The sequence below is a fragment of the Aplidium turbinatum genome, chromosome 7 (assembly GCF_918807975.1).
Source record: "Aplidium turbinatum chromosome 7, kaAplTurb1.1, whole genome shotgun sequence".
In the NCBI taxonomy this organism is placed as follows: domain Eukaryota; kingdom Metazoa; phylum Chordata; class Ascidiacea; order Aplousobranchia; family Polyclinidae; genus Aplidium; species Aplidium turbinatum.
The window spans coordinates 23120008-23192096 of record NC_137478.1 but is presented as its reverse complement, the minus strand read 5'-3'; the positions used below and the strand labels follow the sequence as shown (position 1 = coordinate 23192096).

At 35.6% G+C, this 72089-nt stretch overlaps 1 protein-coding gene across 3 annotated transcripts; it reads left to right on the top strand.

Moving 5' to 3' along the window:
* Positions 1–26895: 26895 nt before the first annotated feature.
* On the top strand, positions 26896–70716 carry LOC145774261 (kelch-like protein 35). Of its 3 annotated transcripts, none has more exons than XM_082585457.1 (7): positions 26896–27274; positions 52296–52378; positions 52674–52854; positions 56816–56959; positions 63827–63985; positions 69893–70040; positions 70353–70716. In XM_082585457.1, exons 4-7 carry the CDS (start codon positions 56917–56919, stop codon positions 70453–70455), a joined length of 453 nt encoding a protein of 150 aa, XP_082441583.1. In that variant the 5' UTR covers positions 26896–27274; positions 52296–52378; positions 52674–52854; positions 56816–56916; the 3' UTR covers positions 70456–70716. The 3 variants fall into 3 exon arrangements, with proteins under 3 accessions (XP_082441583.1, XP_082441584.1, XP_082441582.1); XM_082585458.1 differs by lacking the exon at positions 26896–27274 and adding an exon at positions 48501–49401 and having other exon boundaries at positions 52674–52820; XM_082585456.1 differs by lacking the exon at positions 26896–27274 and adding an exon at positions 48501–49401.
* The last annotated feature ends 1373 nt before the right edge of the window (positions 70717–72089 follow it).

The following is a 72089-nucleotide window of genomic DNA, read 5'->3' as shown; positions in this document are numbered from 1 at the left end:
TCTAAAATTTATTAGTTGATGTCACTCTACAATTGAGTTTAAAGAAAGGTTCCAGAGAGTAAATGACCAGTGTGCGACATTTCTGTACTTAGCAGAACACATTTCGGTTCAGTTGTTTTCATTTCTGACCACCACAGCAAAAGCAATACACGTCAACTTAAAACGTGTTGTGAAAGTTTCTTTTCCGAAATGAAGTTTGTTAAATGAAAACATTACGCGACCCTAATGAACGCTTGGGAGCATTAATCTATTCAGCTTTCACAACACATCGTTCTCGTTGTCAGAGATCCGTAAATCAAACAAAACCTAACACTGCGTTTGTTGTTTCAGTTAAGTTATTTTACGTAAAGCTTACATTGTTTAGGCTACCTATTTTACGGACACTACCCATTATGCAGCTCGCGGTTGTTTGTAGTTTTCTGCAAGTCACTCTTTCATTGAACAAGTTTGCCCACCCCTGGGCTATATTATCATGTTGACTCAGACTTTCAATTTGGAGGAACAAATTTAGAGTCTAAAATGACGAATATTTTCGGATAAGAGTGGAGTCTGATTTCACGGAGTACAGGAGTGGAGACGTCGGAGTCTCAAACATCAGTTTCTGCTCAACGCCGTTCAGCAGATATAGATGTTGGCAAGCACCTAGACTGACCACTTACAGTCGCAAATGATGGACGCAGATATAATAGAAAACTTCACAAATGTTGTTAGGACAAATTGCAACGGCCAGTTTGCTGATTTTTTTTGATTTTTTAACAGTTTTTTAGCGCAAACATGCATTGAAAATTTATCATAACAATCTTTCTAGATACCGTAACAAAATTTGCAATGTTTGCTGTCTCTTTTCTTTTAATCGCCGTATTTTTTGTAACTAACTGCAACAAACCCAATTGTTTATAGGTGAGCATACTGGCCTACCGCACTGTTACTACTATTGAACTGAAACTATTCGCTGAAATCAAGGCAGTAGGCTATATGCTTTATTAGGTTGGAACGATAAAGCTTCAAATCAACATAAAACAATATAGAGTCATTACAAAAGTTATTTCTTTAAATTTTAACATTGTAGGCTAGTACATGATCAGATGCTCAGCTTGTTACTTGTCATAAATTATGTTATAAGACGCTACAAGAAAGTGTACAGTATTACAAATTCAAAATAATCAAGTTTAACCCTTAGAACAGGGACGGGCAACATACGGCCCGCGGGCCGGATCCGGCCCGCGACGGGATTTTGAGCGGCCCGCAGACAGTTTCCGGTCTTTACATAATGTGGCCCGCGGCCACTCTACCGCAATCCTCCACTACTTGCTAACTACGTCAAATAATAGTGACTGTTGGTTATTTTTTAGTTCTTTGATTATTTATTTTCGGTTTTTAGTCAAGTGACAAGCATGTTATGTTCCGTCATTAACGGGCCTTCCATCCCTTTTCTTTGTCTCTTGTAAGAACCTCCTTCAGTCTCAAGCTGGAAAAATAGATCAAAGTGAAATTTGGCTGATTAGTGTAATAATTGCACGGGGAACGTATACAAATAATAGTGATTGTTGATTATTCTCTGGTTCTTTGTGTTTTTAGTTTCTTTGTTTTCAGTTAGAATTAGATTTTGAATGTAGCCTACAATAAATATTTTCCTATGGATTTTGCCAAGAAACGTAAAGTTGAAAAGGAGTGTCGCGAATTTAACAAATATGCTCAAGCGCATTTTCACACAAGTCGGCAAGAAAGCAGTAGGCTACCATAGATGTTTCAATGAAAGTGACAACTTTGATCGACTACAGATGTCCCATTGACTTCAGAAGCTACATTACGTTAATTGTTAATAAATTCATTAAAGACTGTTTTTGGTCTTTATGCTTTAAACTTAAAGTTTACATTACATTAAATAGAATTCATTCTTTGTCTAGGTGGATAAATACACGCTTAATGTAGCAATTCATGAATCCGGCCCGCCAACTACTTCATTTTCCCATATCAGGCCCGCCGCCTGGAGAAGTTGCCCGCCCCTGCCTTAGAAGGTTGGGCTCTCTGGAGTCTTGCTCAGTTTGGGGGGGGGGGCTGTCGATTCTTCTTATGCTTTAGGAGTGATATCGCTGTTATTTTTTAAAGCACTGTTTCAAAACTTGGGATTCACTTTGTAAAATTATTCACGCTGAGCATATCCCAAAATTAAAACTATATGAGTTTTAGAACTGCTCATATACGCTGAAATGTTGAGGTGACTTATGACGTTTGGGTCATTTGGTATTTTTTGGTAGAGTAATGAAGAACATGCATTGCAATGTTGTGATTAAATTTTTTTTACATAATCTCAATTTGAATCATTTGATTAACAAATCATTTGATTAACGAGGCCAAATTAATTACTTTCATCCAGCTGGTGGGAAAATTTTGATCAATAGAGTATGAAATATTTCAGAGGATGTGCTGAGAAATGCCTTATATCTTTCAATTTATAACCTGTATTCGCTCAAAATTTCAGCTCAATAGAGGTGAATAAAAGTTAGGAAAAGTCAAAAAGTCTCATAGTCGCAGCCTCAGTGGTTTTAGAGATACAAATGTTGATACGAAAAAGTTGAATTGACAGCCCCCCCCCAACCTTCAAAGGGTTAAAGCTTCCACTGATCAACCACGTTTGAAGTACACATGTTGATACCGCCAGATCGGCCTGGGATTTGTAAAGCAGTACAAATTTTGTTATTTTAGAGATCGAAAGCATTAAAAATTGTTGAGATTAATGACGTGTCGAAAAAAAAATGCACGATTGAAAGACAAATATAAGAATTTAAAAAATAAAACTTTAACAATTCTTTCGAGAATCCTTGGTCTCCTCCAACTTTGACTTGGCAAAAAGCTCAAAATCCTGGAAAGTAAAAATATGAACTTTTTTGAGAAACAAAAACGTAGAATAGTTGCATTTTTTTCAATTCTGTCTCTTCTTTTCAATTAATTTTTAAGTTTTTTTTTTAGAAACATGGCCTATTTAGTCTAACTTAATATTTGTTGAATTAATGACTTTATTCTTTTGCCACTGTTTTATTTTAACTTCAACAACCTAAATAGCTTATTGATTTAAAACAGTTATGCATCACATTTAAAGATTTACCTCTATTTTGGCTAGTATGCTTGAATCAATGTCACAAGTGTTTGTAGTCGACTTCGATTTAAGATTACAATGTTTGTTTGGTACATCTGAGAGGGATAGATTGGAATAACAAGACTCTTTGCGGATATCAAGTGCACTTTGTTCCGTTGGACATAAACTTTCATCCGAGATGTCAAAGTTAGCGGAAGAGTCTTTTTCTTGAATGAAATTAAGTATCTGAAAGCCACCGTTACTGCATTCTGAGCTGAAAGTGTCTTTATGTAAACAAATTCCATCACGGGAATCTTCAAAGCGAGCAACATTGGTGCTTAAAACGGCACCGGCACTGTGCCGACGAAGACGACAAGCCAACTCTTTGCATTCATTTTCATTCATCGATTCACTGACGCTCTGTGGAAAAATTAATTTAATTAGTGCTTAACGTTTGAAAAAATCATCTTTAATAAGCTATTGATGCTAACGTCTATTCATTCACCACTTCATGTTTTCGATGATTGTTATGACTACATCAAAAGCACAAAGTCGGCTGCATTGCGGAGTGGTGAGAGCCTTGGAACGACGTTCTAAAGGGCGCCGGTTCGACACCGTTCAATAGCATGCGGCTGTGTCTTTGGTAAGACATTTAAAGGACATGCCTGAAGGTGGACACGAAGATTGGCTTCCTTGCATTCCCGTCCTGACTATCAGCACAAGGCTGAGTACTCACTCGTGTAGCGAGTCAAGCCTCGTAGGCGAAGCACTGTGTCTATCGCTATCAATTTTGCTGCAATCGACTGCCGAGATACATTAATCTGAGATCAGTATAATTTATTGAAACATAGTTTGATTGAATCTGTCCATCGGTGGTGTAAAATTTCAAGGTTTAATCCGTTTGACTTTTAATGTTTTAAATTTACATAGGCTATCTAACTTTTGCAAACGACAGAATTGATTTCACTGAAATATTTCCATTATCAGCAGCTTACAACATTGTTTTGTCATTCAATATCATTGCTTTGTATTCTAATCTTTATTGGATGAAAACTTACAGTAAAAACGACGCAATGAATACTTTTGATGCAGCAAAGAATACGAGGGAAGTAGTTGAAAATGCAGAAGATATTTAAGGCCCAGAATTCATTGAAGCGATTTAATAGCGACAAACCAATCCGGTCATTACATCAATGACGATTGTTACGAAGTCAATGGCATCGGGCGATGTTGAGCCATGAATCTTCTTGTTTCGTTGCATTTTTGGAAATTAAAAATATTTTACTTTCCATGTGATCGAAACAGATTTGTTTGTTTCGCTTCATGGTTGTTGTATTTTCTTGTCTTCAAAACAACAAATTACTTTCAAATTGTATTTTATTGTTGAATCATCGTTTCAAAATGATGATGATGGCGTATGAGCGATCTTTCCAGGCTAGATTGGAGGGCAGGAAATCTTCAGCCACTCAGCAGTCTCGTCGTCCAGGATTCTCAGACCATGCGCACCGTGTGGAGGCCGGTGGGTTAGGCAATGGTGGATGACATGGTCTGCGGTCTGTTCCGTGGCACCACACTCGCATTCTGATGAAGGAGCGAGGCCCCACTTGTGCATGTCCGAACGAAAGCGGCCGACGCCAGTTCGCAGGCGGTTAAGCCTAACCCACGCAAGCCTTGCGAAGGACATTCCTAGTGGACGGGGATCGGCGTCGGGTATGAAATCACGGAGCGTGGAGGTGTGATTTTGCCACTCCGTGTTCCACATGTGGTTCGTCCAGTGTGCCACACTTAAACCAAGTTCTTCTGCGTTCTTAAGAAGTTGTTGTGCGACAGGCACAAAAGGGTGTCTTGATTTCAGCCGCTACTTTATAGGTGGTGGTCTCTTGAATGTTGCATGGAGGAGATGGTCCGGGTCCAAAGCGAGGCAAGCGAGAGAAATTGTGGCTCCTTTACGGCGTAGCTCAGCGGGTTGGATGCCTGCTAGGATGGGTAGGCAGTCCGTTGGAGTGGGACGCAGGCATCCAGTCACAGTACGCAGTGCGTCGTTGATGGCGGTATCAATCTGGTGGGTGTGAGAACTACGACACCAGACTGGCGCGCAGTACTCAGCGGTGGAATGAACAAGGGCTAGGGTAGCTGTACGAAGAGTTTTAGCACCAGCTCTCCAGCCGGAACCCGCCAATCGCCTCAAAAGTGCGACGTGTGTAGGTAGTTTTTTGCGCAGTGACTCCAAGTGTCGGCGGTACGTGAGTGACCTGTCCAAATAGGGTGGAGTGAAAAAATGTTTTTCTTTCAAATCAAAAAGTCTAGTTTACCAAAGTTTGGAGTTGACCCCAAAAACACCTTCAAACACAATTTTGGGTCGGTGCCCCCCAGGGGGTGCAGGCACACCCCCCCTAAAGTTCGAAAAACCACAATTTTATAAAAAAAAATTAATATCTCATTAACCACAGACGATAGAAAGTCGGTTGATGGCTCAAAATCATCAGAAGGTACAAGTTTATATTACTTTTAAGAGAAGTGTTTTTACTAAAAGCACTACAAAGTGGTCATTTTTGCAATATTGTAATTTTAGTCGTAAATTTACGTCAAATTTGGTCGATTTTGTAAATTAAGTTAATCTTTGTGCTTAGTATGTGTCATAGAAGTGAAAAATCAACCAGATTCATTGTCATTTAACAATATGAATATCATAAAATGGTAACTGTAATGCAGTATTTCGCTCTAAGGTGCAAAGTTGAGAAATTATTTGAGCAATTTTTTCCTTGATTTGAAAAGTGTGACGATAGATTTGTGTGAAATTTTGGCATATTACTTGAAAAATTCGTGTGTTGAAGTAAAAGTATGGTCAAAATTTTTCTAAAGCAGAAAAAAATACGTTGGGTAAACTTGTACTTTAATCTACTTTGGGCAAATACTTACTTTACAATTTTCTTAGCGAAGAAAACTGCTGTAAAAAATGCACTTAACTACAGTGAGCCTGTAGCGCACCCAGCATGGGGCTAAGGGGGCTCAAGCCCCCCCCAAACCCGCCACTAAAAATGAAGTTTTTGTATGTTCCTCAATTAGCCTATACATTTTGCTTACAGGTTAGGTATGAATAAGACACAACAATACAACAGGGCTGAGCATTATAACAATATATTTTACATATTTAACTTAGAAATAGTTTTAACAGTTGAACATTTTCGGTTTAACTTAAGCCCCCATCAAGAATCTGAAAATATTTATAAAAATGCAATAAATTTCAACTTCTTGAAGGTAAAATTACATTAGGAAAAGGCAACTACATAAATAACTACCTACGAAAAAACTTGCTCCATGGGGAAGGTGATACATCAAGTAGGCTAAATGTGGAAGAGAATGGACTCGACCAGCAAATAGCCTAATTGTTTGTTTAAATTTGAGTTATAGGGTTTGATTAACAGTGCTTCCTAAATTTTGGTGTCAAATTGGGATTTGTCTTTGCGTAAAATTTTAAATGAGTCGGCAGAGAATTTTCGATCAGAGCAAAAAGAACATTCCATGATGTGGTCTTTGATGGCACTTTTCTTTAACTCCCTATAAAATTCAGATGCTCCTGTACTCTCGTGGTCAAATGTCTGGTGGACATACGTACCGATGTACCGTACGGTACGTCAATGCCAAATCACACGGACAAGTAAAACTGTTTACGACGTTTGAGCAGAGAGACGAAGGCGTCTGGGACTTTACTTGAAAATACGAACTAAATTTGAATGTTTTGTAAGTAAAAAAAACGTCCACATCAAATTTATTGTTTACAAACTATTGTTTTAGTGTTTTGTTTCAAAGTGTTTTCGTGCTAGTTGTTGTTTTCGCACTTATTTGTGTTGGCAAACGAAAATCTGATTCTATTTTGTCATACATGACAAAAACGTCGAGATCTATAGAAGATTGCAAGAGTGGACGTAGGGATGAGGAAGCTGATGGTGCTAGTAGCATGGGGTTCACCAGGCCAACTTCTAATCTGATTGAGAGAACGAATCTTGATGTATCGGCAGCCGGTGGGTTGTGGGCTGTGAGCAGTGGCGTAGCAAGGGGAGGGGGGATTTCAACACTCCCCCTTTGGCATGCGTGTTACGTCACGATATTGAGAATGATGCTTTCAGTTTCTTTATGTCTTTAAAACAAAGTTTTCCTAATTTTAAGCGAAACTGCATTAAAAGAGCGAGTTTTGCCAATACCAAACATTCAAATATCTCAGCCAGGAATTAGCAATAAGAAAACATAGAGACTTAGTTTTATTTCGAAAAAATGCCGAAGAAAACATGATCTTATCCTTTTGCTATGCCACCAGACAGCACCATTTTACAGGAATATTCATACCCACATTGTTGTTGAAAATGTTCTCAGAATGCACCAATTCAAAGTAATTTTTCAAAATTTTCTGCAGGAGGCCCCCCAGACTCCCCGCCGCTGGGTGTCGTCTTAGGCGAACACGCCGTCGGGCTTCGCCCGCCGGCCGTCAAACCTTCCCTCCCCCTTCAAAATTCCTGGCTACGCTACTGGCTGTGAGTGCCTTTAAATATTAATCAAGGGATGGGTATTGGCCTATTGTCACTGTCACTATTGTCGCAAATCACTCGGCCGACATTTCTGAATTAGCCCCCCCCAAACTTTTTTTCTGGGTGCGCTACTGCAGTGAGCTGATGTAAAAATGTTCAATTACGTGTAAGTTATACGACCAAGATCAAATTTATCCTAAATCAAATTTCAGCAAATTGTTCATCAGACATTAAATTGATTTTTGGTATTGAAGCACGGCATTAGCATACAAGACTTAATTTTTTGTCTGATTATGCCATCTCGTCTGTGAAAACCTTCAACGCTTGCAGCAGCTTCAGTTACCAAGTGCACATGCCTTTCCACTGCCTGTTTATGGCAGGGATGGTTTAGCTCAAGTTTATCTGTCATAATTTGTTGCACAGCTTCATTCGCCATGTTCCTAACTGCAGGCGGCTCGTGAAAATCGGAAAGGTCCAAACTTGACATATCGTAATAGGCTTTGGCTCCCGCATCTAACTTCAGAATAATGAACATTCGTATCTTAGCAGAACCACTTTCTTGATGGAAGCTTTGACTTCTGCTTTGAAGAATTTTGTTTATTGCAGTGATACGAACGTTTCGGTCATCATCTCCCAGCATTGCCAAAATTATGTTTTCATGGTGGGCAAAAAAAAGCATTGTTTTGCAAAACTTTAAGTCCAACGTTGTTTACCAGTACATTTGGAAAATGAGAAATGGCATTTAGCATCAAGAAAAAATTTTTGGACTTGTCTGTAATTCTATGATGATATTTGATGCGGAACCAACAGGGAAAATAGACTCAAACAAAGTATTCACATTCAGTCAAAGTGCGCAAATTCTTTGAAGGCCTCTTCTTTGAAACGTAATAACGTAGGATTCGACATCCTAAGGTCAACCAACGGGAATGGCATAATCCACCAACTTCAAGGTGTTTCAAATCCTGTGTAACAACGCCTGTCATAACAGCTTGACACATTTGCATAGCATAATACTGATCACTGCTGAGACTTTCAAATACTTCATCAGGAAGAATAGGAAATTCGTCATTTAAGATAGGCAGAAAATTCGCCACAGCCCAAGCTGACACTTTTCCATTCAATTGCTTGCCAATTGTTCCAGAAAACGATTCTGGACCACTTGTTGAACCATCTAATTCTTGAAATATATGCCTTAGAAGGAGCTCATTGAGATGCTGCAAGCACACCACCCATTGCAATGGACGCCCAAGCTTTTTTTCAAGGGAAGTAATGAAACCAGATTTTTTCCCTGTCATAGTTGCTGTTCCGTCTGTCCCAATGATAGCTTGCTTTCCTTTGCTGTGCCTTCAATTGCACCATACACGGCTTGAGCAATTTGTTGACCAGTTCCATTTTCTGGTGTGATATGCGTGATGTAAAATTCAAAGGGTTCACCAACAACTACATAGTGCTCTTCAATGATTCTGGTTCGATGATAGTTGCTCCCTTGTTTCACACTGGTAATGGTGGCATCCTTTCGCCCATCAACATAAAGTCCATCCACAATATCGAACTGCAATTCTTCTTCCTTCTGAAGAACTAATGAGCACGTAATTAATCTGAACAAGTGAACATAGATTGAAATAAACTTACAATATTATTGAAGCTACATCCGTGCCTAATAATAACAGATTAGGACTAAGGGAGTCATTAACAATGCGGTTTTGTAGCCAAGCGCCACTGTACGCATTTACACCGTATTAAGCATAAAATATCAACTGAATATACAAAAATCGACCAAATTTGACGTAAATTTACGACTAAAATTACATTATTGCAAAAATGACCACTTTGTAGTGCTTTTAGTAAAAATACTTCTCTTAAAGGTAATATAAACTTGTACCTTCTGATGATTTTAAGCCATCAACCGACTTTCTATCGTCTGTGGTTAATGAGATATTAATTTTTTTTATAAAATTGTGGTTTTTCGAACTTTAGGGGGGGTGTGCCTGCACCCCCTGGGGGGCACAGACCCAAAATTGTGTTTGAAGGTGTTTTTGGGGTCAATTCCGAATTTTGGTAAACTAGACTTTTTGATTTGAAAGAAAAACATTTTTTCACTCCACCCTAGTGTCCAGGGTTACGCCGAGGTATGTAGGTTCGGCACAGTAGGGCAGGCGTTCCCCATCAATCTTGATGTTTATCTCACGCTGTGCCTCCCGGTTGTTAAGGTGAAAGGCCGCCGACACTGTCTTTGACTTGCTGAGCTGTAGCTTCCATTTCTGGAGGTATGCTGATAGTGTTTGCATGTCTTGGCTGAGGTTCCTCTCCACTGACTGCCAGTTTCCTGCTGAGTGCAGGAGTGCCAGGTCGTCTGCGTAAGCATATTTCCTGGAGATGGTGGGGGGCAAGTCGTAGGTGTATATGTTGAACAGGAGAGGAGCCAAGACTGAGCCCTGTGGGACGCCGCTTTTAAGTCGGCGTAGTCTGCTTCGACGACCGCTACCGGTTGTGAGGGTAAAACTGCGGTTTTGCACAAGTTCCATCATCATATGGACCATGTGTCTGTCGGGGAGCAGACGGAGTAACTTGCAGGTAAGGCCGCTATGCCATACGGTGTCATAGGCAGCCGTGAGATCAACAAACACGGCGCCAGCCTTCTTCTTAGCCGAGAAGCTGTCCTCAATGTCTTGGGTCATAAGTGTGACCTGATCTACGGTTGATCGTCCGTGTCGGAAACCAGCTTGTTTACGGGGGAGCTGTGGATCTATTATTGGTTCGACACGGGCGTAGATGAGTCTCTCGAGGATCTTGAAGGGGATGCAGAGCAGTGAGAATGGACGGTAACTCTTCGGGTCCCCTGGGGGCTTCTTCGGCTTAGGGACTGCAACCACAAGGGCTCTTCTCCAGATTCTGGGAATTCTCAGGTGGCGCAAACAGCAGGATAGGAAGTCTTTTCACCAGGACCTTAAGGAGGTAGCAGCATGGAGTATCAACTCCGGGCATAGGTGGTCAGGGCCCGGGGCTTTACGTGGCTTTATGTGCTGGAGGGCGGCGGAAAATTCTTCCGGGGTGAACTCACCCGAGATGTTGTCCAAAAGGGGTTAATGCCCCGTTAATGCCCCGAGATAATGCCCCGTCTGGGGTTGTTACCCTCCAGAGGTCCGTCATTTCTTGCAAGACGGATCTATCTAATTCACGGTCTCTCGATTTGTATTTCCCGTTCTCCACAAGTTGTGAGGCGATGGAATTTGCTGAAACGGGACATTGTTGACGAGAGGCACGTGATCTGCCAGTTAGGTTGTTCAGTGTACTCCATGCTATGCGGCTGGAGTGCGTGAAGTCGATTGATTCAACGGCTTCTGTCCAGCGCTCCTTCCTCTTTAAGTCCAGCCTTACCAGCAGAGCTGTGGCTGAGCTGTTGGTGTCATTGCCCTGAGGGGCGTAGAGGAAGTCGGAGTAGAGGCTTTCGCACTCCTTATCCCAGCACGGTATGTAGGTCTTTCGTCGGCCGCGAGAGATGGATTGTTTTGCCGCTGATGTTATTGCATCACAAAAGTCCTGGTAGGCTTCTTCCACGTTGTTGGTGTGAGGGGATGGGAGATACTGTGTGGCTTCATTGGTGAGGAGGCTATAGTACTCCCAGCTAGCCATTCTGAAGTTCCATCGATTAACAGGCTTGCTCGGGACAGGCATTATGAGCGTTGGAGCCGTGATAATCGAGGGTCGATGTTGGGACCTGGGGAACTTCTCTAGCACACGTCTGTCCGGTTGGCAATTATCGGGGTCATCACTTGCGAAAGCCAGATCGGGGTTTGTACCAGTGTTCCAGCGTCCGGAGAAGAAGCTCGCTGCACCCTTGGGATCGTGCAGTAGGGTGAGGTCATTATTGGCTGACCATGAGGCCAGGCTTTCTCCGTCGGTGTTGGTGGTGTTGTAGCCCCAGTCAACGTGGTGACAATTAAAATCGCCAGCATAGAGGCTGGGTTGGGGGAACACTGGGATGGCTGTTGGTGTTAAGCGTGAGGGTGGTGGCTTATAGACATTGATGATGTGATAGCCTGATATGTCTATGCATAACCACTCTATCTCCGATTGGGCACTGGACTGGTCTATTGGCGTCCAGCTCAGTTGCTCATGGACAGACGTGGCGAGGCCGTGTTTCCTGCTGATGGTTGCGCCTGCGAGTGTGAAGTTGAGTAATACCAACTTATCCACAAATGTGCAGTGGGTCTCCTGGAGGAGAATAACGAGGGCCTGATGTTTTGTGGCCAGATACTCGATGATGCTGAGCTTGCTGGCCGTAATGCCCTCGGTGTTCAGCTGCAGTACGGTGGGTCGTCGGTACTTTTCGACAGAGGAGCTGCCGCGCCCTGAGAAGGGCGTTTCCTTATTCACCCTGGGCTGAACCTGGGCCTGGTTTGCTCGAGTGTGACAAGCTTCGCTTCGCATATCTTTTTTCTTAAAGATATGGTACTGACGGGAGGGACCACGAGAAGGTGCTTGTTCTTCCCCCCAAAATGATGAACGATCGTAACATGTGAGAATGAAATTAAACGTTCTAGAAAATCGTTTGCTTATTTTTTCAGCTCTGTGAACAAAGAGTGGTGTTTTTTCAACGTTTTTTTATATTAATGCAAAGTAAGCCAGAAGTAGTCCACGTGTTCGTTGATCTCATCACGCATTATTTTGTTGTTAACCTTTGACCAGCTTTGGTGGAGAGATAACGTGCAAGCTATTCTCTGTTCTAACAATGACCAACCAACTCGTGAAAGTTCAAAGTCTCCACAAACATATTTTCTAACCACTCTTTCAATAAGTGACATATCGTTCCATTGTCTTTTGCAAGTTAGTGTTGTAACCAGTATATTGATTGAATTGTCATTGCTTTGTGTTTTAATCGAATTTTAAAGGTTTTATTTAGCGAATTACTTTCCTTGCTGAATCAAGTCCAAAGGAATAACTCATGTTATTCAATCGCTCTGCTGCATTATTTTGTGAAGTCTTTTTCAAACCAGATGAATCCAGGAAGAGATTAAACTACAAAGTAGTTCCATTTGAAGTTTATTTTTATCGCATACTTAGGTTAGTTTGATAATAAGCCTTTAAGCTTCTATTCCAAACATATCTAAAGGTACTGTAGTTCTGGATAGGCTGCTTACCTTCCATTACCATAAAGAGACACTGCATGAAACGATCCTTCTCACAAACCTGTCCTAAGATGACTATTGACTAGTTAGCTCTGACTGGATTGCTGGAATAACCGCTTTGCGCATAGCTTTCACAGTATTATGCTAATATCTCCATGGTCATGTTCAGGCCCGGATTTAGGGGGAGCAGAGGGTGCAGGTGCCCGGGCCCCCCGACTTTTAAAGGGCCCCCCTACGTGAAAAAAGTGTTATTTTTTGTTATTTTCTTTTCTTTTAAAATGCAATATGTTGTGCAGTTTCAAATTGCAAAATGCTGTGCAGTGCTGAATTGATGGTACTGTAGACGTAGAGGTGGTTTTTCGCGGCTCTGGCGCGAAAAATTTGTTTGCACGGGGCTCCCCGATCTAACAGTGCCCCGGGCCCCCCATCAGCTAAATCCGGCCCTGGCCATGTTAACTGGCTTCTATACCTCCAGGCTGCGGAGACCATCGCTTTCTGGAGGCCCACTTATTTTTAATTTTTCCAGCGCTTTTTTACTATTACTATTTGTAAAAAGCAAGACGAAACACTGCCACAGAAGTTTAATATTCCATATCTTACGTAAAACAAGATCGTGTTAACCACCCTCGTCGGGGTTCGTTTATTTTTAGTCTGTCTAGAGAAGTTATTTGCAATAAAGATGGCAAAAATAATGCGAAACACACTGTTCAATGTTTTGCAGCTTTACATCATACATTGTGTAGAATTGCCTTTTTGCAATATTAAACGCTTGTGAAATCGTGAAGGCATTGGAGGAATTCTTCCAAAAACCCTTCATTGGAAGATCAAAGTGAAGTCGAAATTCTGAAACAAACTTTGCAGTGCCGGTACATAATTTATTCGCGAACGCGGACCCCTAAACAATGTGTTAGCAATATTTTGTTGAAATCACAGTCCTTACAAGACTGAGTGCTAATACTGTAGAAATACAAACGTTAGCTAGCCAGTCTAAGGTAAAGGGAGTCTCCTACAAGTCAGCAGTTGCAAACTAAGAATATGGCAATCGAACAAGTGACAACTGAGCTAGCAGCATTTCAGCAAGTGGTTGAAGTTGGCAAATGATAAAACTAAGCAAGCAACAACTGAGCAAGTCGAAACTTGGCATCTCACAAGTCAGTAAATTCGGTTTAGCAAGCGATGACCAAACAAGTCGGATGCTAGCACATAGGCCTAAATCTCGTTTGCTGACTTGACTGTGCAGAAATTTAGGTTACTTGCTGAGTTGAATCACTGGCTGAGTTGTCGCTTGACAAATAGTTTGCCGACCAAGTTAAAGCTTTGATCAACAATTTGCTGTCTCAAAAGTGTTAGGTTGAACATGCATGGCCTCATTAAAGATTTAACTCGTTTAGATGGCATTTTTTAGTTAGGAAACCGAACCTTCATGCGATATCCTTTGACATTTTAAACGACGCACAGTTTGAGAATCATTGAATATATATGATAGTACCTTACTTCTGAACGAACATAGCAGGCTAGTTTAAAAATCACGTCATTTGCAAGCCATTCAATGGCTAAAAAGTTCAATGCGTGACTAGCAGGCTCGGCCACACAAATAAAGCACAACAAAATTTTAAATGTCGTAATTTATCAACCATGATGTAAACTCGGAAACTTTCACGGACTCCTTGAAATCGGTTTGCGGATCCTTGGGTCCGCGGACCCCGATTGAGAACCGCTGGTCTACGCCAAGCTGTGGACAACGAAACGTTGACTTAATTTACTTTATATCACAAATGTTTGGGTTTTTTCTCTGTTTTCTCTGCGCAAATTTTGATTTTGTTGAAACGCTGTTCCTGTAACTTCTGATTAGTTCAATGTTTCATTGGCTTTATAGAAATTTATGTTTAAGTGCCTACCTTTTTTCAGTGTGAACACTCGTTTTTTGACATGCTTTATGATTTACGTTTATGCTTGTCAATGTGAACCTCCCTTATGAGTTGTTTGAAAAAACAAAAGCTGGTATTCAGAACAAATATAAAATGATGTTGCCAAGGTTTACTACGTCACTTCAACTTTTATTACATCACTGTGACATAAAATAGCCAAATGATTTCGTCAATTAAAATTGATTGAATAGATTGGAAATATGTTTGTCGTATCAGGGTGTATATGTTGACTTAGCTTTGCGCGTGATTAACTTGGTTTGTTTGTGTGGTGCCGCGCTATTCTCGTATTACAGCAATTTGAAGAGTTGTAAAGTAATACTGACTTGAAGTCAAACTCATAAGCCCTGTCAAAAAATGCAAACGAAACATTTTTGTGTGAGGCTGAGAAAGTCAGTGGCAGATTCAGGAGACGGAACGGGTGGGGAAGGTGATTGAGGTAATCGCCCTCCTTAAAACACAAAAAAGCATCATTATTCATGATGTATTTGCGAGGTCGGATTAATGTACGGTATCGTAGATCTGCACATCATTGTGTTTTGTTGAAACTGCTCTCTCTAAAACTACTTGCTGGATCTTCCCCTGGAAGAAGTTTATGCAGGTTGAGAAGTGATAGTTGTTCGAAGACCGGCAACAAAAAAACGTATATTTTGTCATATAAAGTTTTAAGATCAAACTTTCAGAATCGCATTCAGTTTAAATACAATAGCTGTGGTTATATAATGTTCACAAGCGAATTTCTTTGATTTAATGGATTCAGCTTTTACAGGATATTCTTGAAAGTAACTTAAGTGTAAATTTCAAAAGACTTTGATTCTTTTCAACCACACCTGTTTATCAAATACTGCAAAATCTCATCTACTTTTTACTGCAATTACATCTAAGGTGAGTAATTCTGTACAGAAGGGATTATAACAAAACATAGAGTTGGCATTTGAATCACTATCGATACATTGCATTGCTGCATATTTTGTTAATATGCGTTTTTTCATCCCTTGTTTGCAAGTTTATCATGACATAATTTTGATTTATTGATTGAACGTATGATTTATTGCAGCATGGTAAATTTCGCACGCCACTATTCTGATTAAGCATGTATAATTGCAGGCTTAACTTAATTCAATTTAAAACATTACCGGTAACATTTGAAACTAAATTTTATTGTAAAAACAATCCACATTGCGTTGATAACATACATTTTGAAACTTTAATCATGGTTTTGGGATAAAAAGGTTTGGCGAAGAAAATTAAAACAAATGTGAGTGAACGTTTATTTATTAAGTGGCAACCATGTACTGAAAAACAATCATAGCCAATGTTTATTATATGTTGCAGAGAAATCATAGAAAATGGGATTCAAGCAATTTAAAAGCACGCACATAGAAAACATCATGCACAAACTGAACGAGTAAATACGTTTCTTTATATTTTACCTTTTCATTTGTGCACACTGGTTTGTGGTGATATTTGTGACAACTCAGTAAAGCAGAAATGGCATTGAATTGCTTTTGGTTTTAGATAGAAGCCTTTTATCATTTTCACCATAATATTTATATTAAGTAGAACTGAAAGCACTCAATGCTTCTGCTTGTTATGCACAGTATATCTTGAATTTTATGTATAACGTTAATACAAGTACAGGAAACTGTAGGCTATGCATAATTCACTAATCTTGTAATGGTAAATTATATAGCAATGCTATTTTCTCTGGTGTCAGGCCTTTTTTCTTATTTCCAACACTTTTTTCCTGTTGCTGAAGTCGGCTACTTTTGTTCCAAATAAGTTGTCTGTAACATTGTATTGAGCATAATCCTACATGGATCTGGAGTTTTTTTTATTCTTCTTATTTTTATTGAAATGTTTTAAATCAGCTTTTTGTTTCAGCAAAACAAAACTTCAATGGATTCAAAAAGTTGCAAATAAAATGGCCACAGAAAATTGTTGCATTGAAATAATATCTTAAGTTTTTTTTAGTTCATTAAATTCAAAAATACTTTGGTTTCTATGAATGTTTACAGCAGTTGTTTACATTGTAATTTAGTTGCTTTGATGGATGATTCTTGGTGTGAATCTACTGAAGGTTGTAAAAAAGTATTTGATTTATATTTGAATTTGTTAAAAATAGAGAAAGGAAATCTGGAAATGGTTATTGTGATGCCATTTTGACTGCTGGGGATGGTGAATTTTCCAGTCACAAATGCATCCTTGGAGAGTTTTCGACCTTTTATCAAAAGCTTTTCTCTGCAGAGGTGAATATTGTGAATTATTTGTTTCTTTGTTGATAGTGAGTAGGGAAACTGGTTAAACATAAATTTCTAACTACAGCCCAAAATTTATTTGTATCTTTAATTAAAACGTAAAATTTTTACGAAAAAGTGGTAAGCTTTTTTGGTTATCACTTGAACCAAATTTGAGAATCAACGCTTTTATATTTTGTAGATAATTTAAAAATTCAATCTGTCATTGTTTATTTTCCTAATACAATGTATGGAATTTTTATGTAGCCTAAAGAGTGAAGAAATTGTTTTTCCATATTGTAACTGAATATTGGAATTTCTTGACATTGAACACAGGCCTGCTACAAACTTTGCTAATTTATTTGAAGTGTAAAATTATAATTTTAGAGCATTTGTACAGAAGATTTTCCTGCTTAACAGCGCCAGTCCTGGTATTGATAATGTAACTCTAACTTTAAACAAGAAAAAAAAAAGAACAATTCATAAAATGATATAGAAAAAAAGGTTTTATGAAGATTTACTGAATTATAAAGAATTGAATTGGTCCTGGGTATGACGTTAAACTGCATCCTCAATATCAGGAGGAGAGGTAGCACCTTACTCCAGGTCTGGGCCCGTTGGCACCGGAACACGTCCCGCTGGTAGTTTTAGACCTCATTTCTGACATTGATGCCCGTGCCAGGCAGGTTGGCGGCGTAGGCGGATGATAGCTACATGCTACAACGGCTACAATGGCAACATCTTTCAAGAAGGAAAACTTAAGTCAAACCCGGGTTGGCCGAACTCGTTAGTTGTCGTGCAGAGGCATCTGGTCATCAAGACCACTCTGGTCTTTAAATGGAGGTTGGGGGTAAGCAAGAGCATGCTCCCTGTAGAAAAACATGCACCAAAAATCCTAATGATAAGTGTCAAAAATAGAATGGCCCCCAGTCCCCGGCAGCCCTTAAATGGGCAGGGGGTGCGAATAATCTCCGGGTTGTCTGACATTTCTATTAAAAATTCAGGGATACGACTGGGAAGTCTAAATGTTGGAAGTTTGCGTTGTAGAGGTACTGAGGTGAGTGAAGAGCTGAGAATGAGGAAGGTAGATGTTTGCTGTTTACAGAAATTCCGATGGAGGAACAAAGGAGCCAGGTTTATGGGTGTCAAAGGAAGAAGATACAAGCTGTGGTGGTCGGGCAATGATATTGGGACCGGAGGAGTTGGGATTTTGGTAAAGGAAGAGCTATATGAAAATGTTGTTGAGGTTCGTAGACAGAGTGACAAAGTAATGGCGATAGTGATGGTGGTCGAGAATGTAGTGATGAGAGTAATCTGTGCTTATGCACCACAAAGTGGAAGATCCGTTGCAGAAAAAGAAAGGTTTTATGACGAAATGGCCTATGAATGGAGCACAAGAAGTGATCAGGAAATCATATTGGGTCTTGGAGACTTTAATGGCCACGTTGGCCAACAAATTGAGGGTTTGAAGGTGTTCATGGAGGGTTTGGCGTGGGAGAAAGAAATCGCGATGGAAGGCGACTACTTGAGTTCTGTGATGAAAAGGACCTGTGTGTTGCAAATACCTGGTTTAAGAAAGAGGAAGGAAGAAAAGTGACTTTCAGTGCAGGTGGAAATGAAACCGAAATTGACTTTGGGTTGGTATGCAGGAAAAACAGAAAACTGAACAAAGATGTGAAAGCGATACCATGCGTACTTCAGCATAGGTTGGTAGTTATCGATTTGGACAAGAAAGGTCTGAAGAAAACTGTAAATAAAAAAAGGGTGATCAAAAGAAAAGTTTGGAAGTTAGAAGATGCCGACACAAGAGAAAGGTTTAAAAAGAGAGTTGAAAGTCTTGTTCACAACGATGTGAATGATGTATGGGGATCCTTCAAGAATGGAGTTCTGCAAGCTTGCGATGAAGTTTGTGGGAAAACAAAAGGCAGGATGGATCGAGGAGATACGTGGTGGTGGAATGAAGATGTGAGGGAAGTAATTGGGGAGAAAAAAGTCGCATACAAGGCTTGGTGCAGAAATAGATCAGAAGAAACTAAGCTCAAGTACAAGCAATTGAAAAATCGGACAAAGAGAATAGTTGCAAAAGCTATGAAGAAAGAAGCTGAGCAGGAATTGACCAAATTAAAAAACAGTCCTAACGAAGTATATAAGTTTATGAAGGTTATGAAGCGGGATGGGAAAGATGTAGATGGTGGACGATGTATTAAAGGAAGGGATGGCAAACTTGGTTTCAGTAAGAAAGATTGTGGAAGAATTTGGAAAGAACATATGGAGATGATAATGAACGAGGAAAACGATTGGGATCAAAATGTGGAAGCCGACGTGGTAGCAGGTCCATTAAAGAGAGTTACTCGAGAGGAGGTGACGCAAGCAATGAAGAAAATGAAATCGGGGAAGGCTCCTGGACTATCTGAAGTCACTGTGGAAATGATACGCGCAAGTGGAGAGACAGGATTGAAAGCAATGCAGGAAATCAGTCAACGTGTGTTAGATGGAAAAGGAATGCCAAATGAATGGAAGATGAGTGTGGTGATACCCATCTTCAAGGGAAAGGGTGATGTAATGGATTGTGGGTCATATAGGGGAATAAAACTGTTGGAGCATGCAATGAAGGTAGTGGAAAGGGTGTTGGAGAATAGAATAAGATCTGTGGTGAAGCTGGACGAGATGCAGTGTGGATTTATGCCTGGGAAGGGAACGACAGATGCTATTTTTATTTTGAGAAGGTTGCAAGAGGAATATCGGAACAAGGGTAAGAACTTGTACATGTGTTTCGTGGACATGGAAAAGGCGTTTGATAGAGTTCCAAGAAGAGTGATGGAATGGGCAATGAGAAAAAAAGTAATGCCAGAAGCTCTCGTGCAAGCCGTAATGGGTCTATACGACGGTGCAAGGACGAGAGTTCGCGTTGGATCTGCCCTCTCAGACGAGTTTTCGGTGAAGGTCGGTGTACACCAGGGATCTGTCTTCTCTCCTCTAATCTTTGCCATTGTGATTGATGTGATTAGCGAATGTGTAAGAGAAGATTCATTAATGGAGATACTGTACGCTGATGATTTGGTTTTGTTGAGTGACACAATGGAAGATCTGAGAGGGAAATTTGAGAAGTGGAAGGAGTCGTTTGAATGTAAAGGTATGCGTGTGAACATCAAAAAGACAAAGGTCGTAATATGCGAAACGGAAGGGGAAATCACAATGAGCAAAATTGACCCATGTGGCGTCTGCGGAAGAAGAGTGATGGCAAATTCTGTTACATGCACGAAATGCAAGAAATGGGTGCATGGAAGATGTGCAAAGATGAAGAGAGTGACATGCAGATCTGGAGATGGTTTTGAATGTGAAAGATGCAAGAAGATTGAGGAAGGAATGATTGGTCCTGTTGAAAAGCTGAATGACGAGGTTGAATCAGTAAATGCCTTTCGTTATCTAGGAGATAGACTGAATGCCAGTGGTGGTTGTGAAGCGGCAGTGACTGCAAGAGGAAGGTTTGGTTGGGTGAAACTCAGAGAGTGTCGAGAGTTGTTATGTGGTAGAAGATTTCCGTTGAAAATGAGAGGAAGAATTTATACTAGTTGTGTGAGATCTGCAATGCTGTACGGAAGTGAGACATGGTGCATACGGAAAAACGAATTGGCGATTTTAAGAAGAACTGAGAGAGCGATGGTGAGAGCAATGTGTGGTGTAAAGCTGATGGACAAAAGGAATACCGAAGAACTTATGAGCTTGCTTGGGTTGAATGAGAGTGTTGATAAGTTGGCAAAAGCGAATGGAGTGAGGTGGTATCTGCATGTTTTGAGAAGGGATGAAGATGATGTTTTGAGAAGAGCGCTGGAATTGCGAGTGGAGGGTCGTAGAAAACAAGGAAGACCAAAGAAAACGTGGAAAAAGCAAGTTGAGGAAGAAAGCAGCAAGGTGGGGTTGACAAGAGAGGACGCGCTAGACAGATCGATGTGGAGGCAGGGTGTGAAGACGATTGCGGCACTTGGAGGTGAATCCGGCCACCCTCGGTAACGGGGACATCACCGGATTAAAACTGGACTACTACTACTACTACTACTGAACAATGCGGTTATTACTTCTTTCAAAACTATTCAATCACAAAATACATAGCAATTGTATAATAGGGTCTAGGCTTGGCATAAAAAAAGATAATTTATTGACATGCTAATAGACATTTTGTTGTGTAAGATACTTTATATAACAAGTGTATTTACTGCGGAAGAGAGCTTAAAGACTGTTTTGAGCTTAAAGACTCCTCAATGCAGTAAACGTAAATGTAGATCTGACAACATTGTTAGAAAAACAAAATTAACCAGATTAAATGTAACAACGTAAATTAAAATTGTTTTCACTTCAAATTTGAACAAAGATGATATTGTTAGTTTGTTAGATGTTAGATAGATAGTTGTTAGATATTGTTAGATGATATTGATATTTTCATCTCTGTTCAGCTCCTGATTGTTTATTTGTACAAACTCATTTATTGGTCACGTCATTAACGTCATAATCTTGGTAAATGCGTCATGCTGTGACCCAGTTTTGTTCATTTTGTGAATTGTTAGATGAATGAAAAGTATGAAAATAAAGCAAATATCCACGGAGTGAAAGAGGATATCATGGAAGTTGTTTTAAACTTTATGTATACTTGTGAAGTGGTGGTCACAAGTGAAAACGTATACAATTTGCTTGAAGCTGCAAATTATTTGCAAATTCCAAGTAAGTATCAACGATTGCTTAAAAATAAATTAATCTTTTTTGTGTTTTACGAATGTGAGGAAACGTTATACACAACAGCTTATGATAACTTTAATCATTTAATACAATCAGTTTTTGTTTTTTTTGAATGTTTTTTGTTTTTGGATTGTGGCGCAGATATCAGCACAAGGGCAGAAGTTATAATTTTTAACTTGTTGATAAATAATTTTGAAGCAATTTTTATTGAATTTACTTGTTAGTGTTGGCTCCTTTCCTGAGCTCATTTTTGGTCACAGTCGGCTAGGTTAACTGGAAACATTAACAAACAATCATTGTTTTGCGTTTTTATATTTCATAGCAAAGATACCATGGCAGGAGTTGGCAGTTTTATTTATTCATAAAAATTTTTAACAGGTTTTATTGCACAATAAGGTTTTTCATTGGTGTTGGTTGTTGTTTAGATCTCAAGCAATATTGCATCGAATTTCTTCTTGATGAAATTGATGCGACGAATTGCTTAACAATTCAAGCGTATTCGAAAATGCATGATCTGGACCAAGTTGCGGCAAAAGCTAACATTGTCATTGCTGAGAACTTTGAATCAGTCATCGATGGAAAAGAGTTCAAAGAGCTAACACCAGACGTGATGTTTGAAGTGATGCAAGTAGAAGAGAAAAAGGTTTGTAGGCCTATTTCAAATTAAGACTCCAAACTTAATTGGACAATCACAAATACCACAAACAAAATTGTATCAGACTCTTCGCCAGTTATTTAATTTGTGAGCAGTTACATGTTCTTGGGACAGTCACATAATCAAGGCAAGTGCTACCTGTGGGCAATCCCTGCCTGTGGGTGCGAAGAAATGTAGACGGAAAGTCACATACATAATCATTGCCTGTTCACTATTCAAACCACTCCGAGATATCAAATGCTTATTCTCCATGGTAAATACACCGTAAGCAATAACTAATCAGGGAGTGCATAAATAGTTAATACGCCACAAAATATCAATGTTTACATGATTTATAAAAGCTGCAATAAGCGATTTCTACTTAAATGTAAGTTGATTTGAACCATTGCAGAAGAACAACTTTTTTTAGGCTAGTAATGGTGGTACTTACAAAAAGGTTAAAATTTGTGACTGCCGTTCATATCCATATGCAATTTTTTTTAGCAAGTACTAGACTTAACATTCAGGTAATTTGTTTGCTTGGCCATTATCTGCTTTCCATTCCACGAACTGAGCAGAAGAATTTGGAGTCGACATTTCAAATCTTATTTTTCTGTTACGTAATACTCATTTGTGATGAAGTACAGTAATAGTAATAGATGACGTCATTCAGGTATCTTCGGAAGAAAATGTTTTTAATGCGCTCATAAATTGGGTTAAACATGACGTCACCACACGTAAGAAGCACATGGTTAAACTTTTCAGTTTTGTTAAACTTGGAAAATTATCTTGGAATTTCTTGCAAAATGTTGCATTGAAAGAGGTAAATCTGACAAATATTACAATTAGTAATCACTAACTAACATGTAGCAACAGTGAGCATATGTTGTTGCTGATGATAATTGTTATATGTTTGTAACTGGCATGGTTATGCTAGGAAAAACGATGAAGTGGAATATAAGTAAATATCATCAAAACAGTGCTGCCCAATGCCCATTCAATATTGTCACTATTGTGATCACTTTGAAAGTTCCTAGGAGATAGCATAATGTACTACATACTTGTACAGGTACAATGATAAGTTTAAATAAGATTCTTCAACAATAAGTAAGATGAATTATGAGAAGTATTACATTCAGCTCACCATAGCGATTGGAAATATAACACGAGTTATTACAACAACAAGAAGTTTTTCAATACAACGTTATAAAACAATAAACTAACGTACTGATGTATTCAATATAAACTAAGCAAAAAAGGCTCCACTCCAGCATATGGCTTCTGTTGTGGAGAAGGACTTGATGGGTATTTTATCTGCAATCATTCGTTAATTTTGGTGCCGAAATCTGATTCACAAATGATTTGATGTGAATTTGTGAAACCAATGTTACAACAAACAACAACTATCTGATAAATATTGAAGTAATGACACTAAACTTGTGTACAAATTTGCTAAAGTTTCTTACAATTCATCAGGAATTGATTACGACTTCATTGGAATGTACTAATATTTTACTTCTATCTGCAATTCCACGTGGTGCTGCAACTGAAGTTCTTCCCGCTCCTTCAGCAAAGGAAGGTTTGGACAACTTTTTTAGTTTAAAATTTTTGTACTGCATGTAAGAGTTGTTCATTGAGTCACAATATCCCACAGCTTTTATGACCCACAAAGTTTGTGTCGCATTATTGATGAAAGTTATTCAAAGAGGAATCAAATGATTTAGGACTTTAGGTCATTTGTTTGGTAACGCCTAGAACATCACACAACTAAGGCGAAAGAGCCATGTCCATTGAGTCCTGTCTTTGTCATGAGTTACCAAGGGGGGTGGGAGGGACTTGTATATCTGGGACTGGTATATAAGTCCCCCCACCCCCCTTGGTAACTCATGACAAAGACAGGACTCAATTCAATTTTTTCTTTCGCCTTAGTTGTGTGATGTTCTAGGTTTTTCCCATTTGTTTATTGACGTCACCAATCAAAGGTTTTGTTTGGAAAATATACGAGGAGTAATTTTTTTCTACATTTCATCAACAACTTCAAACATTGATTCTGCGCAAATTGAAGGAAGGTCATACAATTCGAATTGTCTGTTGAATGACTCCAAACGTCTAAAAATATCTGTGTAATTTTTATAAAGATTAATAAATCCAATAAATCAATAATTAATGTCCAATCAATTTTGTCATGGATCTAGTGCTAACCAAAATCCAGTAGTAGCTGTTGCATGGTCCTAAAACAGTGATGTTTGAAGTCCGGCCCGCGATAGAGAAATCATACCAATTCAAATTTGCATTATTAAAAAAATTATGCAGTAATTGTCTTATAGAAAAGCGAAAGGCCGGCTAGAAAAGTTAAAATCATTATTGCGTCATAATTGCGAAATCAACTATTGTCCTGAAGAGCATAGTAATGAGTGATAGACGAGCATTCTTCATTTTCTTGCTACCGAATTCAACGAACGGCATTCGAAATTTTTTCGAATTTTTTTTTTAATTTGAACTGCATTAACTGCATTTAAACTGCAAATCATTTAAAAAAAATGGAATCGAAACGAATTGACACCCATTTGCTAATAGTAGCCACTAAGTCATATTGTGTAAAATTAGCCTACCATACTCACTACTCAGTTTGCATTGACGATAATTTTTTAGTTTGCAGCAACTATTTTACATATTTGGATAGATTTTATATTGAAAACAAAAAAATGTGATCTAACACTCGCATATAATGTTTTACGTGCATGACGTAGTTAGTTTACTCAACCCAATGAACCACACGTGTTAATGGTACGTTCAGTGGCGTATACAGAATATTCTTACTGGCAGAGGGGGGGATTCGATACAACGCAATTTGACATTTTTGTATCAAGAATAGCCTAATGCTACTTTATAGTATAACTAAGGATTAAGGTAGCCGAGGCTATCTGTTGGTGAAATATAAACTCTCAACGGTCTTTGGCTTTGCGTATGTCACTATAGGCCTACTTTTGGATTGAATTATTAGATAGGTAAATATGAAAAGCATGATGTTAGGTACCAGTGGTTCTCAAAAACTTTTTCAAAAGTTTTGTTATCAGTTCTATGTTAGGTTCCGTTTGGTTTAATATGATTTTGATCTGTTACCAAATGTCTTTTCAGCTTGCTAGGTTTTAGAACAGAACTTGCTAAAACTTTACAGCAAAGCACACACTGCGGCTTTTCTTCTCCTCCAGAATGTATCACAGTGAAACCAAATGGAACATAGGAATCACTGAATCTTAATTTTTTTCAAGGCTGAGCCATTTTCACTTTTTTACTCAAATTGAAGTTAAAAATTCAGGTAGTAAAGTTGTAAAGTTCTTAATTTTAAGCTAATTTGACTAAAGCTAAAAGTTCGGAAAAGCATTCAATTCAAAACTTAAATCAGTAAAAATAACCAGCCTTATCAATCAACTTCGCCTACCTAATTTTTAGTCAAGTATATTTCGTAATTCTGTTCTAGATCTGGTAAACCCGAGTGTTGTAGGAGTACGTCACCACTATGCACCCCTTGATGTCACAAAGGCGATAGAAACGAAACAAAGGCTATCACAATCAAACGAAAGGACAGACTGAAAAAACTGTGTGGAGCGATGCCAAGCCAACTAAAATATATCTGTTAAGTTTAGTTTGGAAAATAAGTTGCCTGAAAATTTTTACTTTCCACAAAATTTTTTTCTTCGGGATCGTGTTAATTTTTTTGGAAGGTGTAAATTGTCTCGCAGACCCCAAAAGGACCGCGTACCCCAGTTGGAGAACCACTGGTCTAAACGGATAAGTAAAAACTGATAGTTCTATTAACAGGCAATGTTCTTAGATTAAAGAATAAATTGAACCTCTCTGTGAAAGTTTAAATATCGAATGCAATTTATTACGGTAGGTACTTTACACCAAATTTATCGCACTCTGAACATATATAACGAAAAAGAAAGGCCTGCCCTACAGGAGCGTGTGAGCACCATCCCCTCCTCCGAAATTTACTAGTGGGCCTCTACTTTTTAGCAAATGTGCCAAAAAGCTTTTTCAAACCATAGATTGTGAATTCGGATCAAAAACATCAGACTGACTCCACAATCTGTTGGGACTCCATCTTTGACAACATAACAATGCAAAGGGCTAAGGAGTTTAACTAAAATAACTAAAAGATTTTACAGCAGAGCTATTTTCAAGGTATAATTTGGCAATGAAAAAGGCCGTCTCTAAAACGTATAATTGCATCACTTTTGAAATACAGAAACTAAAAACTAGAGAAAAGAATGACGCAGCGTTTGTTTTGAAAAAAAGAAAAAGACGCTGAGTTGAATGCAAAACAGCCTATTCCAGTGCTTTTCAACCTGTGGGATGGTACGCACTTGTGCGGATGAAAAAAATTGCAGTGCGGATGAAAATTGTGCATATTTTTTACTTTTTCTGACGTGGAATAATTCAAATAAACTTATTCATTGTGATTTTTTGCTTGCAGAATCTATCGTATTGTTTTAAACTCTATCTTATTTTAGTTTTGTTCTCTGGGATTTATTCTTTTGTCACAGCTAAGCATTGCTAATTTTGTTCATTGTTCCGTCACAATAAAACAATTGTTGAAATTTGTTTACGACTTTTCAATCACACGATTGATATTGATCTGTGCTAGGTAGAATAAGCTGCAGGCTAGACCAGCAAGGTTGCAAACACTTACAGATTTGTATAGAACAGCTCTTTTAGTAATGTTTTTTAGGCTTTGTAAATGTCAAAGTTTAACAAGTAATTATTACATGTAGGTAGCAGTTTCAGCTATTTAAAATTTTGATTAATCAATAGTATAGTAGTAATTATAGTAGTTATAATCAATAGTATAATCAATAGTATATTTAATCAATAGTATAGATTAATCAATAGAGTTTTTCCCGCGCTTTTATAAAGTAAACAGCAAAGATTTTGCTCTCCAGGTCTAAATATATAAATTGGACTCAAGAAAAGCTAAGACCTGGAGAATAACTAAATTCGGACAAAATAAGAAAGGTATTTAATTGTGATCATTTCAGTAGCAAAACTTTCGAAATTGAAAAAGAACTCGTAGAAAGAGGTCACTATAAAGAAACCTTGATTTAGGCAAGCTAGAAGCTATCAGTGAATTTGGCAGCCATTCTGTTAGTTGCATTTTCTGAGTTGGATTGCTCAGAGTTAATTGAACTTTGAAGAAAAGTAACAAGAAATCTTTTCGGACGTCTTTATATTTTACCTAACCGTTGTCAACCTTCATTCTCACCCAGAACAAGAGAAAACCCTGTCCAGGTTTGGTGCTGTAACCATTGACTCAGAAAAAGGTTGTTTATGACCTACCAAATCAATTTTTTAAAGGATTAAATCTGGACTTTTTCATTGTCGGCCTACTGTATGTTACAACTCTGCCTTTTCTTTAATTTTCTTTTGTTGGCCAATAGTTTGTAGTTCACCACTAACTTTTTATTGTAAATTTCTACTTAAATAACACTAACTTGGTACGTACGGTAGAAGGCTGATGTTTTAACTTCCTTGTTAAACTTGTTTATTATGACGTATTAATAGTGATTTTGTTTCTAAGTTTTTTCTCACACTACTTCGACTTGATTTGCTGTACGTTCTATTTAGTCTTAATTAATTGCAAGTTCTTGCATTAAATTGTCTCTTTTGTCACCCATAAGTAGTAAGTAAATGTTAGTTTCAACAAGTAAATGTATTAACCCTCGGTATTAACCTGCCACAACCACATTTGATTTTATATAGTTATGAATATGAATGGTCTTGTAAATGTATTAACCCAAAGTGGTGACGCAACAACCACATTTGATTTTGTAAATCGCAAAGTGCAAAGTCCGAAAGTGCTAAGTCCGAATTATGTGCAACAAGCAGCGATATAATTGTGAACCAGCTTCATAATTCTCACGATAGGATATTGATAAAAAGGCATTATGAAATAATGAATTGAAAAATGAATCTTTCCTAGCAAAAACATAAGATGCAATCAACAGACATACGTCATCCAAGCATCAAAAAGTGGTAACGCTAAGTGGTGACGCTATATCAAATGTAGTGACGCTAAATGGTGACGGTTAACTCCTCACTAATTTTCTAAATTATAAAACAAAAATGTCTTATAACGAGCCTAAAATAATGCATAGGCTACATAAGATTCACTTACATAACCTACACAGAATTACATTGCTAAACCTGATTGTAACCATTTTTTTTGTAAACCTTTATTACATCATTTTTTTTAAACGCTTTACCAGGGAAACAACCTACAGTATGTTTGCGGTTATTTAACGTTACAGGATTGCTTTGTGTCATCGCTTTTGTTTCATGATGCTGCGCATTGAATGTATTAATTGCGAAATCGTTTTAATTTCGTAGGCTTTCATAATTACCTTGCTTTAATTTCTTTCATTACAATTACACTACATACATTACATAAAGAGCTTGTAAATGATGTGATTTTAACTATTTTTTATCTTCGCTTCGAAGTACTGCCATAATTGTTATTACAATACAATGCCTAAACACACCTAAAGCATATACTTGAAGATCATAAAAGTTTATTAACGTTATTTGTATAATGTTTCTTGCTCAACCAACATAAAAATAGCAATCTCACAAAATAACTAATGTAGTGTTGTTGATTTAAATTGTAGATCTTTTGGTTCTAGGCATATAGAACATCACGATTTGAAATACCAACGCAAAATATATCAAAATCATGAACACAGTTATATTGCCAACATTAACAGACGGAGCAGAAACATAGTCATTCACAAAACAACAAACAAGAAATCTGGCCGCGGCGCAAAGGAACATGGAAAGAATAATATTAAACATAAATAGGAAAGACAAGATTAGAAATGAAGTCATCACAAACAAAACTTGTATTAAAGATGTTATAGAAACAACAACAAACCTAAAGTGGCAACCACAGAATGGACACGAAGATATGCAAGAAGAGCTAGAGGGAGACCAAAAAGAAGATGGCGAGATGCCATGGAAGAAAAGATTGGCATCACCTGGATGAGAACAGCAAAAGACAGAATGGTGTGGAAACATATGTGGAGGCCATCTGCCAGCAGTGGCATGACCGGTTGATGTTGATGATATATCAACGCATGTTTGTTCTTCTTCCCGTACAACACGTAGTGCGGGCCGATCGCGTTGAAGTTAGCAAACTGTCTGTATGCGTATGGACCTAAAAATTATAGATCGGTTAATATGTAGGATTTAATTAAGATGATTTCATAAAAGTTTTGTTAACTTTTTATCGGTTTGGTTGTAGCCATGTTTTTTCGTAAAGTTGTTTGCTTGCAGGAATAGAGTTTTCACTGTTGATTCTGATGGATAGATCTATTGGTTCGATTCCAGAGCTTTCCAAATGCTGGGTTTTGTTCTTGCTGAATGTGTTATTTTGGTAAATCAATGAGGTTTCACTATTTTTTGGCTTGTATGGGTTAGTTAATTTCGTTATACTTTAATTCTTTTATTCAGTGGTTTGCTTTTAGTTTAACGTAAAGTAATTAGTCAAAGGGGTGCTTAGTCGCTTATTAGTTAGTTATATGTATTATAATCTATGACTGGTCCAAAAGCTTAATAATAATAATGCATTTTTGCATCTCCATTTCGATTAATCTTCGTTTCGCTTTATGTTGGTTTCGTTAAACCTTTATTTCTTTAGGTCTACGTTTCGCTAAAACAGTGGTTTCAGCTAAACCTTCATATAGTAACGTTTGAAAAATCTAACTAACCTGGAAATTAAAGTTGTTGGTATGATGTCACTTAAAGCTTATAAGAATAATAGCTTTTTCAAAACAACGTTACTCTAACATTGTTATTGTTTTTTTTGTACGAATAAATTTTTATTTTAGATGATGCTAATTCCAGCTAAACAATCAACATTCCTTTTATGCATTAAGAACACCCAAATGAACAGCTATAGAACAAATTGTTGCAACATATACTTCTGCAATCTGACAACTAGAAAAAAAAAATCAACATCACAAATTGTTACCTTAACTTAAGACAAGCATGAAAAAATACAAAGCTCTAACAGAATGCGAGCACAAATTTTGCAACACGTAATGACACCTGATGATAAAAACACACAAACAAATCTTCAAACACAAATTTTAACGTTACAAATTATGCAAAAGAAACTTGTGATATTTTATTGTATTTTCTTAAACTTGTAAAAATAAAATTGCAATTTGTTGAAAATATTTTTTAAGTTTGTAAAAGAAAATTTAAGTTTGTGGCTTAAAATAATTTTTCAGGTGTATGTTTTCAGAGATAAACTTTCAGATTACAATTTGTTGAAACTATTTTTGTTATTTTCAGTTTGTAAGTTATGGAACTTAAAAGTTTGCAGCTAGTCAGTTAATTTTTGTTTTGATTTGTCAATCATACAACTTAAAAGTTTATAGTTTGTTAAAAAAAAATATTTTTAGTTGTTGGTTTTTACAAAGAAAGCTTTGTGATTTATTAAAATTATTTATTTTCATTTTTGCAAGTAACAGAACTAACTTTTTCAATTTCTTAAAATAATTTTAGAGTAAAAACTTTCAGTTTACAGTTTGTTGAAATAATTCTTTTATTTCTTTCAAGGATATTACATCTGCTTATTTATTTATTTGTTTAATTTTTATATGTTACACAATTCAGTTTGTAACGTTTTAGCATAGAAAACCAAGATGAGGTATTTCCAGCAACTTAAAGCACGCTTATGATTTTATATATTTATGAATATGAATGGACTTGTAAATGTATTAATCCTAAGTGGTGAAGCACATTTGATTTTATGTGAGAAGGGTAAATCGCAAAGTACAAAGTCCGAATTAAGTGAAGCGACATAATTGTGTAACCGCGTTCGCTTCATAATTCTCAGGATAGGATATTGATGAAAAGGCACCTTATTATGAAATAATTAAAAAATGCTCATAACATATATGAAGTATAAAAAGGGTGGAATGAATGTTTTTTTTTTATGTGATAGTTTGGAAAACATGGAGAAACAAATCTCACCAATCTATGCGCCACAACCGTATGAATATAAACCATTGTATGAGGCTGAACAAGGCTTAGCTAACGAATCAAAACTTAAACGTGCTTCAGAAAAAGTTGTTGACATCGCCAGTACTTTCAATGTGAAGCATGAAATTGAATTTAAGCCTCACTTAAGACGAGCTTCATTATCTGTTTGCGTCGGAAGAAAAGCGTTTCATCCTGAACAACTTTGCAAAGTCGCGAAAAAGCTAATTGTAAAACAACCGTTTTTTTGCTTTTCCCTCCACGAAAAATATCTTACCAATTTTATACTGGAGCAAAGAAGAAGATTTAAATTATTGTTCTCATAGTCAGCATATCCAGCGAGTGAAAGAGGAGCTCCTACCTCAACAAATTGATTTGAATTTTACCAATGGGAAAGTTTACGCGCCAGCTGCCTATCTCTCGTATATTATCGATGGGAAAGTGAATGTGAAGGTTTATCATGAAGCGTGTCCCTTGCCAACTCCAGAAGATCAACACCAATTACAAGAAATCCTCAAATATTTAAAAGTCCTAAAGGATCAAACACCAGCGCTTTTCGACCTCAAAAACGTATTAAATTAGATTCGATTCTGTGATTGTTTTGAACCATTTGTCAATAAAATATGATTGAAACTGTGCTGTCTTGTTTCTTTTGTCAGTCAGCACGTAAGTTTTATTAAACAACAAGATTTCCAATAAAAAACACAGCAAAAATAAGTCGTAAAGCACATAGACACATACACAAATTATATTGATAATGGCAAAGTAGTGACAGCATCAGAACAGACGATACGTTTCACATAAAAATATGCCAATCCTTTTTTAGTTTGATGATATGTGTAAATTTTGTTTCTACATTCTGACAATTAGAAAAAAAAAATCAAAAAACCTAACGCAAACTACATCACTAATTGTTGCCTAAACTTAAGACAAGCATGAAAAAATACAAATTCTAGCAGAATGCGAGCACAAATTTTGCAACACGTAATGACACCTGATGATAAAAACACACAAACAAATCTCCAAACACAGATTTTAACGTTAGAAATTATGCAAAAGAAACTTGCGATATTTTGTTGTAGTTTCTTAAGCTTGTAAAAATAAAATTGTAATTTCCTGAAAATATTTTTAGTTCGTAAAAGAAAATTTAAGTTTGTAACTTGAAATAATTTTTCATGTGCATGTTTTCAGAGCTAAACTTTCAGATTAAAATTTGTTGAAACTATTTTTTTTTATTTTCAGTTTGTAAGTTATGGAACTTATCAGTTTGTTAAATATTTTAGTTGTTGGTTTTTGCAATGAAAACTTTGTGATTTGTTAAAATTGTTGTTCAGTATGTAAACGAAAATTTAAGTTGTGATTTAAAATAATTTTTCGTGTGTATGCTATTAGAATATTTTTTTTTAATTTACAATTTGTCAAAACTACTTTATTATTTTGTACTGTAAAACAAAACTTAACTATTCTTTTTATTTAAAATAATTTTTCGTGTGTATTTTCTTTGAGCAAAACTTTCATCATGTTTCCTTATTTCACATTTATTAACTTTACAAAATTAAATGTGAATAATTATATATAATGTAAACTTGATATTTGATTTAACTTATAAATTAATTAAGATAATAATAACTCAAATTGATAGTTTTCTTGTACATAGTTTTGTTTGAAGCAAAAAATATTATGATAATGTTTAGTTTACAATAACTTATTACTACTTATTGCGAATTAATGTGAGTTACTCTTAGATTGATATTTTGTTTTCTTATTTCTAAAAAATAATACATCGGCTTATCTATTTTTTATATGATACACAATTCAGTTTGTAAAGTTTTTAGAGTAAAAAAAAATCAAGTTAAAGTATTCCAGCAACCATATCGGGGTGCTTAAACGCATAAGATGTGGCTACTCAAAGCGCACTTATAATTTGCAAACTCTTCAAACACTTTCGATGTGTCACATTAAACTTTTAAATGGCAACACCATGTACTTAAGGTTTCACCTCCATTCTGTTCTGAAGTTTTTATTATTGAACTGTTGGTTCTCTGATCGATCCCATGCTTCCATTTGTAAGAAGTATTAGTTGTCTTGTTAATACTGGGGTCACATTTTTTTTTTGACATTTTCAACCCACCTGTTAGTTTTGTTAAAAACAAGCATGGTTTACTTTGTAAATGCTAAAACTTTTATGCTGGTAGTTTTATCAAGCATATTAGGATATATTACAATTCATCTGGAAAGATAATGATTAGCTAAAACTTTCTGTTTTAAAGTAACAACAAAATATTCTATCTGACTCTTCCTTGTTTCTTCTTCATCTAAATTTGTTGTCTTATTATAAATCTCATGTACAAAATCGTGCCCAATGGACATCTATCAATGTCATCATACTTCTTCCACTAGATTTGTTCTATTGGCATGTATTATCGTACTTGTGATTGATGTTACACTAACGACAATTTATCAATCACCAAGCCAAGATAGTCAACAAAACAACATGTTTAAAAAAACATATTCTAACTAGGTTATCCTACAAAGTTATACCTATTTATGTTATTAACACATATATATAAAATATATTATAAATATTTAAATGGAATATAGTATTATATATTATATCTATTTATATGAACTTTAAGAATATATACTATAAATATTATAGTTTTTGTAAACATGTTGTTTTGTTGACTATCTTGGCTTGGTGATTGATAAATTGTCGTTAGTGTAACATCAATCACAAGTACGATAATACATGCCAATAGAACAAATCTAGTGGAAGAAGTATGATGACATTGATAGATGTCCATTGGGCACGATTTTGTACATGAGATTTATAATAAGACAACAAATTTAGATGAAGAAGAAACAAGGAAGAGTCAGATAGAATATTTTGTTGTTACTTTAAAACAGAAAGTTTTAGCTAATCATTATCTTTCCAGATGAATTGTAATATATCCTAATATGCTTGATAAAACTACCAGCATAAAAGTTTTAGCATTTACAAAGTAAACCATGCTTGTTTTTAACAAAACTAACAGGTGGGTTGAAAATGTCAAAAAAAAAATGTGACCCCAGTATTAACAAGACAACTAATACTTCTTACAAATGGAAGCATGGGATCGATCAGAGAACCAACAGTTCAATAATAAAAACTTCAGAACAGAATGGAGGTGAAACCTTAAGTACATGGTGTTGCCATTTAAAAGTTTAATGTGACACATCGAAAGTGTTTGAAGAGTTTGCAAATTATAAGTGCGCTTTGAGTAGCCACATCTTATGCGTTTAAGCACCCCGATATGGTTGCTGGAATACTTTAACTTGATTTTTTTTTACTCTAAAAACTTTACAAACTGAATTGTGTATCATATAAAAAATAGATAAGCCGATGTATTATTTTTTAGAAATAAGAAAACAAAATATCAATCTAAGAGTAACTCACATTAATTCGCAATAAGTAGTAATAAGTTATTGTAAACTAAACATTATCATAATATTTTTTGCTTCAAACAAAACTATGTACAAGAAAACTATCAATTTGAGTTATTATTATCTTAATTAATTTATAAGTTAAATCAAATATCAAGTTTACATTATATATAATTATTCACATTTAATTTTGTAAAGTTAATAAATGTGAAATAAGGAAACATGATGAAAGTTTTGCTCAAAGAAAATACACACGAAAAATTATTTTAAATAAAAAGAATAGTTAAGTTTTGTTTTACAGTACAAAATAATAAAGTAGTTTTGACAAATTGTAAATTAAAAAAAAATATTCTAATAGCATACACACGAAAAATTATTTTAAATCACAACTTAAATTTTCGTTTACATACTGAACAACAATTTTAACAAATCACAAAGTTTTCATTGCAAAAACCAACAACTAAAATATTTAACAAACTGATAAGTTCCATAACTTACAAACTGAAAATAAAAAAAAATAGTTTCAACAAATTTTAATCTGAAAGTTTAGCTCTGAAAACATGCACATGAAAAATTATTTCAAGTTACAAACTTAAATTTTCTTTTACGAACTAAAAATATTTTCAGGAAATTACAATTTTATTTTTACAAGCTTAAGAAACTACAACAAAATATCGCAAGTTTCTTTTGCATAATTTCTAACGTTAAAATCTGTGTTTGGAGATTTGTTTGTGTGTTTTTATCATCAGGTGTCATTACGTGTTGCAAAATTTGTGCTCGCATTCTGCTAGAATTTGTATTTTTTCATGCTTGTCTTAAGTTTAGGCAACAATTAGTGATGTAGTTTGCGTTAGGTTTTTTGATTTTTTTTTTCTAATTGTCAGAATGTAGAAACAAAATTTACACATATCATCAAACTAAAAAAGGATTGGCATATTTTTATGTGAAACGTATCGTCTGTTCTGATGCTGTCACTACTTTGCCATTATCAATATAATTTGTGTATGTGTCTATGTGCTTTACGACTTATTTTTGCTGTGTTTTTTATTGGAAATCTTGTTGTTTAATAAAACTTACGTGCTGACTGACAAAAGAAACAAGACAGCACAGTTTCAATCATATTTTATTGACAAATGGTTCAAAACAATCACAGAATCGAATCTAATTTAATACGTTTTTGAGGTCGAAAAGCGCTGGTGTTTGATCCTTTAGGACTTTTAAATATTTGAGGATTTCTTGTAATTGGTGTTGATCTTCTGGAGTTGGCAAGGGACACGCTTCATGATAAACCTTCACATTCACTTTCCCATCGATAATATACGAGAGATAGGCAGCTGGCGCGTAAACTTTCCCATTGGTAAAATTCAAATCAATTTGTTGAGGTAGGAGCTCCTCTTTCACTCGCTGGATATGCTGACTATGAGAACAATAATTTAAATCTTCTTCTTTGCTCCAGTATAAAATTGGTAAGATATTTTTCGTGGAGGGAAAAGCAAAAAAACGGTTGTTTTACAATTAGCTTTTTCGCGACTTTGCAAAGTTGTTCAGGATGAAACGCTTTTCTTCCGACGCAAACAGATAATGAAGCTCGTCTTAAGTGAGGCTTAAATTCAATTTCATGCTTCACATTGAAAGTACTGGCGATGTCAACAACTTTTTCTGAAGCACGTTTAAGTTTTGATTCGTTAGCTAAGCCTTGTTCAGCCTCATACAATGGTTTATATTCATACGGTTGTGGCGCATAGATTGGTGAGATTTGTTTCTCCATGTTTTCCAAACTATCACATAAAAAAAAAACATTCATTCCACCCTTTTTATACTTCATATATGTTATGAGCATTTTTTAATTATTTCATAATAAGGTGCCTTTTCATCAATATCCTATCCTGAGAATTATGAAGCGAACGCGGTTACACAATTATGTCGCTTCACTTAATTCGGACTTTGTACTTTGCGATTTACCCTTCTCACATAAAATCAAATGTGCTTCACCACTTAGGATTAATACATTTACAAGTCCATTCATATTCATAAATATATAAAATCATAAGCGTGCTTTAAGTTGCTGGAAATACCTCATCTTGGTTTTCTATGCTAAAACGTTACAAACTGAATTGTGTAACATATAAAAATTAAACAAATAAATAAATAAGCAGATGTAATATCCTTGAAAGAAATAAAAGAATTATTTCAACAAACTGTAAACTGAAAGTTTTTACTCTAAAATTATTTTAAGAAATTGAAAAAGTTAGTTCTGTTACTTGCAAAAATGAAAATAAATAATTTTAATAAATCACAAAGCTTTCTTTGTAAAAACCAACAACTAAAAATATTTTTTTTTAACAAACTATAAACTTTTAAGTTGTATGATTGACAAATCAAAACAAAAATTAACTGACTAGCTGCAAACTTTTAAGTTCCATAACTTACAAACTGAAAATAACAAAAATAGTTTCAACAAATTGTAATCTGAAAGTTTATCTCTGAAAACATACACCTGAAAAATTATTTTAAGCCACAAACTTAAATTTTCTTTTACAAACTTAAAAAATATTTTCAACAAATTGCAATTTTATTTTTACAAGCTTAAGAAAATACAATAAAATATCACAAGTTTCTTTTGCATAATTTGTAACGTTAAAATTTGTGTTTGAAGATTTGTTTGTGTGTTTTTATCATCAGGTGTCATTACGTGTTGCAAAATTTGTGGTCGCATTCTGTTAGAGCTTTGTATTTTTTCATGCTTGTCTTAAGTTAAGGTAACAATTTGTGATGTTGATTTTTTTTTCTAGTTGTCAGATTGCAGAAGTATATGTTGCAACAATTTGTTCTATAGCTGTTCATTTGGGTGTTCTTAATGCATAAAAGGAATGTTGATTGTTTAGCTGGAATTAGCATCATCTAAAATAAAAATTTATTCGTACAAAAAAACAATAACAATGTTAGAGTAACGTTGTTTTGAAAAAGCTATTATTCTTATAAGCTTTAAGTGACATCATACCAACAACTTTAATTTCCAGGTTAGTTAGATTTTTCAAACGTTACTATATGAAGGTTTAGCTGAAACCACTGTTTTAGCGAAACGTAGACCTAAAGAAATAAAGGTTTAACGAAACCAACATAAAGCGAAACGAAGATTAATCGAAATGGAGATGCAAAAATGCATTATTATTATTAAGCTTTTGGACCAGTCATAGATTATAATACATATAACTAACTAATAAGCGACTAAGCACCCCTTTGACTAATTACTTTACGTTAAACTAAAAGCAAACCACTGAATAAAAGAATTAAAGTATAACGAAATTAACTAACCCATACAAGCCAAAAAATAGTGAAACCTCATTGATTTACCAAAATAACACATTCAGCAAGAACAAAACCCAGCATTTGGAAAGCTCTGGAATCGAACCAATAGATCTATCCATCAGAATCAACAGTGAAAACTCTATTCCTGCAAGCAAACAACTTTACGAAAAAACATGGCTACAACCAAACCGATAAAAAGTTAACAAAACTTTTATGAAATCATCTTAATTAAATCCTACATATTAACCGATCTATAATTTTTAGGTCCATACGCATACAGACAGTTTGCTAACTTCAACGCGATCGGCCCGCACTACGTGTTGTACGGGAAGAAGAACAAACATGCGTTGATATATCATCAACATCAACCGGTCATGCCACTGCTGGCAGATGGCCTCCACATATGTTTCCACACCATTCTGTCTTTTGCTGTTCTCATCCAGGTGATGCCAATCTTTTCTTCCATGGCATCTCGCCATCTTCTTTTTGGTCTCCCTCTAGCTCTTCTTGCATATCTTCGTGTCCATTCTGTGGTTGCCACTTTAGGTTTGTTGTTGTTTCTATAACATCTTTAATACAAGTTTTGTTTGTGATGACTTCATTTCTAATCTTGTCTTTCCTATTTATGTTTAATATTATTCTTTCCATGTTCCTTTGCGCCGCGGCCAGATTTCTTGTTTGTTGTTTTGTGAATGACTATGTTTCTGCTCCGTCTGTTAATGTTGGCAATATAACTGTGTTCATGATTTTGATATATTTTGCGTTGGTATTTCAAATCGTGATGTTCTATATGCCTAGAACCAAAAGATCTACAATTTAAATCAACAACACTACATTAGTTATTTTGTGAGATTGCTATTTTTATGTTGGTTGAGCAAGAAACATTATACAAATAACGTTAATAAACTTTTATGATCTTCAAGTATATGCTTTAGGTGTGTTTAGGCATTGTATTGTAATAACAATTATGGCAGTACTTCGAAGCGAAGATAAAAAATAGTTAAAATCACATCATTTACAAGCTCTTTATGTAATGTATGTAGTGTAATTGTAATGAAAGAAATTAAAGCAAGGTAATTATGAAAGCCTACGAAATTAAAACGATTTCGCAATTAATACATTCAATGCGCAGCATCATGAAACAAAAGCGATGACACAAAGCAATCCTGTAACGTTAAATAACCGCAAACATACTGTAGGTTGTTTCCCTGGTAAAGCGTTTAAAAAAAATGATGTAATAAAGGTTTACAAAAAAAATGGTTACAATCAGGTTTAGCAATGTAATTCTGTGTAGGTTATGTAAGTGAATCTTATGTAGCCTATGCATTATTTTAGGCTCGTTATAAGACATTTTTGTTTTATAATTTAGAAAATTAGTGAGGAGTTAACCGTCACCATTTAGCGTCACTACATTTGATATAGCGTCACCACTTAGCGTTACCACTTTTTGATGCTTGGATGACGTATGTCTGTTGATTGCATCTTATGTTTTTGCTAGGAAAGATTCATTTTTCAATTCATTATTTCATAATGCCTTTTTATCAATATCCTATCGTGAGAATTATGAAGCTGGTTCACAATTATATCGCTGCTTGTTGCACATAATTCGGACTTAGCACTTTCGGACTTTGCACTTTGCGATTTACAAAATCAAATGTGGTTGTTGCGTCACCACTTTGGGTTAATACATTTACAAGACCATTCATATTCATAACTATATAAAATCAAATGTGGTTGTGGCAGGTTAATACCGAGGGTTAATACATTTACTTGTTGAAACTAACATTTACTTACTACTCCCATAGCCTAAGTAATTTCTCAGTTCTGTTATATTGATTATAAGATATAAATGCAGGTGTTGGTGGTTTATTCACTTATTTGTTTTGTTGTACAATCATTCCGTTATCTTTTGTATCCTATATCATTGGTTGTTTGTTTGTCTATTGGAAACATTTTCTTTCTTGCAATGTCTGCTGACTACGTAAATTCTTACTCAAAAAACTCCCTCTCTAGTAACAAAACATATTCTCATGACCAGAACACATTTACTACGCCTGCAAATTTTGCCACTGAAAACACGTCAAAGAAAACCATCGTCACCACCTCTGAGTATGCAGACGTTGCTGAAATACGTACAAAACTAAAGCATGGATCAAAAAAAAAATTCTCAATATTTCACTTCAACATGGTTAGCTTAATAAAAAACAAATTTAAATTAGAAGAATTAATGACTCAGTTGGATTTTAAACCTAATATAATGTGCATAACGGAAACAAAATTAAAAATGGAAAATCCATTAGTTAATATTGCTGAATACAAATTCATACAAGCTGATTCTCCAACCACTGCTGGTGGCGTTGGAATGTACCTTCATAACTCAATCATTTACTCTGAAAGACAAGATCTACAATTTATAATCGAAGACTGTGAAAACATGTGGATAGAGCTGTCTCATACCAATTCTAAAAAAATTATTATAGGCGTTGTATACAGACATCCATCTTACAGAAATTATGAAGTTTTCTTGGATAAATTCAGTGATACTTTACACATGATTCAAAAAGAACGTTGTGACTTCTTCGTTTTGGGTGATTTCAACATTGATTTAGCCAAATCTAATAAAGAATCCAAAATTTCTTCTTATTTGCAAGCTGTAACTGCTTTGGGATGCTCAAACTTGATTAATGTGCCTACCAGAATTACCGAAAGTTCGTCAACATTACTTGATCACATTTATACTAATAACAGTGAAAGTGCACAAACTAATGTATTGACTTATGATATATCTGATCACTTACCAACATTTTTATTAATCAAAACTGTACCACGCAAAATGAAAAAACGTCCGTATTTGACAAGAAAAATTGAAGAAAATAAAATTGATGCTTTTTTGAGTGAACTTTCAGATCAACTTGAAAACCTAAAATTAACCACAAGCTATCAAAATATTAACGACAGCACTAATAAATTGATACTTATTTTGCAAACACTAATCAACTCTCATTTCCCATTAAAAAAACTCAGTAGGAAAAAGTCTGGATTGTACAACAAGCCATGGATCACAAAAGGAATTCTGGTTTCAATCAAACACCAAAATAAATTATTCAAACTTTGTTACAAAAAAAATTGTCCTGAAAAAGTATCTTTTTACAAGAAATATAGAAACAAATTAACTCACATTAAACAAATCTCAAAACAAAACTACTTCAAACAACGCTTCAATGAATCGAGACACAACTCATCAAAAACATGGAAATCTATCAATGAACTTCTTCAAAAAAAGAAAGCTAAAACGAATACTCTTCCCAATGAACTTATTGCAGAAAACATTTCATACAAAAAACAAGAACAAATATGCAACCAACTTAACTACCACTTTACACATATTGGCGAAAAATTAACTTCACACTTAAAGCAAAAGTCAAACTTTGATTCATTCATGGGGCCTGCTTTAAAACAAACATGTGCGCTATATGAAACTGATGAAAATGAAGTCGAATGCATAATAAACAAACTAGATGTTAAAAAATCGGATGGACCAGATGACATCTCTTCTCGAATGTTAAAGTTATCAAAAAGTATTATTGCACCTCATTTAACTAAACTTTTTAATGCATGCTTGAAACAAGGAATATTTCCTGACGCTCTAAAAATTGCAAAAGTTATTCCTATTTTCAAGAAAAAGGCAAAAGCAGATCCAACTAATTACCGTCCTATTTCCTTGCTTTCAAATATCAGCAAACTTTTAGAAAAAATTATTTACAAACGCTTGATGAGCTTTCTTGACAAATTCAACGTGATTAATGATCAACAATTTGGATTTAGGGAAGGTCATTCTACAACGTTAGCATTAAGTAATCTTCATGAAAGACTAATTGAACTCAAAGAAAAAAATCATTACGTTTACCTGTTATTTCTTGATTTAGCAAAAGCGTTTGACACCGTTAACCACCAAATACTTCTAAAAAAGCTGGAGTTTTATGGCCTGAGAGGTTTAATGGGAGGCCTTATAAAATCTTACTTACACAACCGCCAACAATATGTTTCTGCTGATGGCTTCAAATCAAAGCATGAAAATATCACATGTGGTGTTCCTCAAGGATCTATACTTGGACCATTGCTTTTTCTGCTTTACATAAATGATTTGCCTCTTATAACAACTTTCGATTCTCAGCTATTTGCTGATGACACTGTTTTTTTTACTTCAGCAACATCTATTTTGCAATTGCAGCAAAACACTGAAATTGAGATGCAGCGTATCACTGATTGGTTCAATGCAAACAAATTATGTATCAACTACTCCAAGACATTTTACATGTTACTTGAACGAAAAGGAGGGTCAACTTCAAAACTAAATGTAGTCTTAAACAACACAAAAATTCAAAAAACAAACAACATCAAATATCTTGGCATATTTCTTGATGACAAACTGAGTTGGAATTATCACATTGAAGATCTATCTGGGAGATTGGCAAAAATATCTGAAATATTTTATAAAATTAGAAACTACACAAACAAACAAAGCATGTTAACACTGTACTATGCTCTTGCACGATCAATAATACAATATGGCATTTTATGTTGGGGTTCAAGCACACAAAAACTGCTCAAGAAAATTTCGACAATGCAAAATCGAATCATTCGCACAATAACCTTTAGCAACAGAAGAGCAAAACTTTCACTACTGTACCAAGATCTCGACATACTTCCCATCACTAACTTGCATCAATTAGAAATTTCTAAATTTGTCTTTAAATTTAAAAATATGCTATTGCCAAGCTATTTTGAACCTTACTTTAAGGAAATTACTGAAGTACATTGCCATGGCACTAGAGCTTCTCAAAAAAATAACTTTCACTTACGTAGTGTCAGCTCAAGAAAAGGCCAAGGCAGTTTGAAATTCTTAGGCCCAAAAATATGGAATGATTTACCTTCTGAAGTAGTAGGGGCTACGAGTGTAAAAATTTTCACAAAAAAATGTAAAATTTATTATATGAAAAAACTTTGTCTGTGACTGTTTTTATTGCCACAACATTGACGAGTGTTATCGCAAATTTTTCGGATTGAACATTGTTGATACTACGTAGACCTAGGTCTACTACTCACGAACTAGTGCTAAGTACTATTTATTAACGGCTGTCATCTTATTAACTGTATTCAAGTCGGCCTATAAACTGACTGATTTTGTTAAGGTTTAAAGTTATATACTATGATTAGGCCTACTTTTAGTGTTTCTGTTTCGTCTTTTATGCTAGCAGTTAGAAGTTGTTGTTTATGCATAGTTTTTGGTTTGTTTTTTTTCTCATAACTTACTACTTTTGTAGGGCATGATATTTTTTGATATTTGAATAAAATCACAGCAATTCACTTGACTGTCGCAGCAGTAAACAACTTTTTGTTTTCATTTTTTACGGAACTTAAGCTTATCCTATTTTAACGCATATCTTGGTTTCAACGTAATGCCGATGTTTGACATTTGTCACATTAAAAACACGGGAAGCAGCTGACTCGATGACTAATATAGTCTTTCGCTGCTTCCTGTCTGTTGTAGATTCTAGTTATGGTGCTATTTTATTTGCATTGTCTATATTTTGTACCGTATACTTTTCTCGCAACAGACAAAATAAAAGGTTTCTCTCTCTCTCTCTAGTATAATACGATAGGCTGAATTTAAAATAATGAATCTTGTGAATTATAATGGCTTTACCTCTAATAAGAAAGATACAACAGTACAAAACGAAAAGTTGAAAAACAATGAACAGTTGACACAAGAAGAAAAAGCTGCAATCGAGCAAAAAGCGGAAATGGAACGATTCTTTTACTGAGCTTGGATTTATCATAGACTCTTCAGACGAAAACTACCCTTGGGCTCGCTGTGTCTTTTGCCATGTCATATACCACAATTCATCAATGGAAAAGCATAAGCTAAAGAGACACAGAGATACTAAACATTCTGAACATAAAAACAAGTCGGTATCGTTCTTCAAACAACAAACACGAGATTTCGCTTAGCAACAGCAACAATTCAAACAATTAATGATGGCACGCTCCTAGTCCGGGGCTGAAAGTGGGTTTTTAAAGTCAACCTATACTGGAATACTGAGTGGAACTTTTTTGTAGAAATACTTAGAGGGGTCCTATAGGAACAATTTTAGAGATGTTGCCACCTTCCAAACCCTGGGCAACATCCCGATTTCGTTCGGTTTCGAAAGTCCGTAAAATCGGGAAAATCTGCCAAGACAAAATTTGGAAAAAATCTCAATTGGTCCAAACATAGGCATGTTATATATCATTTTAAAGGATTTTTTGTCCAGATTAATAATATTGAGGTCTTAAAAGTTCTAATTACTTTAAATTTAAGTGATTTAAATTAACAATTCACAATTTTTTATAAAAAATTGTAAGAAAAAGAGGGATTTGGAGAAGCATTATTTTGATTATATGGAGAAGCATTATTTGGAGAAGCATTATTTATTTATTTAGAGAAGCATTATTTATTTAGCATTATTTAACCATTTCAATAAGTTGAACTTTGATTTTAGTGACACGTAAAGTGATTTCTTTTGAAGGCAATGGGCTTGACTTGTTTAGTATATTTGAACATTGAAATTGATCTAACCTCTCTTGTCTGGTGTCAGATTTAATGCTGAATTCTTTGTATCGATCATAGATTAGATAGACATCTGACTTCGCCAACTTTTTAGAAATGTAACATCGAACACCTGCAAGGAAATCGTTCACCTTTCCTCCCTTAGGCCAATGAATTGCACTGTAAAGCATTGCACAACCATCAATTACTATCGCATCAGGAACAATTTTCCTTGTAGAGACTTCGACTTTCAAAGTGTTTTTTAAAACAGATTTTGATGTAGAGTATCTGCCTTCTCCTGTGTCTTTGAATAGTGCTGTTGAAACGGGTGCAAGTTCATACTTGAAAAGATCCTCCAACTGGATACGACCAGCAGACAACAAATACATGACTCTTGAGAAAATTATATTTGTGTTGTATACCTCTGCTGATTTGTTTTTTGTTCCAGACTTGCCTATTTCTTTCATTGTAACAACTTCCTTCTTTATTGTCGATCGAAAACCATCAGGTAATGATTTCTGGAATGAAGCCATTTGTTTTTTACCAATCTCCACCGATTTATTGACATTTACTTTAGTACCACACAGCTGACCAGTATAAATGTTGCAAAGATCACTTTCTGGATGGTTTGAAAAATCGAGGGGATGGAGGCATGTTTCAAGAAAGTTTTGGAGCTTTACCTTGTCTAAGATCTGCTTTCATCCTTCCTTCTTTTTCTTTCTTGTGGGTTGGCAGTGTAGCCTACATTCTTGATTCTCTCGGATGGCATCTAAAGATTGAAGTACTTCATTGCATGAGTGTTGACTTTTGGCCCAGATTTGCAAGGTTCTTGGTTTTGTTGTCTTTCCGATGATTCCATTAGGACCTTTTCCGAACTTCATGTAGGAGGTTTCAATCATCATGTTAGACCAAATACCATTCCATATGACTTCTCTTTGGCGCAGAACATGTTCTCCTTTCAAAAACTGGTCGAGGATTGTTGGTGGTAACCTTGACATTGTCAGCAGATAACATAACCCAAATCTTGCATAATTGATATGTCCAGCAGCAAAGAAGTAAGGAATCATTTGGTCAGGCATAAAGATGTAGGGGAAATTCTCCTTCTCGTTCTGCTCGTACAAACAACATCATAAGCAGAACTGGCCGTATCAGATTGTTAATCCAATGCTCAGCAATCATACTCTTCTGTGCTAAAAATTCCATTCTTTTCTCCAGATCTTCAAAGGAATATACATCATCTATGAAACTCTTAAGCAATTCCATGACAGCAAAACGTAGTGCGCGCATGTTCATAGGGAACTTTTTACCAGTCAGCATTTTCGGTACACTTGCAAAAGCAGATTGTAACCAAGGGACAAGACCACTGTTTTCCATTAGGACTCCAACACATCCTATGAAGCTCATTAACCAGTGCATACCACCAAGTCTTGGAATTATGTGGTTCCATCGTAAAGCATTAGACCGAATAACATCTAAAGTTACTTTGTAAAGTTGCTGATCCAATGTGAAAACAGTAAATCCTTGCCCTGATTGAACAGTGATTCTTTCAGCCTCATGCATCACAGTCAAAATTGTTGAGGGATCAGATGGTGTTTTATCGATGAGTGGTAAGAAAGTTACCTTGGATTTTGGTTTCAACGAGATGCCAGATTCTCGCAGCTGTCTGCAATTATATCCATTGAAGTCAGGAGATAACTCTGATGCATGATACTTCTTAATAAATGAAAGATCGTCGCATCTACTTCTATTCAAACTCAAAGCTTGATGACACAATATCTTCAGTGGCAGTATTTGGTATTTGCAAAATGATTCTGGCATAGGGGGATCCTTTTGCCCCTTGAAATACATCATTTCAGTTTCTTTTAGTTCAACAGTTTTTAAGTTCTCTTGTTTCAGTCTCGGAATGGGTGTCTTCGACGGTTCAGATGTTGGTGTTGGTTGGGCAACGATTGTTGCCATATTGTGCGTTTGTATTAAGCCATTTTGGGAATGAATATGTGCATCGAAGTTGTCTGCAATTATTTGGATAAGACCATCTCTCGACCTAACTTCATTATCGTTGTTGTCACTTGATGCTTCTGCCGATACTTTGAATCTTCTGAATTCTTGATATGTAGATGTGATCCCGTACTCATGCAAGTGTTCAATCAATTTCCTGTCATTTGCTAGAAGTGAAAGTGCCAATTGTAATTTTGTGAAACGTTTTGTTACCACAGCGGTCACTATATTATGTCCAATCATAGCAGCAGGTAAACTTCTTTCGAAAGTTGGAGATATATTTGACAAGAAAGTCAACAGAGTCTCGCTGCATTCATCCATGAGATTTTCGGGTTCAATAACACTGTATTCATTCTTGGAATGTGGCAGCTTACGAATCTCTTCCTTTATTTTCATTGAAAGGACACTCATTGACGAATCAGCGTCATCGTTGTCGGTTTCAGAAATGGGACGCTTTTCGCTTCAACATCATAATGCTTGCTACTCCTGGACAAGAAAAGCCATGGATTTCTTCATTCATGTGATCCTTCAATTTAGTGATAAATCTTGATCGGTTTCCTTCTATCCCTCCTTGAGCCCTATACATCTCGTGAAGCTCCAAAGATGACCATGATTTTTCTGGAAGGTTTCTAGTTGACCTCGAAACGTACTTGAAAGCAGAGATATCTGGTGAATTGATAGAATTATCACGCTTTGCTGATGCGATCTCTTTGGGGTTCTGGAATAACTTTAAACATTTTTCATGGTACCTGTATAAATGACATAAACAAAACAATGGGCAATTAAAGACAGTTGCTTCATGTTATAAAGAAGGAATATTGCACCACACAGACAAAAACAAAGTTCAGAAGATCACTGTGCTACCTACCAAAAAAGGCTGTAGGCTGGTAGATATCACTATATTTCAAAAACTATAATAACTCATTAATAATTGTAACACTGATACCTCGTCTCTGCTGCATGCAAGTCGCTACATGCACCTTCCATTCTGATTCTAACTAAATCTCCAGTTGCATCACCACATTCCAAGCATTGCTAAAACAAATATTATCCAATTTTAAATATGCAAATGTCTAATACTAATCTCTAAATGCTACTCTTTAATCTCTAATTGAACCATGGCTAAATCCCAAAGAATGAAAAAAGTACACTCGGAATTCATTGACTTTGTATAAAGTAAGATTTGTTTTGAAACTCGACAAAACAAAACTTTTTCCAGACAACACAAAATTCAAATGCAATATTAAGCATACTTGAAGAAGTACGTCTTTAAATGATAGCTTTCCCTTTCCACGATCGGCAGTTCTGCACAAGAAGCTTTTGTTTTTTTCCCATCTTTCTGGGTGCTTTTTATCCTTCTCAATGTCACATGCTTCCCCACATATTAGACAATTTTTCTTGGAATCAAAAAATTTACGGGAAAAGGTCGTTTGCTACGTTTCACATATGACGTTTCTTGATTTTTGTTCTTCCTTTTCAGATATCTCCCGATATGATTGTTTGATGTATAAGTAAGATAACAGTTTTGATGGTAATATCAGGCATTGCTTGAATCCAATGTTTCATGAAAGTGATCACCTCTTCTTTGGCTGCATTGTTTTACTTTTTCTTTGCGTGTCAATGTCAATTGTGCCTCCACTAGCTTATGCGTATCAGAACAATCCAATATACTTTGAAACATACAAAGGGATTCCATACTCTGCATATTATTATTTTGACAAATTACTTTTTATTTTCTGAAAAAGCGAAAAGAAATAAAATGAGAAAACAAACTCAATGCAAATATTCCAAACAAGGGTGATAAAGACATGCCATAGCAGTTTAGAATGATCTTCACAATGCAATACCATGTCTTCATGTTCTATATTTACACAATTTGCCAACAAAATGAACTAATGGGAGAAAATGTGATAAACTGATCAGAGTTTTTTGTGAATAACTCCAAATCAAAGTGAAAAGGACTTTTAAGACCTCAATATTATTAATCTAGACAAAAAATCCTTTAAAATGATATATAACATGCCTATGTTTGGACCAATTGAGATTTTTTCAAATTTTGCCTTGGCAAATTTTCCCGATTTTACGGACTTTCGAAACCGAACGAAATCGGGATGTTGCCCAGGGTTTGGAAGGTGGCAACATCTCTAAAATTGTACCTATAGGACCCCTTTAACTATTTCTACAAAAAAGTTCCACTCAGTATTTCAGTACAGGTCAACCTCACCAGCCCCGGACTATCCGATCAACCTCTCGTTGTATCATCACTAAAAATAGCTCATATCCTTATGTCTCAAAGGAAGCCATTTACTTTGGCAGAAAGTGTCATAAAACCGTGTCTGAAGATAGCAGCGCAAAAGATTCATGGAGGAGTCACGGCTGTGACCAAAGTGCAAAAGCTAGCCTTGTCCGACAATACAATGCAGAGGCGATCTTCCATGATTGCTGCATCACTAAAAGAGATTGTTCTAGCCAAGCTTCGTCATGCGCCTTGCTTTGGGCTTCAATTGGATGAAACAACTGATATCACAAGTCAAGCTCAATTGATTGTTATGTTCGCTTTCCAGACACGGAACGCAAAGAAATTGTAGATCACTATCTGTTTTTTATTCCCGTTGGCATAGACACCACTGCATTGAGCATATTTACGAAAGTGGACAATTACTTTTCAGAACATGGATTGATGTGGTCGAAATGTAAGACTGTGTCCACTGACGGTGCCAGGGCTATGGTCGGAGTTCGTAACGGGGTTGTTGCCCTCATAAAGCAAATCTCACCGGAGGTTGTAAGTATTCACTGCATTTTGCACCGCAAGGCATTGATTGCCAAAAAACATGTCAATGAATAAATCAACTGCCAACTCGCTGACGTGATTTGTGACGTCATTAAAATTGTAACTGAAATACTGAAAAGCTCAAAGTCAAATCGTGCGTTTCATGAAATTGTCAAAGAAATGGGAGATGGTGAGCGTCTTGTTTATCACTCCGAAGTGAGGTGGCTCTCTCGCGGAAAAGTAATGGAGAAGGTTTGGAAATTGCAAGGGGAACTTGTTGTGTGGTTTAATGAGCGAGATGATCATAAAGCTCATTTGATTCAAAACTTATTCTGGCTTGCCAGGCTAGCTTATCTTGTTGACATATTCGGTATGCCTAATGAATTCAACGCCACTATACAAGGAAAGGGAATTGATATATTCGAAGCGACCCCAAAAATCACTTCATTTAAGCAAAAAAAATCAAATTTTGAAAAAAGAAATCTGCAGTAACAGTCTTAAAAGTTTGAAGACGCTACAGACCTTCATGTCTACATGCAAATGGGAAAATACAGAACACAAGTTGGAGCAGCGTATCATGAAAGTAGTGAGCTCTCATGTGCCCACTCTGCTTGATAGTTTTGAATCTTATTTTCCAAGCCATCAGGCAGAAGCATTAAAAACAAAGCTGTGGGTTTTGAACCCCTTCGGTGAACAGGAGCCTCCGGGACCTTTGGGTCATACTGTCAAAACCGATTTCTGCCAGCAAGCATTTTTCAATCGCAGAAAACACGCTGCATTTTGGTTAGGAGTTCTGGATAGTTCTTATAAAGACCTGGCCATCCAAGCACTAGAAGTTCTTGTACAAAACCCCACAACTTATTTGGCCGAAAAGGGCTTTAGTGCACTAGTTGACATCAAAACGAGGAAAAGGAGTTGTCTTCTTGATGAGACACTTGTTGACCTAATGCGGGGAGCTTTACAGCAAGAAGTTGTACCTAACTGGTCTGAAATTGCCAGAAATATTCAGCAGCAACCGAGTCATTGATAAACCGATAGCCTACTTGTTGGACATTTGAATAAAAAAATGTTAAGTCTCTTCATTTTCCTTTTGTGTAATAATTTTCGGTTGGTTTGTGCGGATGAAATTTTTGCAAAAAAAATTGTGCGGATGGTTCTCAAAAAGGTTGAAAAGCACTGGCCTATTCAAACAAACTAGTTACAAAAAAATTTGGCGACGTGGAGTTTCCTTCCCTATGCAAGCTCCCCTGTTCAGAGTTTTTGAATTAAAAAATCTCGAATACAAAAGTAGCCTATATGTTCTGGATAATCCTTGTCAACGCTTCTGGATGCTATTGTTGATCATTTTCGTCGTTTCGCGAGTATTTAATTTTGGAGAAGTCTTATGCTATCAACCGTTGAAGGACATTTTCCAAGAAAGCGAGAGCGTAGCCTAGTATTCTTTCTTCTGTAAACTTCAACAAAATAACACAGATATACTGTTTTCGCTTATTTCAAATAGTTATTCCAATTGATCATCAACAATACAAAACATATGGGTGCAGTCTGAAAAATGTCGAGGTTTTTGTAACAGTATTGTCACATTGTTTATATAAAATTATCGAGAAACGTTGCACCAACTAAATATGAATAAAGGTGGGCCCCTAACAGAGGTGTGAGCCCACTAACCGCGGTTTTTGAAAATAAAGCCTTGTGTGATTTAAGCTATTGAATATCGAGCTTCTACAGCTTTATTTACAAAACTTTTTCATTTCAAACAGCCAAAAAAAATTAAACAAACCAAAATGAGTGGGCCCCTAAACAGCCGAGCATCCCGGGGTACGAGAGGCAGTTAATATGGCCTTACTATCCAAGACCACTTTTGAACAATAATATGTTTACACAATCACAACAACGCAAAAAAAAAATCAACATTGTTAAAGGAGAGAGGGGCATGGCCCAATGGCCCCCTCTGCGTATGCCACTGGCAGTGAACATGACACCACTTGAAGACAATGCCTAGCACGTTAAACTATCAGTAACTGCTTGTACAAATGTACATCAACATGAATATGCAGCCGCTCTCTGAAAAAACACAAGATATGTTATTTTGCGGTGGATGAACGATAAAGATCGCAAAGTAAAAAAACGCCAAAAGCAGGAAAGCAAGAGTGGTTTGCAAAAGTTTTAAATCACAATTATTATTATAACAATGACAAATGTACAAAATCAGACGAAACAAAAACAATTCAACGCAAATTTTGAGGAAGTTAATTTCCTCTTTCCTGCATAACATAATATACAATGTACATTGACATGACATCGGTTTCTTGATAACTAACCTACAGCTGTCATGCCACAAACCTCTTTTGTGTTTTTAAAATTTGTTCTTAATGTGACATCACATCAAAAGCGGTTTTAATTAAACTAATCAAGCGCTTTGACTGATTTAAACAAATTTTTTAAGTATTTTTTAATATTTTTCATCTGTTCAACTTTTACTTATCAAAATGCAACTTGATTGGTTGTTATTGGCCTCTCTTCAGTTTTCCCCAAAAAAATTGAATTTTACACAGTAGCCTAAATGAAGCTGTGATGCATAGCAAGCAAAACCAAGAGCGATGTAACCGAAAAAGCCGCTTTTGCTTAAGTTTGCAATTTCGTAGTTTTCATGCCACATGGTATTATGTAATTGTTTTCTTAGAAAATGTGCAATGATAAAAATTCCTTAGAATTCGGTATGCAAGAGCGGACTTGCAATCTCGCATGTATACCACCAGTTGATAATTAATGTGTGAATGAAAGTCAGTAACTTTCCATCTCCGTTCAAGCTTGCGGGTTCTTGCACTGTACTTGCTGTAAAAACAATATAGAGACGCTGATTATTATTAAATATTTTAAACTTCTTCATTTTTTGCTTGTTTCAGAATCGAGGAATCAATTTCTTGCGTTTCATAGAAAAAATGTGTGGAAGTATGACGTAAGAAAGAAAGAAGTAACTGACTTCCTGGTAAAACATTAAAAGTTTTCGGGTTTACTGTTCCTAGGATGAGTGCATTTATTGTTTGATGTGGTGCGCTTAAAAAAATATTGTTTTACTATGAGTTGTGAGCTCCAAGCTGTTAATATTTAAATGTTTTCGTGTTTGTGATATCTTGCTCTTCAACAAATGCATCACATGCAGTTACAATGATTGCACTCGACGTTTCACAATTGATGTGAAATCATGTCGAACATTCAAGCAAATCTTGTGAAATCGTGACATTGTTGATCTAACACGTTCATAACAATTTATGTTTCTTCAGAACACAAACTTTGAACACTTAGACGGATCAGCTGTTTGTCATAAAAGTGAGGTTTTTGTTGTCGGTGGAGGGAAAACTAAAGTGGTTGAAAGATTCAAGTTGAATGATAAAGAATCTGGTTGGACTCAACTTGCTTCCACAGATGTTGTAAGAGATGAAGCTGCTTCTGTGGTTTGCAATGGTAAAAATCCACTTGAGTTTAGATTCAATTTAAGTTGGTTCCACAACAAGCAGATGAACTCATGTTTGTGACAAAAGTGATGAATATTAACAACGATGAGTGCCGAGTGCGCATGTGACGCGCACCACACAAGTTTGGTCTGGAGTGCCACATCTTCGCTAATGTTTCATCTTCATTTCACTCGCTCAACAATTTTTTACACAAATTTCACTATCGAGCGTTTATGTTTTATAGGTTGGTGTTTGATGAAATTACTTTGGTTTGTTTGGAAGTTTGGTTCGGAATGCCACATGCTCGCCAATGTTTGCGTTTAATTTTACTCACTCAACATTTCATTATCGTTGATTAAATTTTTCAAGTTTGATATTTGATGAATTTTTTTCTTTAAGTTCCGCATGAGCGTGACAGCAGCTTTTTCATATCTCGTTCGATCTTATTTCTTAAACAATTTAGTTAGGCCCAATTGTGCCTTGACGAAGTTTGCACAACTTTAAAATTTATCATTTTTGCGCAATTGTTGAATAAACATTAAACATGCTTTGAAACAAAATTTTATAAGTGGTTTTAATATTTTTTTGCCTATCCCAATAAATAAAGCTGATAATAAGAATTGTAGTGCTCTTGTATTTAATTAAGGTAATCTCTTTCATCACACAGTAATAAAAGGGGAAAAAATTATCCTTTTTCCAGCCATTTTTTCCCCAATATGGTTCATTATTTTGGAACGTTTGTTTGCTCAATTATCTGTTTAAACCAGTGGCGTACCGTGACCACTTTGACAGGGTGTTTAGTGACGTCAAAGCAACAGCGGGGGTCTGGGGGGCTTCCCCCAGAAAATTTTTAAAATTACCATTGAATTTGGTTCGTTCTGAGAGCATTTTCAGCACAAATTCTGAACATGAACAGAACTGACAAAAATAATGTTGTCGGAATGGAGAAGAATACAAAATAGATATTTATTTGACAGCGCATTGAATGAAAGACTTAATAATATCAAACATTAAGTTGCATTTCTAAAGTTACGTACTTCAGTTCACTTTTTATTTCCGACCATCAAAACGAACAATATTACTTGCCATAACACAGCAGGAGTCTGAAAAAACGCGAAAGTTAAAGCGTGCTCGAGATGGAAATGATTTACTTCATGCAAGGATTAGGCACGGTCGCAACACCTTGAGAAATGTACAAGCGAATTTAAAACAAACAGGTGAAAGTTAAAACAATAGCAAAGCAACTCGATAACAAACAAGAAAAGAAAGTCGATTGCTATGTTGGTCGGCTGTACTTTAATCCGCCGTACTACTTAGTAAAAACGAAAATGTTTAACACCTCGACTACAGAAGGAAAATTCATCTATAGCATAATTCGATTCTTCTTGTTTGTGCAATAAATTTTTGAATTACATCGTCGTAGAAAGCTTGCTTTTGCTTCAGTTCTAGCAAAAGTTGTTTCCAACGCTGATCACCTCAAACTCTAATCCAACAAGCTAAAACTTGCTATTGCCTGGGATTCCCCCAATGACGCGCCAAGGTGTGCAGATTAGCGAGTGCACACCCTGGCTGACCTAAAACCATTGCTGTTTTCGCTGCCTTGTGACGTCATTTTTCTTAATTGTTTATTTTAAATAGCACTCGCAAAGCTGTCAGTGCACACCCAGCTTAAAGGTAATGACCGAAAAAAATTAAAGGCAATGACCTCAAACGTTGGAGTATTAAAATTAGAAGGGGAAGAGTTTTGCAATTGAAAAGAAAGCAATCAGCATGCAGCAAGATGTTAAAATATCATGAAAGTAAAGAACATCGACAACCGATGGAAATTTTCTTTTTTTCTGGATTTCTTGGGGTGTGCAGTGCACACCTTGAACACCCTGAATATACGCCACTGGTTTAAACGCATTAACATTCCAGGCACTTCTCACTGACTTTTATTTGAACATTCACATGTCTGTGTAGTTAAAATGATATTTTATATGTTTAGTGGCGTACAGAGAAAGTTTTCATCGGAAGCGGTTTGAAAAAAAAAATTTTTCCTCTGGCTAAGTGAAAGTATGCTAACCTACTTTTACATGGCAGAAAGAAAAGTAGGTCTGTGATAGGTCACAAAAGGCAGTTCTGTAATTGTACTGATCATCAAGGCTCTAGACTAGAGTCTAAGGTGTCGAGCCAGCTTCACCAACATTAAGATTTTTGGTTAATTTGTAAATATATTGATTTAGTTAGTATTATTTGTTGTGGCTGTAGAAAAAATTAGGTCCAAGATGAAAGATTTTATAAACCCTGTGACTATCTTATACTCATGTTGATACATCACCTCGACCATACATGTCATATTGACTACCTATTAAAACAAATTTAAATAACCTAATTATGGTTTCAAAATTGGTAGTTTGAATGAGCATCTTTACTAGAGCGCAAACAAGTTTTCAAATAACCAAGACGACAATTAAATTGAACCCCACTGATCTGCAATGTTTCAATAGGCCAATTTTATTGAAAACAAAGTTTGATTGCTTTTTCTGAAAGGTGATCAAATAGTTATAAACTTGTAATATTTGAAGCAATTCTGTTAAAGGAATTTCTTTAAATGAACAGTTAAACTCGAAAAGAGACGAGGGCAAAATAATTTTGTACAAACGGAAACAATCTTGAAGTAGCCTACTCTGTGTGTTGCTTAAACCACCCCTGAGCCAAACAAGTTCATATACATTGACCAAGCACTTCATACGCAAGACCAAGCATTTTTCACTTCATGAGGTTTTCTGTGTTGTAAGATTCTAATGTATTTTATATTTGTTTCGGGCCCATAACGAAACCAAATTTCTACGATTTTGAATAGAAAACAAGAAAGTTTTTCTTTCAAAATCAAACAGATTTTGTTTTTAAAACTTTTCAATATAGAACAAAACTATGTTACGTTTCTCAGCAATCGAGTGTAGCAAGAATTGACAGCGACAGACACCAGTGTTTCCCCCATGTGGTTGGTATTTTTTAACTTCTAAATCATTGCAGCTCTGACGACGCATATGCATATATATCTTCATGTGCAGTACTTGGAGTGATTGAACAACAAAAGGATGAAAATATTAATAAGAGTTCAATTGTAGTCCTGCCCCCCAGTAAAAATTAAACTTTCCTAACTATAGCCCATGTGTTGAAAAGGTTGCTTGCCCCTGGCATAGAGGGCGAGGAGGTAGTTTATTTGAATTTTTTTTTTTTTTTTTTTTTTTTAAACTTCTTAACATCCCTCATTTTCCTCCGCCAAATATCTTTTGTTAGAGAAGTAATAAACACAATCTATAATATAGCTTAGTAATACTCTATAACTGCGTAGTTTATTTAAATTTTATTTTTGTTTTTTTAAAAACTCCTTGCCATCCATCATTTTCCTCCACCAAATATCTTTTGTTAGAGAAGTAATAAACATAATCTATAATATAGCTTAGTCATAGTCTATAATAGAGTAGTTTATTTTTATTTTCTCGTCGTCCGTTTTTATTTTTGAAAAACCTTGTGCTATCCCTCATTTTCCTCCTCCAGGAAATCTTTTCTAGGGAAGTAGCAAGCATAATCTATACACTCACACGTAGTGTGGAATGAAGATTGAAAACTTTCTGGTAACGAAGGTGTCCACTTAACTCAAGGAGTTTTTCGTTCCCACCTACTTCCACAAAATCATCAATGTTCTTTTTTTGAAGACCTTTGAATCAATAAGAATAGCAACATAAATTATTGGTTTGTTTCTGATTGTTATGTAATACAAAATAACAGGATTTTAATTATGCTTTAATTTCAAAGTTTATACATAACAAAATTTGTTCGCATTGTTAATATAAACTTTGTATTCTCTTTGGCAATTATTATGAAAATGATTAAATCTATTTGTTTAATTTTTTATTATTTATTTAATCTATTATTCTAAACAAAATTACCATTGAAGAGAACCATTGTTTATACATGGACAGATTCCATCTTCACTGTTGGTGGCAGAGAATATGGTGGCACTGGTTTGACTTCATGTGAAAGTTACAACATTGTTGAAGACAAATGGTACAACAGCGTTGATATGAATGAAGGTCGTTTTGCTCATGCTTTGGCTTCCACTGGAGGTTTGAACTTTGTTGACAAATTAAATAAGTGTAATCAATGTGTTGTGATGAAATAATTCATAGATGGTGCCAACACTGTTATACAGTAAACTCATTTATTAAATTTATAAGTAAATATTATGAGCACAGAACAATCCAATACCTCATAATTTCATTGGTTGTACAAACCATTCTTTATGCTATTGAGAACAACATGATCACAATCACATTCGATTCATGGTGGGATTGATCAATCTCATCACATCGAATGTTTTCAAACTGTAATTATTGCACAGTTAGTCGACTGTTGTGTCGCAAGAACCAATTCTATACAATGCTCAAGTCCTTTGTCGCTTAAACCTCTTGCTCAATAGAACTGCGTTCAAGGACATAAATCAGTCTTAGTTCAAAAAGAAAGAAAAAGATACTAAATTATCGCCCGTCATCATTTTTCACCAAATAAATCTCTTTTTTTTTTCGTTCATAGCAGCAAATTATACTGCTTAACAAGTTTAAATGGACTTCACAGAAATTCAGGTCTAGTAGATACTGTTAGAATCCTGATATTAAAAAATTATGTCTGATACTTTCTATGAACTTGAAACGAAACGCACAAGAATCTCTGAACGCTCCAAAAATTAACATGCTTTGAATGATTTTTCGCCGTTTCATTCAAAATTGAATAATTATCACAAAATGAGATAATTGATAACTATCCTGTGCTCCTTTCTTTGTTCATTATAATCAACTTATTGGTTATCAACTACGTGTCTGAGAGGTGAGAGCGCTTGCACGATGCTGGTGACGGCGGTTCGGCATCTATCCATTGTGCCTTGGCACACACATTGACATGCTTGAAGGTGGACACGAAGGTTGACTTCCTTGTCATCACGTCCACTTAATCTAAATCTTCAACCACAGGGCGTAAATCTGGATAAGATAAAACTGCTCACTTAGGTTTCGAGAAAATATAAAGAAACAAATAGTTGGAAAAATTCAGCTGAAAATGTTTAAAATGAACTGTAACAGTTTTGGAAACCCAATGGATACGTACAAACCACGGCTAGTAAGCCATTGTACAAACTAATGTACCTTGAATTAAATATTGATTTTAATATTGTCCTGAGTCTCAAAACTTTTTGTGGGCTGCAAAAAAAAACTCATTGTGTGAAGTGTTGTGGGTTGAAGCCTTCTGTAAGGAGGAAGGAGAGGTTAGATTACAAACATTATTATATCGGTATAAGGCCTTTATTGGAGACTACAGTAATAACAATTAACAACTCATATCATATTTTCGAACGTAATTGTACATGACACCATAATACTTAAACGATTTTTAATTCCCTCTGAACAGTCATGAAAATATTTGCTTATGTTTCTGGGATATTGTATAACCTATAAAAATCATTTCCTGAAAACTAAACTTTTATACCTTACGGTTTTTTGAAGTCGTCACTCAGTTTGCATTTTTTTACATATATATTTTGGCTTCAATGGTAATTTCAATCAATATTGTTCCAAAGTGAGCTTCATTACTGTTTGTTGTTGAAGCAAATTGTGTTCATTAATGTATGGGTTGTGAGAAATAGAATGCATGCGTAATTTGCGTGCATTTGCTCAATTGGTCTGTCACTTTTGTACGTTAAAACCAATTGTTTTTCACGTGATACATGCCTTAAACAAGACATTACGACCTACCACTGTTCCAGTCCCCTGGCTTTGCTACTGCTTCTATGCATTTTCTTTGTTCTCACGAATTTGTCAGTTCAACCGATTGCGTTTCTTTTATATATCCGTTTTGTTTCGAATTATAGATGTATCGATATCGGCCATTTTTGGAGTATTGCCATTGGCAAAATTAGGCCGAATTAAAAAATGTAGAAAAATTCATTTGCTGCAGATTTTTCACAGTTAGCAACAAGATTTTTTGAAGTACCGTAGCAACTGACGTCACACTGATGTAGAATAATAAACTGTTCAAATGTTTGATACCTCACGTTCCCATGACTTCTTGCGCGCGCCTTCTGGCATTGGTTACTTGCAGTGATTATTTCACTCAAACAAAACGTTTTGTTTCAGCAGTTTTGCGTCAATTCATTCTTAAATCGTAAATGAGACTCAATTTCGCCAATGTTTATCATGTGTGCTTCTTTTTTACTTCCAATAGAGCATTAAACTATTTACGCTTTTCGTCCATACGACGTCATGAAATTACATTTCAAAGCGGCGTAATGACGTAACATCATCTCAACATTTTATCGAATTATGATTCAACAAATTCGATCACCACAGGTGGTTTGGTACGTAAAAAATTAATTCACATTAACTTTGAAGTTCAGTTGAACAAAGCATCCATTAATCAATATGTGGTGTACGTAGTCAAATCACATATCAAGAATAAGTCCATATGATTTTTAAGATTTACATCAACTCCGCAGATCAGAAACAATAAGGTTGAGGCGTTCACAAAACATTTTGCTGATTGGTTCAGTGAGGATTCGTTGTCCCATTGCTTTCATTTTGAGTGATTAGACTCGTTTTCAATTCATTCAATTATTAAACATGACGTATTAACATTACAATACATCAAAGCAACATTTCGTAATTAGCATTCATGGATTTGTTTATGAAGTTTTTTACAGACCGACATTTTGTTGCATCAACGCAAACCAAGCAACGCAACAGAAATAGCGAAGAGCAATTATCATTAGGCCTATAAGAAACCACAAAAATGTGAGGCAAATAGGGATGGGTATTTTCGAATAGTTGAGGATTCGAATCTATTCTAGAATAATTAGAACGAAACTAGAATTATATTTTCGCCAAAGAAAATGAAGTAAACACAAAATGAAGTCAAGGTTTTCTTTGGGGCACAAACTATGTAATTACAATGCAGTGTTTATGGCTTTCCAAACCTCTCCTATCCCCTGACAAGATTTTGTTTTGCTCCCGTTCATACAATAAACTTATTCAAACGTAAACCAAAGCAACAGACAATGGGTTAGATTGATTTATTGTCTGCAAACGTTGAAACAATTAAAAACCCGATGTGCTACGAGAACGTCATGCAAGAAAAATGCTTATTAATTTTGGTGTTAGTGAACCAAGCGATTATTGCACTAATGGCTGTTGCACTGTTGGATGCAGTGGTGTGACCACACAAATCAAATACTAAAGCCTACGTTTCGTCACGATAATTATTATAGACTTTAAGAAATTAAATTAACAATATTATATTAATTAGAAAAATTTGTATGTTGGCTAATGTTACTTGTTTCACTTGAGGTTCTCCCGAAAGTTCTGCTTTAACGTTTTCAGAGGCAAACCAAATGAATCGATTCTAAATAAAATTCCCCACTTTTCTTGCAAAGTCAAACGGTTTAGCATTATAAATTTTCCTGACGTTGTTGTGAAGTGACAAATTGTGAAAAATCGCCGCAAAGCATCTTGGTAGTACAGAATGATTTTCAGTCAAGCACAGAAATCATCCATTTGCACGTCATTTTGTTTGTTAGACCGTGACTACGTACAAGGGTTATGTAGCCTAAGCAAGTACATGAGTTCAAAAGTAAATTCAATTCGCTTTTTACTTTTCGCTCATTTTTTAAAATCTAATTGAGAAGAACCGAAACGCTCAAGTTTATATAAAATAATAATCTCTAATTGACTGAGGTAAAAAATATGATTGTTCATTGTTTAAGGATATCTGTCAGCTACTCTCAAAAATTTGAAAAATTATCCAAACAATGCAACATCACATCAACTAAACGCAATAAAATTGCTGATTACAGTAATCTCAGGTCATATAGCTTCGAAATACCGGTCAAATACTTGCAAATTCTAAACGAGAATTGTCACTGTTCTGAGGGAAAACCTCGAAACTGGCAACTGCGATGCCAATCGGTGTGTGTACGCTTGCACAACGTATTTGTTGCACTGCTTGCACGCAGTTCATCCGTGATAAATAACGTAAATGTGACGCGAAAAAAAGATATATACCGAATCCAATTAAAGGTTCCAACTATTCAAACAGTTTAGAATTCGAACCGATTCGGTTTCGGTATTCTAAACTGCTCTTCCTTGGACGCAATTTGGCAACATCACAAGACAACGATGTTCTTTGACTTGTCAGGAGCAAGTGGTGATTACTGTGGGAATTCGTTGCGTAGCCGTAGCTTACTTACGCTGTCATGACATTCTTTAAGCTTGATAACTTTGTAACAACAAAAGGTTAAAATTAGATCACAAACTGATAGAACCAGTCTATTAAAAATAACCCAATTCCATGGTTTTTTTGAACGTCTGTCGACGTAGAAATGATGCAAATTTATACATTTTTGCTGCCTGGGTAATCTGATCAATCCTGGCAAAAGCAACAACCGAACAACAAGCGCCCTTAGGTTGAACACTTGTCGAATAGTTTTGTATGACTACAGAAATGACTTGGTTTATATTTTATATGTTATTACAAATCATGATAGCCTATGTAGAGAGTTTGCGCAAACCCTTTTATTAATTTGTCAGAAACCGCAATTATGATGTTTGTTCCCTAATGCCTCAGTCCTCAATCATGGCGGGCTTTTATTACTAAACACTACTATTATGGCACAACAATGCAGAGAAATTGGATCGATTGAATCTTTACAACTGAAATATGCCAATTCAAAGATTTTTTTTTAAATTTCATGCAAATAAGGTCAAACTTAGCATTTGATCTAACTCCTTGCTAATACGAAAACAGTTCTTTTTGCAAAACTAAAGTATCGGAAAAATATCGGTATCGGCCTAAACTGTGATATCGGTATCGGCGATAATATTAGTATCGTTACATATCTTCGAATCAAAAGTATTTGTCTTAACTTTTTTGAATTAAACTTTTTGTGAAGGAATTCCTTCGTTTTGACCAAACAAAGTTTGCTTCAAGCAGACCTAGTGCAATAGTGCATGCATATGAAGAGTAATGAGCATTGAGCAACATGGAAAACACACAAAAAGTTTAAACTAACACAAAACTTTTCAGCTTATACCATGCTATGGCTTATATTATGTGAATCAAACTCACTGCAACGTAATGAGACAGAAGCTACATTTGCAAAATAATGATCTTCCAGTGCAACACACTGTTTGTAGTGAAAAAAATCGTTAGAGTAAAACCCGAGAAAAGAAATAGATTCAAAATGTTTGCACGTTTGTTCATCCGGAAATCACCTTTTCAATGCTTTTTGTCAACATTATCCACTTTGCACCAAATGTTGGTTCCGTTCTTTTGTTGATTTTATTTTTCAATAAAATTAAAATAATTTGTGATCTTAGCGTCCCAAACAAATCTTGAAACTTTTATAAAATTCATGTCTTACATATCGGATGCAGCAATTGTTATTTCTAAATTTTGTATTGAATTATTTGAGCTTATCAGGGCTGTGGAGTCGGAAGGTTTGTGAGGTATCTGGAGTCGGAACCGGTGGAAAAAGCACGATTCCGACTCTGGCTTGATATAAAACGAGGAACAATAGCACGTTTGTTGGTTGTGTTATTTTTGTGTCACCGATTGTTTCAGTTTTCTGTTTAAGTTCATTTCTTTGTCTCAATGATTGTTCTTTTGACTTAGTGGTAGGTACAGTAGCTTATGTTTGCTCGATATGACGTTTTTTTTTACAATGAAAACGAAATTCTTGGCCATTTAATTTAAATTCAGTTAAGACAAACTCTTTTGCGTCAAATTAAAGTAATTGAAGTATTTTTGAAATGTTTTCGTGTCGGACACTTTTATGCTTAAATATATGTAGTCACTCTCTTAAATCAAATATAGTTATTACTACCTGAAGCCTTTACAAATTGTTTCACCTAACGGATCATCAGAAGGTCTTATTCAAATAGAATCTATTTGATTAAGACCTTCTGATGATCCGTTAGGTGAAACAATTTGTAAAGGCTTCAGATAGTAATAACTATATTTGATTTAATTTGCTCTGCTTTGCCTTTTTGCTTGGCATTCAGCACTTTTTGTAGTATTAATAGTTTTCATTGTTTTAGTCACTCTCTTACAAGTTTTATGTATCTTCATATCAAATTAAATAACGATTTTTGGTAGTTAAGTGACGATATACCAAGAACATCATTAAACCGATCACTCTTCTCACAATGTAGCTTTGAATTTGAAAAAAGTGCCAGTTTTGAACGTTAGATTGGACTTAGTCGTACAGTTAGAAATCAAGAATTTGCAAATTTTCGTTCGACTCCATGGCTTTGATTTTCATCGAATCGATTTTTATGCAAAAATAACTCAGTCCTAGATTGGTTCATTGAGTTATTTTTGTTTAATGTATGTAATGATGTTCGCCCGTTTTCATCATGGGAACGGCAACATACGCATGCAAATGCTGTCACTGACAATTGCCGAATTTGACATTTTGTCGAGGTTGCCATATTTGTGTTGTCATGAAATATGGCGCCATATTGTTTTAAAATAATAGCCTATAAAGATGTGTTACAAATTCTTTATTAATTCTTTGTGTAGGCCTTTGTACAATCACACTTGTTGCTTATCAAAAGATGATGAAGTTACAATGCTAACGTAATAATTTTTTTCTTGACTTTTATCAAAACAAATTTCTTTGTTGCACTTTATTTTGGTTTATATTCATGTTTAATAAGAGAAAATATTTTTTCAAATTTAAAAACTTTTGGAACGGAAATATTTAATGTCAAATTTTTGAGTTCGTAAAATGAACGGGATGTAGTTGCTGGTGTGCAGCACTCCTGTAGTCGTCGCATCTTCCATCATTATTATTGACACAGTCGCAACAATCTCTATTTGTTGCATTTTTATATTTAAAATATGAGGTAAAATTGGAATACTATTATTAACAAACTATCAATCTCCAACAGGGTTGATATACGCTGTCGGTGGTTATAATGATGGAGGGGTGTTGAACACAGTGGAATGCATGGATCCACGAGAAGGTCGGTGGAGAAGAATTCCGTCCATGAAAGTTGAAAGATTTGGTTTATCTGCAGTTGTTTTGAACGATCAAGTCTATGCAATGGGTAGGATTGATTGTGTTATTATATCAACGTTTGTTGCCATGTTTATATTAATCTGTTTGTAAAAAACTAGGACTCTAAAATCAGAAGTTTTGCTGAGTAGCTCAATATAATTAATAGAACATACGCAACTAAGCACCAGGCGAGCATGAGAAAAGCTTTCAAAGTTGATTAATAAAAAAGTAACCCATATAAGACAAACGTTGCGTTTTCGCAACAGACAAGTAGGTCGCGCTTTTTTTTATTTCTAGGTCGAACTGCTTGAGATTTTGCGGTCAGTCCAGTTTCATTAGTTAGTTTAGTGCTATGAGAGTCAGAAACAAGTTAGCTTATCTGTTTATTAGCCTTACTGAAGTTTTAACATAGTTCTGAATTTCGACATTTTTTTGGAATACGATGGCTGCAAGAAATATTAGGTAAGTTGCATTTTTATATGACAAATTTACAATTTTTTTTAGTGTGTATCTTAATATAATGTATTAGGTATTGCTTGGTTCACTTATATAAAATCTAGCTGTATTCTAAGTAGAAGTGTTTTCGTGTTCAAAATGCGTGGCAATTTTTGTTGCGTTTTCGCAACGTTTGTCATCACAGATGCGCTAAACGATGCGTTTTCGCAACGTTTGTCATCACAGATGCGCTGAACGATGCGTTTTCGCAACGTTTGTCATACCGTGAGCTTTCGATGTGCGACCGCTCTACATTTTGTTATGGATTGATTGCTGTTGATAATGAAATATGCTAATCTGTAAATAAAGTTTTCTTTACAAACTATAATCTGACCCAACTCAATCCATCTGCTATCTGTCTTTGAATGTTTTACTTTTATAACATATTGCATTAGTTTCGTACATAATTACAGTAGGCCAAAACGAAAACCTCATGCAAGAATATTTAACCGCTATCCAAGTTAGAATTCATTTGGCAATTAAGAATTATATATTAATTATTAAAATTCTACAATGTGCTTCAAAGATCTGTTGAAGGTTTTCAAGTAATACCCCATAAGTCCGACTTATCTTCCATATCATAACAATTTTTCAGTGTTGCAGGAAATCTTTTGTGCTAACTGTTGGCCTTATTTAGTGATTGTTCTCGAAAGCAAATTACAATGTTGTTCTACTTTTCTAACTCTAGTTTTCCCACACGTGTGGTTAATTATTTTTGTCTCCATTGTTAGGAAAAAGAGATTGGATGAAGAGTTGGAAGAACTTGAAAGATACTCTGACAAAGAAAGTTCTGAAGAAGAAAATAATGATAACATCACTGTCCTTCAAATGTCTGAAGAAATTAGAGTGTTTATCGCTCCACCGGATAATGGAAATATTACTGATGAAGATTCAGGTGACGAAGGAAATGTGCAGCTGGGCCATTTACCGCGTGATCAGCTTACGGCTGAAGCTATAGTGGCAAGGTCCCGCTCCTTCAGTTTCACAATACAGGATAAATATTCGAGGCAAGAAATGGTACTTTTCAATCCTCTCCTACATGTTGAATGTATGTGTGAACAACGCTTGGCTGTTTGCGAGTGAAGGTGGTTACAGCCAAGACATGCTGACCTTTACCAGATCACTGGTACAAATCTGGCTTAAAAAATGTGGAGTCCCTCTGCAAAAAAACAGGAAGAAAACGGTCGCTAACAAACGCGATCAATGCAGAGATGCGGTTTGATCAAATTGCTCATGATATCATTTCAAGTGAACCCAAAAGCTGCCGAAGGTGCAGACAATGCCAGAGCCAAACAGTATACGTCTGCAAGAAATGCGATGTTCATTTACATTTGAAATGCTCTCAACATTACCACTAACAGTGAATACGTTTTTACGAGTGAGTAGCCTACATGATAATGCAACCGTTTTTCCAGCAATAAATCTTGCAAACTGCCAAGCTGACTTAGTGTACTAAATATTACAATATTTCAGAAAAAACACTGCAGACAGATCATAAACTGATATGCATACAACTAAACGGATGAAGATAATAGCTAGGAAGATCAAGAGATTAGACAGACATAGCCTACATATATGTTTTAAGTCTGTACGAATCAATTGCGACAACAGCAATAGTATGCGTGGTGACAAACGATGCGTTTTCGCAACATCCACTGCCGGCGGGATGACAAACGATGCGTTTTCGCAACGTTCGATTTTTGCAAATATTTCAATAAATCAACAAAACTTAAAATTTTTTTTGGCAATTATCATCCCTTTACACACTATTAAAGATGATATGTGACTTTCACGAATTTTTAAGCATCTTTATTTTTCATGTCTTATATGGGTATTAAATGATTTAATTAACGAGTTTTTTCTCAACTTTTGAGAACTGACTCATGGCTGCCTAAAGATACGGCCTGATTTGTCACATTTTGCAGAAATTTCCAGATTTTGCCAACATTAGGCAAATGTTCAATTGAATTTTTCTAAATATTATATTTTTACGCTTTCTTTACTGTTTTCCCCAGACGATACAATAGGTTTAAACATTCTCAGATGATGAAAAACAAAGACAATTTGATTTCGAAGATTTTAGTCAGACTGTTAATTTTTCAATAACAGTCTGATTGAGCGTTTTTCAACTTAATTTTTCTCATTTGCTACTGCTTCCCCAAGGCAACAAAAAGCTTTTATATCATTAAGAGACCGCAAAATGTAAAAAAAAATTCAGAAAATGTCAATCAAACACTAGCAGCAACGGTAATCAAAATCTGCAAAATGTGACAAATCAGGCCGCATCTTCAGGTGGCCATGTTTGACTTTAGTAACCATTTCATTGGCTTAGTATCTGGATCGTTTGTTTATACAAGCTTGGGTTCCATGACAAACGAAATAAGTATCAAAGTTTTAAAACAAACCAAACCCGGTACTCACAATCCTCCTTCGTGGCGTTCAGAACAGCGCAGTTTGGAGGAAGTGAACACAAGATTACGTCACAAGGCCAGTCCAACGCATTGAGTGTGGCGTGTCCGGCGCTTTGAGAAGTTATGTGAACAAAGGATGACAAAGCATAGATTGGCGCCACCCTACGCCTAACCAGGCACGGGAACTTCAACTTGACTCAGTGCTACTCAACCACTGGGTTGTGACCTAAATGTGGATGATCCTTGGATGTCAATGGTCAAACTAACATTGCTCAATTTGACACAAATCTTACAAAGTCCCAAAAATTCAAAACTTTGCAAGTTTTGCAGTTTAGTTTTGCAAAACTTTCAACAAGTTCTGTTGATCATGAGTAGACCTGCTGCATTGCATTAACTTCTCTTCTATCTTGAAAAGTTTCGAAACAAACCATTGCTAGTATGACGACTGTCATTGTGACGTCACAAGGCTACACGGGTTGGCTTTCCATGTTTTGTTAGTTTTTGATCAGCCTGCAACTGTTAAATTTTGTCTTTTAACCTGCTTGATACAAAAAGTCGTGAACAGCTAAATATAAGTTTTTCTTCCTCAAACTTCCAGTTTAGGGATTTACATTGCTGCACCTAATGACAGAGCAGATATTGTCAGATCATTATATGAAAAAAAAATTAACTTGAACTTAAACATTTCCTTGAATTTATAAAAAATTGGTAGTAACTTCATTAAGAACATACAGTAATGCTTTTAAAAACAAAACTTTGATATTAAATTCCAGTAGCCAACTTAAATTTACAACTTCAAGCAAACTGAAATATTCGCTTTGTCGTTGCCAAGTACACAGGAAATTGCTGTGCGTCCACCATTATGAACAGCTTGAAGCTTCTAAGATCATTTTCTACATCTATGAGTGTATCTGAGTTTTGCTTACAAGTTGAATATTTAATGAATGTATCAGTCCACCAACAAAGATCGACTTTTAACACCAATACATGATTTGCTAGAAGGTCGCCATTACCGAAAACATTTCCAGCATGATCGATCTCGCCACATTTTAAATATTCCACTGGTTTGTAAGCTTCACTTTGGGAAACGGAAAGTTGGCAAATAGAAGTTGCTTTAAGTTTTCACCTTGGAGACTGTTTGACAAAAGTTGTTTGTTTATGAACAGTCGGAAAAATCAGCTGAATTCTGCAAATTGTAACAAATCAATAAAACAAGTGAACCAGAATTTATCAGCATACTATGTGCAACAAAAAAGTTTTATATTTTTGTCAAAACAATTTCTCTGTGGAAAACACTTTAACCAAGATTATAGAAAGAAGTGATGAACGGAATCAGAGAGAATCATGTAATTCAGTATTTCAAAAACAAAGTTTAGATCAGCATCTTTTGTTTTATATTCTGCTACGCGACTTGGAAATTTTGAATTAGAAATATCATCGACATTGTCAATAATTATACAATATGTTGATTTTTAGAAAACCGCTTGTTGTCACTGCCATCTTGCATTACAAAATAATGAAGAGCACGGCCTACTAGAACACGGCCAAATATGTTGCTATTTGAGGAAATTTCTAAGAGTCTGAATTGTTACAATCATAGCTATGACAAACCTATCATCTTCCCATTTCCAAAAGTAAGTAAAATGAGCAATATTTGCATCTAGACATATTTTTGGCTTGTTTTTCCGGAGATTAGATATGTATGTGAAGCACAACCTATGCAATAATAATGTAAAATATGTAAAATTTTCCAACTACATCCTGGAGGTAGTCTCATCATACAGTCGTTAGGTTTTTTGTATAGCAGGATTTTTTGCCAATAGCTAAAGTTTACTTGCAAAATTAAACTTGGTGGAAAACAAAACGAACTAAAATTTAAATTAGCACATCAAATGAACCGCTTAGGCTACAACATAGAATTCACAAAAAATCCTTGATATTTTAAATAGAACATGCAATTTCACCAAAAGCGACACACCAAACGATACTACCTCCAGGATGCAGTTGGAAAATTTTACATATTTTACATTGTTATTGCATAAGTTGTGCTTAACATACATACCTAATCTCCGGTTAAACAAGCCAAACATATGTCTAGGTACAAATATTGCTTATTTTACTTACTTCTGGAAATGGTAAGATAACAGGTTTGTCATAGCTATATTTGTAACAATTCAGACTCTTAGAAATTTCCTCAAATAGCAACATATTTGGCCGTGTTCTAGTAGGCCGTGTGAAGAGTCACTTATTTTATCAATTATTTCAACTCTAAGTTGTTCATTTGTAACATGAGCATTTTGCTCGTAGAACCAATACAGAACAATGTAGAAAACTAGTTTTTAAATGGCCTGGCCATCTCTCGATGTAAAACTGAAATGACTAATGACAGAAAGAAATATCATATTTATGTTAAAATGAAACAGACAAATTTGATAATGCGGTGCCAAATAATCGTTATAACAAAATAATAACCAAAAAAAGCAATAAATGCAATTTCAGGACATTACAGCAAAGCGAAGGTGCTGAAGCAACACAGTGGGTTCTTATTTAGCGCAATCTACATAAACACAACGCTCAAGCGATACACGCGCGTAGCATCCACGGCTGAACGAATGTCAACCCTAGATGTCACTATAACGCAGATTCAAGATGATTGCGATATCTCACCACTTATCATTCCTAAATGTTCCCATTGCATGACGTCACTTATTGAGTTTTTGCATAAAATGCAAAAATGTGTTTTTCAAATGATATTTATTTGCTTATTTTGTTACAAATTGCTATGAATATGTTCGTCCTTGTAAGATGAAGCAAAATTTTGCTATTTTTGCAACTCATTCAAAATCGTTCACTTAACAAGCCAATGTAGATGTTATGACAGTTTGTTCATCATGGCCGATATACTTTGCATGCATTTAGTTTACCTTGAGTTGATTATTTGGTGTAAACCTTGCAATAGAACAAGTCTGCACTGCATAAACGAGGCAGCTAAGGTTACCAAAATATTTATACAATTTGTGAATATTGACTTGGAAACCTTGTCCGAACAGGAGGATTTGGCGCCAATTTGTCCAATCTGTCTTCAGTTGAACGATTGGATCCACGGAAGCAAGCATGGTCCGATGTTGCTGATATGAACGTTGCAAGAAGATACCACGGTTCATGCGTCGTAGACAGGATGGTGTGTGTCGCTGGAGGGTGAGTGGTTGTTTGTGGACGTCATCAATGCACAGAAAGCATGAATAAGTTGAATTAATGGAGTATACCAACCTGTGAATAGAAACATACGAGATGCTAATAACTTAGTATGAGATCATTACAATTTATTGAAACATAATTTGATTGAATCTGTCCATCGCTGATGTAAAATTTTAAATTTTAGTCGATTTAGTTTTTAATGTTTTAAATTTACAGTATCCAACTTTTGCAAACGAGAGAGTTGATTTGACTGAAATAATTCAATTATTATCAGTTTTCATGTTCTGATTTTTATTCGATCACAATTTACAGACCAACCGACGCAATAGAAACGTATGATGCAGCGAAGAATACGTGGGAAATAGTTGGATATGTAGAAGAAATTAAACATGCACAATTCATTGTAGCGATATAGTTGTCATTATTAACTAATCGGGTCAATACATCGATGACGATTGATGCGATGTCAAGCCATGAATCATCTTGATATATCTTGCTTCGTTGGATTTTTGAAATTCAAAATCTTTTACTTTTTTTGTTATCAAAGCAAATTTATTTGTTTCGCTTTAACACTTTGCTCCTCAAAGGGAGGCCAGATTTGGCCCCCCCCTCATATTTCCTTTGATTGCTTGAAGCACAGTAACGCCATGCACTTTGTTTTTTTTGACTTTTCCTAAAATTGCCAGGCGGATCTGATGATATTAAATTTGATGCTAAAAGTTGTGTAGTTTTCTTGTAAATTCAAGATTTTGGTGAATTTTTGCTATTTCTAGCTAACTTCCAGCCAAGCGTGAAATGGATTACATTGCGATGACAAGCCATAAGCTCATAATTGCTTCGTGCATCGATATGCGCGAGCAGAGAGAAACATCCTCTTGTTCTCCTTTGTTCGGTTTGACCTCAATAATACAAAGCGCGTTATTTCTTATGCCACAAAAGAAAAGCCAGTGATCACAAAGCTGTTAATTAGAAACAATAATAGCAAACGTTTTTTTTGCGTTATCAGCTCTACGAACAATAGCAATCCATGATCAAAATAGTAGGCAATGTAGGCCACAAACTATTCAAAACAGATGTTTCAAGCAGATAATATTCATTGACGAATAAAAAACGTTGCAATAAGAAATCTTCCCTTGGGTAAAGACACGAAAAACCTGGTTTCGAAATAAACGTTCTATGGAAATGCTCTCATTGGCAAAACTTGCAATTGAGGAAATGTATCACTGCAAATGCTTTTGGGAGAAGCCGGAGAAATAGCGTTTTCGCAAACAGTAATTGTAAGATACACTCAAAATTATGAGATAGGCTCCATTTAGGCTACACGTAGCAGCTAACTCGATGGCTACATGTCCCTTCCCTGCTTTATGTTGCCTACTTGCTGTTATGTCTTGCATTTTTGTTTCACAGTGCACTGTGTGTTGTTCCAAAGAGCGCAAAATAAACATGATAATGCCTTGTCTTACATTACAAAATATACATTACAAAATATTTTGTAATGTAGACGAGGCATAAAGCTAGGCGTCACATAAGACAAACAACGAATCAGCTTTCTTGATCATTGATTCAACATCTAAATACGTTACGCCAATGTATAAGAGGCCGGCTATTGTGAAGACCCGCCATTTATAAACGATCCGATTATACCAAAAGTGAGACAAACTAGTGGATCAAAGAATGGATAAATAATGCTGAGAAAACTAAATCTAAGTGACGAACAATACCTATGTCTTTATTTATCTTGGAAAAATGCTGCCTAAACTTATCAACAAAAAATACAGTAAATAACAGCAAGGACCCGAAAGCAGAATTTGCTCGACTTTGGCATGAATTTAGTCAGACATCTAATAATTCCACACATACAATAACGGGCTCTCAATGGCTGTAAGATACATAATCAACCTGGTTCTGGGCGGTTTGTGTAACAGTTTAGGGGAAGACACTACTTGAAATGATGCACCACACAAAAGATTTTCAATGAAGACTGAGTCTAAAAACAGATGTGGATTGTGCTGCACAATGACTTCAAGTTTAGGACAGAAAAAGCACAAA

What these genes read in the sequence shown, in the direction of transcription:
- LOC145774261 (XM_082585457.1), top strand. Translation starts at nt 56,917, where the DNA reads ATGAATGAAGGTCGTTTTGCTCATGCTTTGGCTTCCACTGGAG. An exon ending in CGATCAAGTCTATGCAATGG is followed by an intron (nt 63,986 to 69,892) that starts GTAGGATTGATT and finishes TTGTCCGAACAG; the next exon opens with GAGGATTTGGCGCCAATTTG. An exon ending in ATGGTGTGTGTCGCTGGAGG is followed by an intron (nt 70,041 to 70,352) that starts GTGAGTGGTTGT and finishes CACAATTTACAG; the next exon opens with ACCAACCGACGCAATAGAAA.